Source organism: Rhinoderma darwinii, chromosome 11 (assembly GCF_050947455.1).
Source record: "Rhinoderma darwinii isolate aRhiDar2 chromosome 11, aRhiDar2.hap1, whole genome shotgun sequence".
Taxonomy (NCBI): domain Eukaryota; kingdom Metazoa; phylum Chordata; class Amphibia; order Anura; family Rhinodermatidae; genus Rhinoderma; species Rhinoderma darwinii.
Window position 1 is genome coordinate 98296068 of NC_134697.1, and position 70080 is coordinate 98366147.

The 70080-nt window shown below is 49.8% G+C and overlaps 7 protein-coding genes across 8 annotated transcripts; 4 read left to right on the forward strand and 3 right to left on the reverse strand.

The window, feature by feature from the left end:
• Nucleotides 1-23908: 23908 nt before the first annotated feature.
• On the forward strand, nt 23909-24616 carry LOC142663532 (histone H1.11R-like). Of its 2 annotated transcripts, XM_075842257.1 has the most exons (2): nt 23909-24452; nt 24501-24616. In XM_075842257.1, the coding sequence occupies exons 1-2, from the start codon at nt 23909-23911 to the stop codon at nt 24614-24616; spliced, it is 660 nt and encodes a 219-aa protein (XP_075698372.1). The 2 variants fall into 2 exon arrangements, with proteins under 2 accessions (XP_075698372.1, XP_075698371.1); XM_075842256.1 differs by having other exon boundaries at nt 23909-24616.
• Nucleotides 24617-25517: 901 nt separating this feature from the next.
• On the forward strand, nt 25518-25935 carry LOC142663540 (histone H3). Its single transcript, XM_075842272.1, has one exon. It carries the CDS (start codon nt 25525-25527, stop codon nt 25933-25935), a length of 411 nt encoding a protein of 136 aa, XP_075698387.1. The 5' UTR covers nt 25518-25524.
• A 2874-nt stretch (nt 25936-28809) lies between these two features.
• Nucleotides 28810-29202, reverse strand: LOC142663095 (histone H2A type 1-like). Its single transcript, XM_075841398.1, has one exon. The coding sequence runs from the start codon at nt 29200-29202 to the stop codon at nt 28810-28812; it is 393 nt and encodes a 130-aa protein (XP_075697513.1).
• A 319-nt stretch (nt 29203-29521) lies between these two features.
• Nucleotides 29522-29902, forward strand: LOC142663096 (histone H2B 1.1). Its single transcript, XM_075841399.1, has one exon. The coding sequence runs from the start codon at nt 29522-29524 to the stop codon at nt 29900-29902; it is 381 nt and encodes a 126-aa protein (XP_075697514.1).
• A 1964-nt stretch (nt 29903-31866) lies between these two features.
• LOC142663097 (histone H2A type 1-like) lies at nt 31867-32259 on the forward strand. The gene has a single exon (XM_075841400.1). It carries the CDS (start codon nt 31867-31869, stop codon nt 32257-32259), a length of 393 nt encoding a protein of 130 aa, XP_075697515.1.
• A 14988-nt stretch (nt 32260-47247) lies between these two features.
• LOC142663541 (histone H3) lies at nt 47248-47665 on the reverse strand. Its single transcript, XM_075842274.1, has one exon. It carries the CDS (start codon nt 47656-47658, stop codon nt 47248-47250), a length of 411 nt encoding a protein of 136 aa, XP_075698389.1. The 5' UTR covers nt 47659-47665.
• A 904-nt stretch (nt 47666-48569) lies between these two features.
• Nucleotides 48570-49199, reverse strand: LOC142663537 (histone H1A-like). The gene has a single exon (XM_075842267.1). The coding sequence runs from the start codon at nt 49197-49199 to the stop codon at nt 48570-48572; it is 630 nt and encodes a 209-aa protein (XP_075698382.1).
• Nucleotides 49200-70080: the final 20881 nt, after the last annotated feature.

Here is a 70080-nt window from a genome sequence, read left to right on the forward strand (position 1 = left end):
ATGACGGTAATAAGAAGGAAAAGGGACATAATGACGGTAATAAGAAGGAAAAGGGACATAATGCCGGTAATATGAAGGAACAGGGGGAAAAAAAGCCGGTAATATGAAGGAACAGGGACATAATGCCGGTAATAGGAAGGAACAGGGACATAATGCTGGTAAGATGAGTGAACAGGGACATAATGCCTGTAATATGAAGGAACAGGGACACAATGCCGGTAATATGAAGGAACAGGGGGAAAAAAAGATGGTAATATGAAGGAACAGGCACATAATGCTGGTAAGATGAGGGAACAGGGACATAATGCCGGTGATATGAAGGAACAGGGACATAATGCCGGTAATAAGAAGGAACAGGCACATAATGCCTGTAATATGCAGGAACAGGGACATAATGCCGGTAATATGAAGGAACAGGGACATAATGCCAGTAATATGAAGAAACAGGGACATAATGCCGGTAATATGAAGGAACAGGCACATAATGCTGGTAAGATGAGGGAACAGGGACATAATGCCGGTAGTATGAAGGAACAGGGACATAATGCCGGTAATATGAAGAAATAAGGACATAATGCCGGTAATATGAAGGAACAGGGAAATAATGCCTGTAATATGAAGGAATAGGGACATAATGCCGGTAACATGAAGGAACAGGGACATAATGGCGGTAATATGAAGGAACAGGGATATAATGCCGGTAATATGAAGGAACAGGGAAATAATGCCCGTAATATGAAGGAATAGGGACATAATGCCTGTAATATGAAGGAACAGGGACATAATGCCGGTAATATGAGGGAACAGGGACATAATGCCGGTAATATGAAGGAACAGGGACATAATGCCGGTAATATGAAGGAATAAGGACATAATGCCGGTAATATGAAGGAACAGGGACATAATGCCTGTAATATGAAGGAACAGGGACATAATGCCGGTAATATGAAGGAACAGGGACATAATGCCGGAAATATGAAGGAACAGGGAAATAATGCCAGTAATATGAAGGAACAGGAAAATAATGCATGTAATATGAAGGAACAGGGATATAATGCCGGTAATATGAAGGAACAGGGACATAAAGCCGGTAATATAAAGGAAAAGGGACATACTGCCGGTAATATGAAGGAACAGGGACATAATGCCGGAAATATGAAGGAACAGGGACATAATGCCAGTAATATGAAGGAACAGGAAAATATTGCATTTAATATGAAGGAACAGGGACATAATACCGGTAATATGAAGGAACAGGGACATAATGTCGGTAATATGAAGGAACAGGGATATAAAGCCGGTAATATGAAGGAAGAGGCACATAATGCTGGTAAGATGAGGGAACAGGGACATAATGCCGGTAATATGAAGGAACAGGGACATAATGCCGGTAATATGAAGGAACAGGGAAATAATGCCTGTAATATGAAGGAACAGGGACATAATGCATGTAATATGAAGGAACAAGGACATAAAGCCGGTAATATGAAGGAACAGGGACATAATGGCAGTAATATGAAGGAACAGGAAAATAATGCCGGTAATATGAAGGAACAGGGACATAATGCCGGTAAGATGAGTGAACAGGGACAAAATGTCGGTAAGATGAGGGAACAGGGACATAATGCCGGTAATATGAAGGAACAGGGACATAATGTCGGTAATATGAAGGAACAGGGACATAATGCCGGTAATATGAAGGAACAGGGACATAAAGCCGGTAATATGAAGGAACAGGGACATAATGCGGTAATATGAAGGAACAGGGACATAATGCCCGTAAGATGAGGGAACAGGGACATAATGCCTGTAATATGAAGGAACAGCGACATAATACATGTAATATGAAGGAACAGGGATATAATGCCGGTAATATGAAGGAACAGGGACATAATGCCCGTAAGATGAGGGAACAGGTACATAATGCAGGTAATATGAAGGAACAGGGACATAATGTCGGTACTTTGAAGGAACAAGGACAAAATGCCGGTAATATGAAGGAACAGGGACATAATGCCAGTAGGATGAGGGAACAGGGACATAATGCAGGTAATATGAAGGAACAGGGACATAATGCCGGTAATATGAAGGAACAGGGAAATAATGCCTGTAATATGAAGGAACAGGGACATAATGCCGGTAATATGAAGGAACAGGGACATAATGCAGGTAAGAGGAGGGAACAGGGACATAATGCCGGAAATATGAAGGAACAGGGACATAATGCCAGTAATATGAAGGAACATGGACATAATGCCGGTAATATGAAGGAACAGGGACATAATGCCGGTAATATGAAGGAACAGGGACATAATGCCGGTAATATGAAGGAACAGGGAAATAATGCCGGTAATATGAAGGAACAGGGACGTAATGCCGATAATAAGAAGGAACAAGGACATAGTACCGGTAATATGAAGGAACAGGGACATAATGGCTGCAATATGAGGGAAAAGGGACATAATGCTGGTAAGATGAGGGAACAGGGACATAATGCCGGTAATATGAAGGAAGAGGGACATAATGCCTGGTAGATGAGGGAGCAGGGACATAAATCCTGTAATATGAAGGAACAGGGACATAAAGCCTGTAATATGAAGGAACAGGGACATAATGCCTGTAATATGAGGGAACAAGGACTTAAAGCCGGTAATATGAAGGAACAGGGACATAATGCCTCGAAGATGAGGGAACAGGGACATAATGCCTGTAATATGAAGGAACAGGGACATGAAGCCTGTAATATGAAGGATCAGGGACATAATGCCTGTAATATCAGGGAACAGGGACGTAATGCCTGTAATATGAAGGAACAGGGACATAATGCCGGTAATATGAAGGAACAGGGACATAATGGCGGTAATATGAAGGAACAGGGAAATAATGCCTGTAATATGTAGGAACAGGGACATAATGCCGGTAATATGAAGGAATAGGGACATAACGCCGGTAATATGAAGGAACAGGGACATAATGCCAGTAATATGAGGGAACAGGGACATACTGTCTGTAGTATGAGGGAGCAGGGACATAAAGCCCGTAATATGAAGAAATAGGGACATTATGCCGGTACTATGAGTGAACAGGGATATAATGGCGGTAAGATGAGGGAACAGGGGCATAAAGCCTGTAATATGAAGGAACAGGGACAAAATGCCTGTAATATGAAGGATCAGGGACATAATGCCTGTAATATGAGGGAAAAGGGACATAAAGCCTGTATTATGAAGGAGCAGGGACATAATGCCTCGAAGATGAGGGAACAGGGACATAATGGCAGTAATATGAGGGGACAGGGACAATACTAGGGTGTCTTGTCTTTTGCCGGCTTAATGTAGTACAAGAGGAACAAACAGTGTCTGTTCCCTCCTCTGCGCCAGGTTATAGTTATACAGGTGGAGTAGTCTCTAGTGTCCTGTCTGTGTCCGGGTAATGTACTGCTGGAGGAGCAGGTTCTGGGGTCTGGCCTGTGTCAGGTTAAAGTTATACAGGTGGAGAAGCCTCTAGTGTCCTGTCTGTGTCCGGGTAATGTACTGCTGGAGGAGCAGGTTCTGGGGTCTGGCCTGTGTCAGGTTATAGTTATACAGGTGGAGAAGCCTCTAGTGTCCTGTCTGTGTCCGGGTAATGTACTGCTGGAGGAGCAGGTTCTGGGGTCTGGCCTGTGTCAGGTTATAGTTATACAGGTGGAGAAGTCTCTAGTGTCCTGTCTGTGTCCGGGTAATGTACTGCTGGAGGAGCAGGTTCTGGCCTGTGCCAGGTTATAGTTATACAGGTGGAGTAGTCTCTAGTGTCCTGTCTGTGTCTGGGTAATGTACTGCTGGAAGAGCAGGTTCTGGGGTCTGGCCTGTGTCAGGTTATAGTTATACAGGTGGAGTAGTCTCTAGTGTCCTGTCTGTGTCCGGGTAATGTACTGCTGGAGGAGCAGGTTTTGGGGTCTGGCCTGTGTCAGGCTATAGTTATACAGGTGGAGAAGTCTCTAGTGTCCTGTCTGTGTCCGGGTAATGTACTGCTGGAGGAGCAGGTTCTGGGGTCTGGCCTGTGTCAGGTTATAGTTATACAGGTGGAGTAGTCTCTAGTGTCCTGTCTGTGTCCGGGTAATGTACTGCTGGAAGAGCAGGTTCTGGGGTCTGGCCTGTGTCAGGTTATAGTTATACAGGTGGAGTAGTCTCTAGTGTCCTGTCTGTGTCCGGGTAATGTACTGCTGGAGGAGCAGGTTCTGGGGTCTGGCCCTTGTCCGGTTATAGTTATACAGGTGGAGTAGTCTCTAGTGTCCTGTCTGTGTCCGGGTAATGTACTGCTGGAGGAGCAGGTTCTGGGGTCTGGCCTGTGTCAGGTTATAGTTATACAGGTGGAGAAGTCTCTAGTGTCCTGTCTGTGTCCGGGTAATGTACTGCTGGAGGAGCAGGTTCTGGGGTCTGGCCTGTGTCAGGTTATAGTTATACAGGTGGAGTAGTCTCTAGTGTCCTGTCTGTGTCCGAGTAATGTACTGCTGGAGGAGCAGGTTCTGGGGTCTGGCCTGTGTCAGGTTATAGTTATACAGGTGGAGTAGTCTCTAGTGTCCTGTCTGTGTCCGGGTAATGTACTGCTGGAGGAGCAGGTTCTGGGGTCTGGCCTGTGTCAGGTTATAGTTATACAGGTGGAGTAGTCTCTAGTGTCCTGTCTGTGTCCGGGTAATGTACTGCTGGAGGAGCAGGTTCTGGGGTCTGGCCTGTGTCAGGTTATAGTTATACAGGTGGAGAAGTCTCTAGTGTCCTGTCTGTGTCCGGGTAATGTACTGCTGGAGGAGCAGGTTCTGGGGTCTGGCCTGTGTCAGGTTATAGTTATACAGGTGGAGTAGTCTCTAGTGTCCTGTCTGTGTCCGGGTAATGTACTGCTGGAGGAGCAGGTTCTGGGGTCTGGCCTGTGTCAGGTTATAGTTATACAGGTGGAGAAGCCTCTAGTGTCCTGTCTGTGTCCGGGTAATGTACTGCTGGAGGAGCAGGTTCTGGGGTCTGGCCTGTGTCAGGTTATAGTTATACAGGTGGAGTAGTCTCTAGTGTCCTGTCTGTGTCCGGGTAATGTACTGCTGGAGGAGCAGGTTCTGGGGTCTGGCCTGTGTCAGGTTATAGTTATACAGGTGGAGAAGTCTCTAGTGTCCTGTCTGTGTCCGGGTAATGTACTGCTGGAGGAGCAGGTTCTGGGGTCTGGCCTGTGTCAGGTTATAGTTATACAGGTGGAGTAGTCTCTAGTGTCCGGTCTGTGTCCGGGTAATGTACTGCTGGAGGAGCAGGTTCTGGGGTCTGGCCTGTGTCAGGTTATAGTTATACAGGTGGAGAAGTCTCTAGTGTCCTGTCTGTGTCCGGGTAATGTACTGCTGGAGGAGCAGGTTCTGGGGTCTGGCCTGTGTCAGGTTATAGTTATACAGGTGGAGAAGTCTCTAGTGTCCTGTCTGTGTCCGGGTAATGTACTGCTGGAGGAGCAGGTTCTGGGGTCTGGCCTGTGTCAGGTTATAGTTATACAGGTGGAGAAGCCTCTAGTGTCCTGTCTGTGTCCGGGTAATGTACTGCTGGAGGAGCAGGTTCTGGGGTCTGGCCTGTGTCAGGTTATAGTTATACAGGTGGAGTAGTCTCTAGTGTCCTGTCTGTGTCCGGGTAATGTACTGCTGGAGGAGCAGGTTCTGGGGTCTGGCCTGTGTCAGGTTATAGTTATACAGGTGGAGTAGTCTCTAGTGTCCTGTCTGTGTCCGGGTAATGTACTGCTGGAGGAGCAGGTTCTGGGGTCTGTCCTGTGTCAGGTTATAGTTATACAGGTGGAGTAGTCTCTAGTGTCCTGTCTGTGTCCGGGTAATGTACTGCTGGAGGAGCAGGTTCTGGGGTCTGGCCTGTGTCAGGTTATAGTTATACAGGTGGAGAAGCCTCTAGTGTCCTGTCTGTGTCCGGGTAATGTACTGCTGGAGGAGCAGGTTCTGGGGTCTGGCCTGTGCCAAGTTATAGTTATACAGGTGGAGAAGTCTCTAGTGTCCTGTCTGTGTCCGGGTAATGTACTGCTGGAGGAGCAGGTTCTGGGGTCTGGCCTGTGTCAGGTTATAGTTATACAGATGGAGTAGTCTCTAGTGTCCTGTCTGTGTCCGGGTAATGTACTGCTGGAGGAGCAGGTTCTGGGGTCTGGCCTGTGTCAGGTTATAGTTATACAGGTGTAGTAGTCTCTAGTGTCCTGTCTGTGTCCGGGTAATGTACTGCTGGAGGAGCAGGTTCTGGGGTCTGGCCTGTGCCAGGTTATAGTTATACAGGTGGAGTAGTCTCTAGTGTCCTGTCTGTGTCCGGGTAATGTACTGCTGGAGGAGCAGGTTCTGGGGTCTGGCCTGTGTCAGGTTATAGTTATACAGGTGGAGAAGCCTCTAGTGTCCTGTCTGTGTCCGGGTAATGTACTGCTGGAGGAGCAGGTTCTGGGGTCTGGCCTGTGTCAGGTTATAGTTATACAGGTGGAGTAGTCTCTAGTGTCCTGTCTGTGTCCGAGTAATGTACTGCTGGAGGAGCAGGTTCTGGGGTCTGGCCTGTGTCAGGTTATAGTTATACAGGTGGAGTAGTCTCTAGTGTCCTGTCTGTGTCCGGGTAATGTACTGCTGGAGGAGCAGGTTCTGAGGTCTGGCCTGTGTCAGGTTATAGTTATACAGGTGGAGTAGTCTCTAGTGTCCTGTCTGTGTCCGGGTAATGTACTGCTGGAGGAGCAGGTTCTGGGGTCTGGCCTGTGTCAGGTTATAGTTATACAGGTGGAGTAGTCTCTAGTGTCCTGTCTGTGTCCGGGTAATGTACTGCTGGAGGAGCAGGTTCTGGGGTCTGGCCTGTGTCAGGTTATAGTTATACAGGTGGAGAAGTCTCTAGTGTCCTGTCTGTGTCCGGGTAATGTACTGCTGGAGGAGCAGGTTCTGGGGTCTGGCCTGTGTCAGGTTATAGTTATACAGGTGGAGAAGTCTCTAGTGTCCTGTCTGTGTCCGGGTAATGTACTGCTGGAGGAGCAGGTTCTGGGGTCTGGCCTGTGTCAGGTTATAGTTACACAGGTGGAGTAGTCTCTAGTGTCCTGTCTGTGTCCGGGTAATGTACTGCTGGAGGAGCAGGTTCTGGGGTCTGGCCTGTGTCAGGTTATAGTTATACAGGTGGAGTAGTCTCTAGTGTCCTGTCTGTGTCCGGGTAATGTACTGCTGGAGGAGCAGGTTCTGGGGTCTGGCCTGTGTCAGGTTATAGTTATACAGGTGGAGTAGTCTCTAGTGTCCTGTCTGTGTCCGGGTAATGTACTGCTGGAGGAGCAGGTTCTGGGGTCTGGCCTGTGTCAGGTTATAGTTATACAGGTGGAGTAGTCTCTAGTGTCCTGTCTGTGTCCCGGTAATGTACTGCTGGAGGAGCAGGTTCTGGGGTCTGGCCTGTGTCAGGTTATAGTTATACAGGTGGAGAAGTCTCTAGTGTCCTGTCTGTGTCCGGGTAATGTACTGCTGGAGGAGCAGGTTCTGGGGTCTGGCCTGTGCTAGGTTATAGTTATACAGGTGTAGTAGTCTCTAGTGTCCTGTCTGTGTCCGGGTAATGTACTGCTGGAGGAGCAGGTTCTGGGGTCTGGCCTGTGCCAGGTTATAGTTATACAGGTGGAGTAGTCTCTAGTGTCCTGTCTGTGTCCGGGTAATGTACTGCTGGAGGAGCAGGTTCTGGGGTCTGGCCTGTGTCAGGTTATAGTTATACAGGTGGAGAAGCCTCTAGTGTCTTGTCTGTGTCCGGGTAATGTACTGCTGGAGGAGCAGGTTCTGGGGTCTGGCCTGTGTCAGGTTATAGTTATACAGGTGGAGTAGTCTCTAGTGTCCTGTCTGTGTCCGAGTAATGTACTGCTGGAGGAGCAGGTTCTGGGGTCTGGCCTGTGTCAGGTTATAGTTATACAGGTGGAGTAGTCTCTAGTGTCCTGTCTGTGTCCGGGTAATGTACTGCTGGAGGAGCAGGTTCTGAGGTCTGGCCTGTGTCAGGTTATAGTTATACAGGTGGAGTAGTCTCTAGTGTCCTGTCTGTGTCCGGGTAATGTACTGCTGGAGGAGCAGGTTCTGGGGTCTGGCCTGTGTCAGGTTATAGTTATACAGGTGGAGTAGTCTCTAGTGTCCTGTCTGTGTCCGGGTAATGTACTGCTGGAGGAGCAGGTTCTGGGGTCTGGCCTGTGTCAGGTTATAGTTATACAGGTGGAGAAGTCTCTAGTGTCCTGTCTGTGTCCGGGTAATGTACTGCTGGAGGAGCAGGTTCTGGGGTCTGGCCTGTGTCAGGTTATAGTTATACAGGTGGAGAAGTCTCTAGTGTCCTGTCTGTGTCCGGGTAATGTACTGCTGGAGGAGCAGGTTCTGGGGTCTGGCCTGTGTCAGGTTATAGTTATACAGGTGGAGTAGTCTCTAGTGTCCTGTCTGTGTCCGGGTAATGTACTGCTGGAGGAGCAGGTTCTGGGGTCTGGCATGTGCCAGGTTATAGTTATACAGGTGGAGTAGTCTCTAGTGTCCTGTCTGTGTGCGGGTAATGTACTGCTGGAGGAGCAGGTTCTGGGGTCTGGCCTGTGTCAGGTTATAGTTATACAGGTGGAGAAGTCTCTAGTGTCCTGTCTGTGTCCGGGTAATGTACTGCTGGAGGAGCAGGTTCTGGGGTCTGGCCTGTGTCAGGTTATAGTTATACAGGTGGAGTAGTCTCTAGTGTCCTGTCTGTGTCCGGGTAATGTACTGCTGGAGGAGCAGGTTCTGGGGTCTGGCCTGTGTCAGGTTATAGTTATACAGGTGGAGTAGTCTCTAGTGTCCTGTCTGTGTCCGGGTAATGTACTGCTGGAGGAGCAGGTTCTGGGGTCTGGCCTGTGTCAGGTTATAGTTATACAGGTGGAGTAGCCTCTAGTGTCCTGTCTGTGTCCGGGTAATGTACTGCTGGAGGAGCAGGTTCTGGGGTCTGGCCTGTGTCAGGTTATAGTTATACAGGTGGAGTAGTCTCTAGTGTCCTGTCTGTGTCCGGGTAATGTACTGCTGGAGGAGCAGGTTCTGGGGTCTGGCCTGTGTCAGGTTATAGTTATACAGGTGGAGTAGTCTCTAGTGTCCTGTCTGTGTCCCGGTAATGTACTGCTGGAGGAGCAGGTTCTGGGGTCTGGCCTGTGTCAGGTTATAGTTATACAGGTGGAGAAGTCTCTAGTGTCCTGTCTGTGTCCGGGTAATGTACTGCTGGAGGAGCAGGTTCTGGGGTCTGGCCTGTGCTAGGTTATAGTTATACAGGTGGAGAAGCCTCTAGTGTCCTGTCTGTGTCCGGGTAATGTACTGCTGGAGGAGCAGGTTCTGGGGTCTGGCCTGTGTCAGGTTATAGTTATACATGTGGAGTAGTCTCTAGTGTCCTGTCTGTGTCCGGGTAATGTACTGCTGGAGGAGCAGGTTCTAGGGTCTGGCCTGTGTCAGGTTATAGTTATACAGGTGGAGAAGCCTCTAGTGTCCTGTCTGTGTCCGGGTAATGTACTGCTGGAGGAGCAGGTTCTGGGGTCTGGCCTGTGTCAGGTTATAGTTATACAGGTGGAGAAGTCTCTAGTGTCCTGTCTGTGTCCGGGTAATGTACTGCTGGAGGAGCAGGTTCTGGGGTCTGGCCTGTGTCAGGTTATAGTTATACAGGTGGAGTAGTCTCTAGTGTCCTGTCTGTGTCCGGGTAATGTACTGCTGGAGGAGCAGGTTCTGGGGTCTGGCCTGTGCCAGGTTATAGTTATACAGGTGGAGTAGTCTCTAGTGTCCTGTCTGTGTCCGGGTAATGTACTGCTGGAGGAGCAGGTTCTGGGGTCTGGCCTGTGTCAGGTTATAGTTATACAGGTGGAGAAGCCTCTAGTGTCCTGTCTGTGTCCGGGTAATGTACTGCTGGAGGAGCAGGTTCTGGGGTCTGGCCTGTGTCAGGTTATAGTTATACAGGTGGAGAAGCCTCTAGTGTCCTGTCTGTGTCCGGGTAATGTACTGCTGGAGGAGCAGGTTCTGGGGTCTGGCCTGTGTCAGGTTATAGTTATACAGGTGGAGAAGTCTCTAGTGTCCTGTCTGTGTCCGGGTAATGTACTGCTGGAGGAGCAGGTTCTGGGGTCTGGCCTGTGTCAGGTTATAGTTATACAGGTGGAGTAGTCTCTAGTGTCCTGTCTGTGTGCGGGTAATGTACTGCTGGAGGAGCAGGTTCTGGAGTCTGGCCTGTGTCAGGTTATAGTTATACAGGTGGAGTAGTCTCTAGTGTCCTGTCTGTGTCTGGGTAATGTACTGCTGGAGGAGCAGGTTCTGGGGTCTGGCCTGTGTCAGGTTATAGTTATACAGGTGGAGAAGTCTCTAGTGTCCTGTCTGTGTCCGGGTAATGTACTGCTGGAGGAGCAGGTTCTGGGGTCTGGCCTGTGCCAGGTTATAGTTATACAGGTGGAGAAGTCTCTAGTGTCCTGTCTGTGTCCGGGTAATGTACTGCTGGAGGAGCAGGTTCTGGGGTCTGGCCTGTGTCAGGTTATAGTTATACAGGTGGAGTAGTCTCTAGTGTCCTGTCTGTGTCCGGGTAATGTACTGCTGGAGGAGCAGGTTCTGGGGTCTGGCCTGTGTCAGGTTATAGTTATACAGGTGGAGAAGTCTCTAGTGTCCTGTCTGTGTCCGGGTAATGTACTGCTGGAGGAGCAGGTTCTGGGGTCTGGCCTGTGTCAGGTTATAGTTATACAGGTGGAGTAGTCTCTAGTGTCCTGTCTGTGTCCGGGTAATGTACTGCTGGAGGAGCAGGTTCTGGGGTCTGGCCTGTGTCAGGTTATAGTTATACAGGTGGAGAAGTCTCTAGTGTCCTGTCTGTGTCCGGGTAATGTACTGCTGGAGGAGCAGGTTCTGGGGTCTGGCCTGTGTCAGGTTATAGTTATACAGGTGGAGAAGTCTCTAGTGTCCTGTCTGTGTCCGGGTAATGTACTGCTGGAGGAGCAGGTTCTGGGGTCTGGCCTGTGTCAGGTTATAGTTATACAGGTGGAGAAGTCTCTAGTGTCCTGTCTGTGTCCGGGTAATGTACTGCTGGAGGAGCAGGTTCTGGGGTCTGGCCTGTGTCAGGTTATAGTTATACAGGTGGAGTAGTCTCTAGTGTCCTGTCTGTGTCCGGGTAATGTACTGCTGGAGGAGCAGGTTCTGGGGTCTGGCCTGTGTCAGGTTATAGTTATACAGGTGGAGTAGTCTCTAGTGTCCTGTCTGTGTCCGGGTAATGTACTGCTGGAGGAGCAGGTTCTGGGGTCTGGCCTGTGTCAGGTTATAGTTATACAGGTGGAGAAGTCTCTAGTGTCCTGTCTGTGTCCGGGTAATGTACTGCTGGAGGAGCAGGTTCTGGGGTCTGGCCTGTGTCAGGTTATAGTTATACTGGTGGAGAAGTCTCTAGTGTCCTGTCTGTGTCCGGGTAATGTACTGCTGGAGGAGCAGGTTCTGGGGTCTGGCCTGTGTCAGGTTATAGTTATACAGGTGGAGAAGTCTCTAGTGTCCTGTCTGTGTCCGGGTAATGTACTGCTGGAGGAGCAGGTTCTGGGGTCTGGCCTGTGTCAGGTTATAGTTATACAGGTGGAGTAGTCTCTAGTGTCCTGTCTGTGTCCGGGTAATGTACTGCTGGAGGAGCAGGTTCTGGGGTCTGGCCTGTGTCAGGTTATAGTTATACAGGTGGAGAAGTCTCTAGTGTCCTGTCTGTGTCCGGGTAATGTACTGCTGGAGGAGCAGGTTCTGGGGTCTGGCCTGTGTCAGGTTATAGTTATACAGGTGGAGAAGTCTCTAGTGTCCTGTCTGTGTCCGGGTAATGTACTGCTGGAGGAGCAGGTTCTGGGGTCTGGCCTGTGCCAGGTTATAGTTATACAGGTGGAGTAGTCTCTAGTGTCCTGTCTGTGTCCGGGTAATGTACTGCTGGAGGAGCAGGTTCTGGGGTCTGGCCTGTGCCAGGTTATAGTTATACAGGTGGAGTAGTCTCTAGTGTCCTGTCTGTGTCCGGGTAATGTACTGCTGGAGGAGCAGGTTCTGGGGTCTGGCCTGTGTCAGGTTATAGTTATACAGGTGGAGTAGTCTCTAGTGTCCTGTCTGTGTCCGGGTAATGTACTGCTGGAGGAGCAGGTTCTGGGGTCTGGCCTGTGTCAGGTTATAGTTATACAGGTGGAGTAGTCTCTAGTGTCCTGTCTGTGTCCGGGTAATGTACTGCTGGAGGAGCAGGTTCTGGGGTCTGGCCTGTGTCAGGTTATAGTTATACAGGTGGAGTAGTCTCTAGTGTCCTGTCTGTGTCCGGGTAATGTACTGCTGGAGGAGCAGGTTCTGGGGTCTGGCCTGTGCCAGGTTATAGTTATACAGGTGGAGTAGTCTCTAGTGTCCTGTCTGTGTCCGGGTAATGTACTGCTGGAGGAGCAGGTTCTGGGGTCTGGCCTGTGTCAGGTTATAGTTATACAGGTGGAGAAGTCTCTAGTGTCCTGTCTGTGTCCGGGTAATGTACTGCTGGAGGAGCAGGTTCTGGGGTCTGGCCTGTGCCAGGTTATAGTTATACAGGTGGAGAAGCCTCTAGTGTCCTGTCTGTGTCCGAGTAATGTACTGCTGGGGGAGCAGATTCTGGGGTCTGGCCTGTGTCAGGGTATAGTTATACAGGTGGAGTAGTCTCTAGTGTCCTGTCTGTGTCCGGGTAATGTACTGCTGGAGGAGCAGGTTCTGGGGTCTGGCCTGTGTCAGGTTATAGTTATACAGGTGGAGTAGTCTCTAGTGTCCTGTCTGTGTCCGGGTAATGTACTGCTGGAGGAGCAGGTTCTGGGGTCTGGCCTGTGTCAGGTTATAGTTATACAGGTGGAGAAGTCTCTAGTGTCCTGTCTGTGTCCGGGTAATGTACTGCTGGAGGAGCAGGTTCTGGGGTCTGGCCTGTGTCAGGTTATAGTTATACAGGTGGAGTAGTCTCTAGTGTCCTGTCTGTGTCCGGGTAATGTACTGCTGGAGGAGCAGGTTCTGGGGTCTGGCCTGTGTCAGGTTCTAGTTATACAGGTGGAGAAGTCTCTAGTGTCCTGTCTGTGTCCGGGTAATGTACTGCTGGAGGAGCAGGTTCTGGGGTCTGGCCTGTGTCAGGTTATAGTTATACAGGTGGAGAAGCCTCTAGTGTCCTGTCTGTGTCCGGGTAATGTACTGCTGGAGGAGCAGGTTCTGGGGTCTGGCCTGTGTCAGGTTATAGTTATACAGGTGGAGTAGTCTCTAGTGTCCTGTCTGTGTCCGGGTAATGTACTGCTGGAGGAGCAGGTTCTGGGGTCTGGCCTGTGTCAGGTTCTAGTTATACAGGTGGAGTAGTCTCTAGTATCCTGTCTGTGTCCGGGTAATGTACTGCTGGAGGAGCAGGTTCTGGGGTCTGGCCTGTGTCAGGTTATAGTTATACAGGTGGAGAAGCCTCTAGTGTCCTGTCTGTGTCCGGGTAATGTACTGCTGGAGGAGCAGGTTCTGGGGTCTGGCCTGTGCCAGGTTATAGTTATACAGGTGGAGAAGTCTCTAGTGTCCTGTCTGTGTCCGGGTAATGTACTGCTGGAGGAGCAGGTTCTGGGGTCTGGCCTGTGTCAGGTTATAGTTATACAGGTGGAGAAGTCTCTAGTGTCCTGTCTGTGTCCGGGTAATGTACTGCTGGAGGAGCAGGTTCTGGGGTCTGGCCTGTGTCAGGTTATAGTTATACAGGTGGAGAAGTCTCTAGTGTCCTGTCTGTGTCCGGGTAATGTACTGCTGGAGGAGCAGGTTCTGGGGTCTGGCCTGTGTCAGGGTATAGTTATACAGGTGGAGTAGTCTCTAGTGTCCTGTCTGTGTCCGGGTAATGTACTCCTGGAGGAGCAGGTTCTGGGGTCTGGCCTGTGCCAGGTTATAGTTATACAGGTGGAGAAGCCTCTAGTGTCCTGTCTGTGTCCGAGTAATGTACTGCTGGAGGAGCAGGTTCTGGGGTCTGGCCTGTGTCAGGGTATAGTTATACAGGTGGAGTAGTCTCTAGTGTCCTGTCTGTGTCCGGGTAATGTACTGCTGGAGGAGCAGGTTCTGGGGTCTGGCCTGTGTCAGGTTATAGTTATACAGGTGGAGAAGTCTCTAGTGTCCTGTCTGTGTCCGGGTAATGTACTGCTGGAGGAGCAGGTTCTGGGGTCTGGCCTGTGTCAGGTTATAGTTATACAGGTGGAGAAGTCTCTAGTGTCCTGTCTGTGTCCGGGTAATGTACTGCTGGAGGAGCAGGTTCTGGGGTCTGGCCTGTGTCAGGTTATAGTTATACAGGTGGAGTAGTCTCTAGTGTCCTGTCTGTGTCCGGGTAATGTACTGCTGGAGGAGCAGGTTCTGGGGTCTGGCCTGTGTCAGGTTATAGTTATACAGGTGGAGTAGTCTCTAGTGTCCTGTCTGTGTCCGGGTAATGTACTGCTGGAGGAGCAGGTTCTGGGGTCTGGCCTGTGTCAGGTTATAGTTATACAGGTGGAGAAGTCTCTAGTGTCCTGTCTGTGTCCGGGTAATGTACTGCTGGAGGAGCAGGTTCTGGGGTCTGGCCTGCGCCAGGTTATAGTTATACAGGTGGAGAAGTCTCTAGTGTCCTGTCTGTGTCCGGGTAATGTACTGCTGGAGGAGCAGGTTCTGGGGTCTGGCCTGTGTCAGGTTATTGTTATACAGGTGGAGTAGTCTCTAGTGTCCTGTCTGTGTCCGGGTAATGTACTGCTGGAGGAGCAGGTTCTGGGGTCTGGCCTGTGTCAGGTTATAGTTATACAGATGGAGTAGTCTCTAGTGTCCTGTCTGTGTCCGGGTAATGTACTGCTGGAGGAGCAGGTTCTGGGGTCTGGCCTGTGTCAGGTTATAGTTATACAGGTGGAGTAGTCTCTAGTGTCCTGTCTGTGTCCGGGTAATGTACTGCTGGAGGAGCAGGTTCTGGGGTCTGGCCTGTGTCAGGTTATAGTTATACAGGTGGAGTAGTCTCTAGTGTCCTGTCTGTGTCCGGGTAATGTACTGCTGGAGGAGCAGGTTCTGGGGTCTGGCCTGTGTCAGGTTATAGTTATACAGGTGGAGTAGTCTCTAGTGTCCTGTCTGTGTCCGGGTAATGTACTGCTGGAGGAGCAGGTTCTGGGGTCTGGCCTGTGTCAGGTTATAGTTATACAGGTGGAGTAGTCTCTAGTGTCCTGTCTGTGTCCGGGTAATGTACTGCTGGAGGAGCAGGTTCTGGGGTCTGGCCTGTGTCAGGTTATAGTTATACAGGTGGAGTAGTCTCTAGTGTCCTGTCTGTGTCCGGGTAATGTACTGCTGGAGGAGCAGGTTCTGGGGTCTGGCCTGTGTCAGGTTATAGTTATACAGGTGGAGAAGTCTCTAGTGTCCTGTCTGTGTCCGGGTAATGTACTGCTGGAGGAGCAGGTTCTGAGGTCTGGCCTGTGTCAGGTTATAGTTATACAGGTGGAGTAGTCTCTAGTGTCCTGTCTGTGTCCGGGTAATGTACTGCTGGAGGAGCAGGTTCTGGGGTCTGGCCTGTGTCAGGTTATAGTTATACAGGTGGAGTAGTCTCTAGTGTCCTGTCTGTGTCCGGGTAATGTACTGCTGGAGGAGCAGGTTCTGGGGTCTGGCCTGTGCCAGGTTATAGTTATACAGGTGGAGAAGCCTCTAGTGTCCTGTCTGTGTCCGGGTAATGTACTGCTGGAGGAGCAGGTTCTGGGGTCTGGCCTGTGTCAGGTTATAGTTATACAGGTGGAGTAGTCTCTAGTGTCCTGTCTGTGTCCGGGTAATGTACTGCTGGAGGAGCAGGTTCTGGGGTCTGGCCTGTGTCAGGTTATTGTTATACAGGTGGAGTAGTCTCTAGTGTCCTGTCTGTGTCCGGGTAATGTACTGCTGGAGGAGCAGGTTCTGGGGTCTGGCCTGTGTCAGGTTATTGTTATACAGGTGGAGTAGTCTCTAGTGTCCTGTCTGTGTCCGGGTAATGTACTGCTGGAGGAGCAGGTTCTGGGGTCTGGCCTGTGTCAGGTTATTGTTATACAGGTGGAGTAGTCTCTAGTGTCCTGTCTGTGTCCGGGTAATGTACTGCTGGAGGAGCAGGTTCTGGGGTCTGGCCTGTGCCAGGTTATAGTTATACAGGTGGAGAAGTCTCTAGTGTCCTGTCTGTGTCCGGGTAATGTACTGCTGGAGGAGCAGGTTCTGGGGTCTGGCCTGTGTCAGGTTATAGTTATACAGGTGGAGTAGTCTCTAGTGTCCTGTCTGTGTCCGGGTAATGTACTGCTGGAGGAGCAGGTTCTGGGGTCTGGCCTGTGTCAGGTTATAGTTATACAGGTGGAGAAGTCTCTAGTGTCCTGTCTGTGTCCGGGTAATGTACTGCTGGAAGAGCAGGTTCTGGGGTCTGGCCTGTGTCAGGTTATAGTTATACAGGTGGAGTAGTCTCTAGTGTCCTGTCTGTGTCCGGGTAATGTACTGCTGGAGGAGCAGGTTCTGGGGTCTGGCCTGTGTCAGGTTATAGTTATACAGGTGGAGTAGTCTCTAGTGTCCTGTCTGTGTCCGGGTAATGTACTGCTGGAGGAGCAGGTTCTGGGGTCTGGCCTGTGTCAGGTTATAGTTATACAGGTGGAGTAGTCTCTAGTGTCCTGTCTGTGTCCGGGTAATGTACTGCTGGAGGAGCAGGTTCTGGGGTCTGGCCTGTGTCAGGTTATAGTTATACAGGTGGAGTAGTCTCTAGTGTCCTGTCTGTTTCCGGGTAATGTACTGCTGGAGGAGCAGGTTCTGGGGTCTGGCCTGTGTCAGGTTATAGTTATACAGGTGGAGAAGTCTCTAGTGTCCTGTCTGTGTCCGGGTAATGTACTGCTGGAGGAGCAGGTTCTGGGGTCTGGCCTGTGTCAGGTTATAGTTATACAGATGGAGAAGTCTCTAGTGTCCTGTCTGTGTCCGGGTAATGTACTGCTGGAGGAGCAGGTTCTGGGGTCTGGCCTGTGCCAGGTTATAGTTATACAGGTGGAGTAGTCTCTAGTGTCCTGTCTGTGTCCGGGTAATGTACTGCTGGAGGAGCAGGTTCTGGGGTCTGGCCTGTGTCAGGTTATAGTTATACAGGTGGAGAAGTCTCTAGTGTCCTGTCTGTGTCCGGGTAATGTACTGCTGGAGGAGCAGGTTCTGGGGTCTGGCATGTGCCAGGTTATAGTTATACAGGTGGAGTAGTCTCTAGTGTCCTGTCTGTGTCCGGGTAATGTACTGCTGGAGGAGCAGGTTCTGGGGTCTGGCCTGTGCCAGGTTATAGTTATACAGGTGGAGTAGTCTCTAGTGTCCTGTCTGTGTCCGGGTAATGTACTGCTGGAGGAGCAGGTTCTGGGGTCTGGCCTGTGTCAGGTTATAGTTATACAGGTGGAGAAGTCTCTAGTGTCCTGTCTGTGTCCGGGTAATGTACTGCTGGAGGAGCAGGTTCTGGGGTCTGGCCTGTGCCAGGTTATAGTTATACAGGTGGAGAAGTCTCTAGTGTCCTGTCTGTGTCCGGGTAATGTACTGCTGGAGGAGCAGGTTCTGGGGTCTGGCCTGTGTCAGGTTATAGTTATACAGGTGGAGAAGTCTCTAGTGTCCTGTCTGTGTCCGGGTAATGTACTGCTGGAGGAGCAGGTTCTGGGGTCTGGCCTGTGTCAGGTTATAGTTATACAGGTGGAGTAGTCTCTAGTGTCCTGTCTGTGTCCGGGTAATGTACTGCTGGAGGAGCAGGTTCTGGGGTCTGGCCTGTGTCAGGTTATAGTTATACAGGTGGAGTAGTCTCTAGTGTCCTGTCTGTGTCCGGGTAATGTACTGCTGGAGGAGCAGGTTCTGGGGTCTGGCCTGTGTCAGGTTATAGTTATACAGGTGGAGAAGTCTCTAGTGTCCTGTCTGTGTCCGGGTAATGTACTGCTGGAGGAGCAGGTTCTGGGGTCTGGCCTGTGTCAGGGTATAGTTATACAGGTGGAGTAGTCTCTAGTGTCCTGTCTGTGTCCGGGTAATTTACTCCTGGAGGACCAGGTTCTTGGGTCTGGCCTGTGCCAGGTTATAGTTATACAGGTGGAGAAGCCTCTAGTGTCCTGTCTGTGTCCGAGTAATGTACTGCTGGAGGAGCAGGTTCTGGGGTCTGGCCTGTGTCAGGGTATAGTTATACAGGTGGAGTAGTCTCTAGTGTCCTGTCTGTGTCCGGGTAATGTACTGCTGGAGGAGCAGGTTCTGGGGTCTGGCCTGTGTCAGGTTATAGTTATACAGGTGGAGTAGTCTCTAGTGTCCTGTCTGTGTCCGGGTAATGTACTGCTGGAGGAGCAGGTTCTGGGGTCTGGCCTGTGTCAGGTTATAGTTATACAGGTGGAGAAGTCTCTAGTGTCCTGTCTGTGTCCGGGTAATGTACTGCTGGAGGAGCAGGTTCTGGGGTCTGGCCTGTGTCAGGTTATAGTTATACAGGTGGAGTAGTCTCTAGTGTCCTGTCTGTGTCCGGGTAATGTACTGCTGGAGGAGCAGGTTCTGGGGTCTGGCCTGTGTCAGGTTATAGTTATACAGGTGGAGTAGTCTCTAGTGTCCTGTCTGTGTCCGGGTAATGTACTGCTGGAGGAGCAGGTTCTGGGGTCTGGCCTGTGTCAGGTTATAGTTATACAGGTGGAGAAGTCTCTAGTGTCCTGTCTGTGTCCGGGTAATGTACTGCTGGAGGAGCAGGTTCTGGGGTCTGGCCTGTGTCAGGGTATAGTTATACAGGTGGAGTAGTCTCTAGTGTCCTGTCTGTGTCCGGGTAATTTACTCCTGGAGGACCAGGTTCTTGGGTCTGGCCTGTGCCAGGTTATAGTTATACAGGTGGAGAAGCCTCTAGTGTCCTGTCTGTGTCCGAGTAATGTACTGCTGGAGGAGCAGGTTCTGGGGTCTGGCCTGTGTCAGGGTATAGTTATACAGGTGGAGTAGTCTCTAGTGTCCTGTCTGTGTCCGGGTAATGTACTGCTGGAGGAGCAGGTTCTGGGGTCTGGCCTGTGTCAGGTTATAGTTATACAGGTGGAGAAGTCTCTAGTGTCCTGTCTGTGTCCGGGTAATGTACTGCTGGAGGAGCAGGTTCAGGGGTCTGGCCTGTGTCAGGTTATAGTTATACAGGTGGAGTAGTCTCTAGTGTCCTGTCTGTGTCCGGGTAATGTACTGCTGGAGGAGCAGGTTCTGGGGTCTGGCCTGTGTCAGGTTATAGTTATACAGGTGGAGTAGTCTCTAGTGTCCTGTCTGTGTCTGGGTAATGTACTGCTGGAGGAGCAGGTTCTGGGGTCTGGCCTGTGCTAGGTTATAGTTATACAGGTGGAGAAGTCTCTAGTGTCCTGTCTGTGTCCGGGTAATGTACTGCTGGAGGAGCAGGTTCTGGGGTCTGGCCTGTGTCAGGTTATAGTTATACAGGTGGAGAAGCCTCTAGTGTCCTGTCTGTGTCCGGGTAATGTACTGCTGGAGGAGCAGGTTCTGGGGTCTGGCCTGTGTCAGGTTATAGTTATACAGGTGGAGAAGTCTCTAGTGTCCTGTCTGTGTCCGGGTAATGTACTGCTGGAGGAGCAGGTTCTGGGGTCTGGCCTGTGTCAGGTTATAGTTATACAGGTGGAGTAGTCTCTAGTGTCCTGTCTGTGTCCGGGTAATGTACTGCTGGAGGAGCAGGTTCTGGGGTCTGGCCTGTGTCAGGTTATAGTTATACAGGTGGAGTAGTCTCTAGTGTCCTGTCTGTGTCCGGGTAATGTACTGCTGGAGGAGCAGGTTCTGGGGTCTGGCCTGTGTCAGGTTATAGTTATACAGGTGGAGAAGTCTCTAGTGTCCTGTCTGTGTCCGGGTAATGTACTGCTGGAGGAGCAGGTTCTGGGGTCTGGCCTGTGTCAGGTTATAGTTATACAGGTGGAGAAGTCTCTAGTGTCCTGTCTGTGTCCGGGTAATGTACTGCTGGAGGAGCAGGTTCTGGGGTCTGGCCTGTGTCAGGTTATAGTTATACAGGTGGAGAAGTCTCTAGTGTCCTGTCTGTGTCCGGGTAATGTACTGCTGGAGGAGCAGGTTCTGGGGTCTGGCCTGTGTCAGGTTATAGTTATACAGGTGGAGAAGTCTCTAGTGTCCTGTCTGTGTCCGGGTAATGTACTGCTGGAGGAGCAGGTTCTAGGGTCTGGCCTGTGTCAGGTTATAGTTATACAGGTGGAGTAGTCTCTAGTGTCCTGTCTGTGTCCGGGTAATGTACTGCTGGAGGAGCAGGTTCTGGCCTGTGTCAGGTTATAGTTATACAGGTGGAGTAGTCTCTAGTGTCCTGTCTGTGTCCGGGTAATGTACTGCTGGAGGAGCAGGTTCTGGGGTCTGTCCTGTGTCAGGTTATAGTTATACAGGTGGAGTAGTCTCTAGTGTCCTGTCTGTGTCCGGGTAATGTACTGCTGGAGGAGCAGGTTCTGGGGTCTGGCCTGTGTCAGGTTATAGTTATACAGGTGGAGTAGTCTCTAGTGTCCTGTCTGTGTCCGGGTAATGTACTGCTGGAGGAGCAGGTTCTGGGGTCTGGCCTGTGTCAGGTTATAGTTATACAGGTGGAGTAGTCTCTAGTGTCCTGTCTGTGTCCGGGTAATGTACTGCTGGAGGAGCAGGTTCTGTGGTCTGGCCTGTGCCAGGTTATAGTTATACAGGTGGAGTACTCTCTAGTGTCCTGTCTGTGTCCGGGTAATGTACTGCTGGAGGAGCAGGTTCTGAGGTCTGGCCTGTGTCAGGTTATAGTTATACAGGTGGAGTAGTCTCTAGTGTCCTGTCTGTGTCCGGGTAATGTACTGCTGGAGGAGCAGGTTCTGGGGTCTGGCCTGTGTCAGGTTATAGTTATACAGGTGGAGTAGTCTCTAGTGTCCTGTCTGTGTCCGGGTAATGTACTGCTGGAGGAGCAGGTTCTGGGGTCTGGCCTGTGTCAGGTTATAGTTATACAGGTGGAGTAGTCTCTAGTGTCCTGTCTGTGTCCGGGTAATGTACTGCTGGAGGAGCAGGTTCTGGGGTCTGGCCTGTGTCAGGTTATAGTTATACAGGTGGAGTAGTCTCTAGTGTCCTGTCTGTGTCTGGGTAATGTACTGCTGGAGGAGCAGGTTCTGGGGTCTGGCCTGTGTCAGGTTATAGTTATACAGGTGGAGAAGTCTCTAGTGTCCTGTCTGTGTCCGGGTAATGTACTGCTGGAGGAGCAGGTTCTGGGGTCTGGCCTGTGTCAGGTTATAGTTATACAGGTGGAGAAGTCTCTAGTGTCCTGTCTGTGTCCGGGTAATGTACTGCTGGAGGAGCAGGTTCTGGGGTCTGGCCTGTGTCAGGTTATAGTTATACAGGTGGAGTAGTCTCTAGTGTCCTGTCTGTGTCCGGGTAATGTACTGCTGGAGGAGCAGGTTCTGGGGTCTGGCCTGTGTCAGGTTATAGTTATACAGGTGGAGTAGTCTCTAGTGTCCTGTCTGTGTCCGGGTAATGTACTGCTGGAGGAGCAGGTTCTGGGGTCTGGCCTGTGTCAGGTTATAGTTATACAGGTGGAGAAGTCTCTAGTGTCCTGTCTGTGTCCGGGTAATGTACTGCTGGAGGAGCAGGTTCTGGGGTCTGGCCTGTGTCAGGTTATAGTTATACAGGTGGAGAAGTCTCTAGTGTCCTGTCTGTGTCCGGGTAATGTACTGCTGGAGGAGCAGGTTCTGGGGTCTGGCCTGTGTCAGGTTATAGTTATACAGGTGGAGAAGTCTCTAGTGTCCTGTCTGTGTCCGGGTAATGTACTGCTGGAGGAGCAGGTTCTAGGGTCTGGCCTGTGTCAGGTTATAGTTATACAGGTGGAGTAGTCTCTAGTGTCCTGTCTGTGTCCGGGTAATGTACTGCTGGAGGAGCAGGTTCTGGCCTGTGTCAGGTTATAGTTATACAGGTGGAGTAGTCTCTAGTGTCCTGTCTGTGGCCGGGTAATGTACTGCTGGAGGAGCAGGTTCTGGGGTCTGGCCTGTGTCAGGTTATAGTTATACAGGTGGAGTAGTCTCTAGTGTCCTGTCTGTGTCCGAGTAATGTACTGCTGGAGGAGCAGGTTCTGGGGTCTGGCCTGTGTCAGGTTATAGTTATACAGGTGGAGTAGTCTCTAGTGTCCTGTCTGTGCCCGGGTAATGTACTGCTGGAGGAGCAGGTTCTGGGGTCTGGCCTGTGTCAGGTTATAGTTATACAGGTGGAGTAGTCTCTAGTGTCCTGTCTGTGTCCGGGTAATGTACTGCTGGAGGAGCAGGTTCTGGGGTCTGGCCTGTGTCAGGTTATAGTTATACAGGTGGAGAAGTCTCTAGTGTCCTGTCTGTGTCCGGGTAATGTACTGCTGGAGGAGCAGGTTCTGGGGTCTGGCCTGTGTCAGGTTATAGTTATACAGGTGGAGTAGTCTCTAGTGTTCTGTCTGTGTCCGGGTAATGTACTGCTGGAGGAGCAGGTTCTGGGGTCTGGCCTGTGTCAGGTTATAGTTATACAGGTGGAGTAGTCTCTAGTGTCCTGTCTGTGTCCGGGTAATGTACTGCTGGAGGAGCAGGTTCTGGGGTCTGTCCTGTGTCAGGTTATAGTTATACAGGTGGAGTAGTCTCTAGTGTCCTGTCTGTGTCCGGGTAATGTACTGCTGGAGGAGCAGGTTCTGGGGTCTGGCCTGTGTCAGGTTATAGTTATACAGGTGGAGTAGTCTCTAGTGTCCTGTCTGTGTCCGGGTAATGTACTGCTGGAGGAGCAGGTTCTGGGGTCTGGCCTGTGTCAGGTTATAGTTATACAGGTGGAGTAGTCTCTAGTGTCCTGTCTGTGTCCGGGTAATGTACTGCTGGAGGAGCAGGTTCTGTGGTCTGGCCTGTGCCAGGTTATAGTTATACAGGTGGAGTACTCTCTAGTGTCCTGTCTGTGTCCGGGTAATGTACTGCTGGAGGAGCAGGTTCTGGGGTCTGGCCTGTGTCAGGTTATAGTTATACAGGTGGAGAAGTCTCTAGTGTCCTGTCTGTGTCCGGGTAATGTACTGCTGGAGGAGCAGGTTCTGGGGTCTGGCCTGTGTCAGGTTATAGTTATACAGGTGGAGTAGTCTCTAGTGTCCTGTCTGTGTCCGAGTAATGTACTGCTGGAGGAGCAGGTTCTGGGGTCTGGCCTGTGTCAGGTTATAGTTATACAGGTGGAGTAGTCTCTAGTGTCCTGTCTGTGTCCGGGTAATGTACTGCTGGAGGAGCAGGTTCTGGGGTCTGGCCTGTGTCAGGTTAGTTTAGTAAAGGAGGAGCAGACTTGTGTCTTTTCTGTGCTGGGAAGTTGTAATACAGGTGGAGCAGACCCCGGTGTCTTGCCTGTGCCGAGTTATTGTAACATAAGTAGAGCAGACTCTGGTGTTTCCTCTGTGCTGGGTTATTGTAACACAGGTGGAGCAGTTTCTGGTGTCTCCTCTGGGCCAACTTACAGTAAGACCAGGCGGAAGACACTCCGACATCTTGTCTGTGCTGGGTTACCCTTCTGGGCTCTCTGCGGCTCCAGGTCGCCCCCGCATCGGACAATCAGCTTCCCGCACGTTAGACATTGTGGTAAAGAACCCTGTGATAGTGACAAGTGCCGGGAATAGAGGGCACGAGCTCCCGCAAACACATTTATCTTGTCCGATCACAGCGATGTGCAGATCGGCAGAACTATGGCAGAGATCCCGGGGCCTCCTCCCGGCTCCTTCCCAGCATCTCTGCCAGTGAAGGCTAGAAATGAGTAGGGGGAATGTCAGGGAGGGGGAAGTCACGTAGAGTGCCCGCTCGCCCGGCCGCTTCTAGTCGGTAAAGGGCTCTTATGCCGGGCAGGGAAGCACAAGGGGAGAGCGGAGCTTCACTCCTGTCAGATGAGGAAAGGGAGGACATGTGATCAGTGTCAGCCAATAGACGCTCAGGACAATCGCAGCCAATCACCGAGCAGCCGCTGTACATATAAGAGGCCCCAGCTCAGTCCTCAGTGTTCCCCTCGCAGGATATTTGTAGTATTGTATTCCCGTGTTATACGATGGCAGAGACCGCACCAGCCGCCGCTGTCCCTCCCGCCGAGCCGGCCGCCAAATCCAAGAAGCAGCCGAAAAAACCTGCAGCAGGGGGCGCCAAGAAAACCAAAAAACCCTCCGGTCCCAGCGTGTCCGAGCTCCTCGTGAAAGCCGTGTCTGCCTCCAAAGAGCGCAGTGGGGTGTCTCTGGCCGCCCTGAAGAAGGCTCTGGCTGCTGGAGGATACGATGTAGACAAGAACAACAGCCGCCTGAAGATGGCGCTCAAGACTCTGGTGACCAAGGAAACCCTGCTCCAGGTGAAAGGCAGCGGCGCCTCCGGCTCCTTCAAGCTGAACAAGAAGCAGCAGGAGACTAAGGACAAGGCGGCCAAGAAGAAGCCGGCGGCTGCTGCCAAATCCCCGAAGAAGACTCCGGCCAAGAGCCTGACAAAGGCCAAGAGGCCTGCCGCTGCCAAGAAGGTGGCGAAGAGCCCCAAGAAGCCAAAACCTGCCCCCAAGAAAATAACAAAGAGCCCAGCAAAGAAGGCGGCCAAGCCCAAAGCTGCCAAGAGTCCGGCTAAGAAAACGCCCAAAGCTGCCAAGAGTCCGGCTAAGAAAGCTGCCAAGAGTCCGGCTAAGAAAGCTGCCAAGAGTCCGGCTAAGAAAGCGCCCAAAGCTGCCAAGAGTCCGGCTAAGAAAGCGTCTAAATCCAGGAAGACCGTGGCGAAGAAATAACCGAGAGCCGCCCGTTTCTAGTCCCACAAAGGCTCTTTTCAGAGCCACCACCTTCTCCCCGGCAGAGCTGTATGATCACTGGCCGCTGTTTCCTCCGGTACAGACAGCAGCGCGATCCTGAGATAAAGGAGGCGCCATCATCGCGTGTGCACGGAGGAGCTTCATGTCCCTGTTACTCTATGACAAGTGTCATTTCTGGTCATCTGCGCTGGACGCCATAGCTGCTGTATCCGGACCTCCACAGTGTCCGTCCCGTCACTATGGTGTAACATCCAGGCAGAGTTTATCAGGTCACAGTCCACCAGGTGTAATGTGTGAATAAGGACCGGGGCAGCAATAGACTTGTAGATTACAGCACAGGATCCACGTGAAGGAGGCCGATGGTTTACACTCTCTCCGGTGTAAATAGAGCACAATGTCCCCTCCTCCTCCTCATTACACGTGGTGGATGGTGACCCTTATATGCTGCCTCTGGATGTGGGGCACAGTGTCCTGTGTAAGGATGGGGTGGGGGATTGTCCCTTTGTGTGATCTATAAAACCACTGCAGCGGCGGATGATGGGGAAGTAGTCTCTTATATAACGCTGTGTACGTGATCTGCGGACATGGAAATACAGTGAGCTGTTACTGATGACAACTATTTCGCAGAGCTGGAGAAATGATCTCATTAACGCCCCCTGCTGTACAAGCTGCGTGTGAACGTCATGTAAATCGGTGTCCGCCTCTTCGGAACGGTGATTGGTCGCGAATATCACATTTGCTTTGTCGGGCGCATATTTTTATGAAGAAGCCAATAGAATGTAGGGGTGTGCCTTTCATGGACCAATGAGGACACGCTCAAGTGTATAAATACTCTGCTCTTTCCTCTCCTCGTATCAATCTACAAGTGTGCACGTTGTTATAGAGCTATGGCCAGAACAAAGCAGACTGCGCGTAAATCCACCGGCGGGAAAGCGCCCCGCAAGCAGCTGGCTACTAAAGCTGCACGGAAGAGCGCTCCCGCTACCGGCGGAGTGAAGAAGCCTCATCGTTACCGCCCGGGCACAGTCGCTCTCCGTGAAATCCGCCGCTACCAGAAGTCCACGGAGCTTCTTATCCGTAAGCTGCCCTTCCAGCGCCTGGTGCGAGAGATCGCTCAGGACTTCAAGACCGATCTGCGCTTCCAGAGCTCAGCAGTCATGGCTCTGCAGGAGGCCAGCGAGGCTTATCTGGTCGGACTGTTTGAGGATACCAACCTGTGCGCCATCCACGCCAAGAGGGTCACCATCATGCCCAAAGACATTCAACTGGCCCGCAGGATCCGTGGGGAGAGGGCTTAGGTCTGAACCGGTCACCGACTACAACACAAAGGCTCTTTTCAGAGCCACCAAATCCTCCCTCAAACGAGCTGAATCCTTTTCCTCCGTTATTCTACCGCGACTCTCCCGCTGGCTTCTCCGTGCTCTGCTATTAATATGTGGAGGTGCCATGTTAACCCTTTCAGTGCTTAGAGCCATTTACACTATAACCAGTCCCCGTCTCTAGCGCTCACGTTATCCGGCCGTTTCATCAGTCCTGTCATGTGTTATGCCGGATGTCTGCGCTGTATTCATCACCTCCCTCTCCGGCTGTATCGTAGCGATAACCCGCCCCACTCCTCACTGATGACCGCACATCGCTCTTCCTATAATAACCTCCGCTGCTACTGCGAGGAATGACGCCGTTATGTGCAGCTAATGATCCACCGCTGACCAGTGTGTGCGGAGTCCTTGTTCCCTACTCCTTGTAAAGGCAAACCAGGCGCAGCGTGTAGGGTGGGGAGCAGGTATCCTCCGCCCGGTGTGAACACAAGCGCAGTGGAATTATACTCTTATTCTGTGAGGTCATGATCATCGGGTGTAGTCCTGGTCACCGTTGTAAATCAGAGATCTAAACCCATTAACACTGCCCGAGTCCTCTCCTCCCTATTTATTCTATAAAACCATTGTGGTGCTGGTGGCCTGAGGGGTGATCTGCGGGCACACAAATCCTGAACCAGACGGCAGATGAAGAGCGGCCGCCATACTAATCCAAGACGTCACGCTTGTACCTTGTTTAGATTTGGGGCAGATAGAGATTACACAGCAGTCGCGCTAGAAGCGGGAAAAGAGCGGCCGGTATTGTAAAATGAGCGTGAAATTCAAAATCTCAGTTAAGCCAATCAGCGGGAGGGGGAGGGATTGGTAATGTGAATTTGCTGAGAGAAACGCCCCGGAAGTGACATGTATTACAGTTCTGTCTCTGCTCCACCCAAGGTCTATATAAAGACGCGCCCCGCGGTTCTCGGTACAATAGTTCTCTTCAGCTCCAGCTTACAGGATGTCTGGTCGTGGTAAAGGAGGAAAAGGACTCGGAAAGGGCGGTGCCAAGCGGCACAGGAAGGTGCTCCGTGATAACATCCAGGGCATCACCAAGCCTGCAATCCGCCGTCTAGCTCGCAGGGGAGGCGTCAAACGCATCTCCGGTCTCATCTATGAAGAGACTCGCGGCGTCCTGAAGGTTTTCCTGGAGAACGTCATCCGTGACGCCGTCACCTACACCGAGCACGCCAAGAGGAAGACCGTCACCGCTATGGACGTGGTGTACGCGCTCAAACGCCAGGGCCGCACTCTCTACGGCTTCGGAGGTTAATTCCGCTCCTGCTCAGCTCCATCTTACACAACACAAAGGCTCTTCTCAGAGCCGCCACATCCTCTATAGATCAGCTATGATGTCTGCTGGTGACCGCTCGTGTATCATCTGAGCAGTGACCTTCTACTTCTATATACACGGCGGTAGGGGCTTCAGTATCACGTCAGCCTTCCAGTGAGGAGCCGGATATAGGACCGCAGTGTGTCCCCTAATAGCGTCCTAGAAGCAGCTGACTGAATTGGGTCTTAGACCAGGGAATGTTAATGTGAAGGGAAAGAGTGCCTTAGTGCTATACTTGCTGCCGAGTGATCCTCCGGCAGGAATACACCTCCTCGTAGCGGCGCTGCCGGGCGCCGTTTGTGCCGATGCCTGCACGTACAGGAGTGGCAGAAACTCACCGCTGAATATCCGCTCAGTTGCTCATAGCGCTGTATAAGCGCACGAGCAGTGGATCAGACAGCGGACTTGCGGTGTTGCTTCTTCGGCGTCCAGCTTGCTGCTGGGCAACGTGCTTTCCGCAATCCTTGGAGAGAGGGCCAGTGTTTTCTTAGCTGCTGTCACTGCTACTAATGTTACGAGATTCTCACAACAAACAATAAATCTGTTACTGGGACCAACTTTGACACAAGTATCGGCTCGTATTGCTTCGTATCTCATTCTGCCGGACGGCTGGGATTAATAAGGCTGCTGGCAATAAATCTAGTAACCTCTAGTACTAATAATGAATCTGTCTGCTGTCCCTATATAGGACTCACTTTATTACAGTAACGCGTGCAGTTTCTTGCAGAGCAACATTTAGTGAGACGCATTCAATGAATGAAAAAGGAGAAACTGATGCAGCTGATACAGCATTTTACAAGAGCAAAACCCAATGTTGGAGGGCCGTGTTTTCCAAGCTGCTCTCATTGCTACAAATGTTACCAGATTTTCAAAACAAACTAGCAATTTGTAGCACCAAGTTCCACATAAGTATGGACTTGCATTGTCTTGTATGTCACTTTGCCAGACTGCTGGTATAATCGCGCTGCTGGCAATACAATGACAGGAAACAGAATGCACCTATTTCTACTTCGTACTAACACTGAGCGTTGTCTATACTTAGGACTCCCCTCATCCCACTAACGCATGAAGTTGCTGCAGAGTAACATTTACTGAGACGCATTCGAAGAATCCAGTGAGACTGGAAGATATAATTAAAGACACTATGTAGTCGGGGGCGAGTTGTAGATCGTGAACATGAATCACTGGAGTAGTTGTACTATTAATGTGTCCTGTACAGTATAGTTAGTGCACCAATGAGAACTGCGCCATCATCTGCACGAGGCAGTAGTGAATGTGTAGGTCATAAATAACGCAAAGTTCTACACCCACCCACCGTACAGCTTCCTCTTCAATGTGAAACCCCGCGGTATATGAATACATATGGCTAGATCTCTGTACAAGCAGAGCCACTTATCTGGCACAGAACGTTTACATATCGGAGATCAGCGGTGAGAGCTCTGTTCTAAAAGAGCCTTTGTGGTTAAATGTGGGATAAGCGGCGCTCACTTGCTCTTGGCGCTTTTGCTGCTCTCGGTCTTCTTGGGCAGCAGAACGGCCTGGATGTTGGGCAGGACGCCTGCCTGTGCGATGGTCACACCACCCAGCAGTTTGTTGAGCTCCTCGTCATTGCGCACGGCCAGCTGCAGGTGACGGGGGATGATTCGGGTCTTCTTGTTGTCCCGGGCGGCATTTCCGGCCAGCTCCAGGATCTCAGCGGTCAGATATTCCAGCACAGCGGCCATGTAAACCGGAGCGCCGGCGCCGACCCTCTGAGCGTAGTTGCCCTTGCGGAGAAGTCTGTGCACACGGCCGACAGGGAACTGTAGTCCTGCCCGGGATGAGCGGGTCTTGGCTTTAGCCCGCACTTTGCCTCCCTGTTTACCGCGTCCAGACATCGCTAAAGCAGAGAAATCTCCAGTCCGTATCGTAACAATCACACCCTTTCTGCTGCCGTTTATAAGCTACTGCACCGCTCACCAGCTCCTGTGATTGGATAGATTTAAAGCCACCAACAGAGAACAGACTTGTGGGAACCACCAATTAGCTGCACTGGGAGTGGCTTATGACGATTCCATAGGTCACATGACTTGCTCTTCCAGTAGAACAGCGGTCAGACAGCGTTGCTCATTTGCATAGCCCGTGTATAAATACAGCAGCGGTGGGAGGGTAAATCATTCCATTATCTCAGTTGTGAGCAGATCGCAGTGTGTTATCATGCCTGAGCCCGCCAAGTCTGCCCCGGCGCCCAAGAAGGGCTCCAAGAAAGCCGTGACCAAGACACAGAAGAAGGACGGCAAGAAGCGGAGAAAGAGCAGGAAGGAAAGCTACGCCATTTACGTGTACAAGGTGCTCAAGCAGGTCCACCCTGACACCGGCATCTCGTCCAAGGCCATGGGCATCATGAACTCCTTCGTCAATGACATCTTCGAGCGCATCGCAGGGGAAGCCTCCCGCCTGGCTCACTACAACAAGCGCTCCACCATCACCTCCCGGGAGATCCAGACTGCCGTGCGCCTGCTGCTGCCTGGAGAGCTGGCCAAGCACGCCGTGTCCGAGGGCACCAAGGCCGTCACCAAGTACACCAGCGCCAAGTAATGTGCCCCGTCCCTGCAGTAAGAACACAAAGGCTCTTCTAAGAGCCGCCCACCTTGTCTACAACAGAGCTGTGCCTGCTATTGTCTGGCCTCCCGCTAGTCCCCCTGTTCTATGTGCGGCCGCTCTCGTGTCGGTGCAGATGCTGCTTCATACATTATGTGGCTGCCGGACAGGGAGGGACATTGCCGCGTGTGATGAAGCCGGAACACGGATCCTGCGGGCAGATGACCCGTCATAATATCACACTGTCCAGAAGAAACGGAACATTGTACATTAGGAAGCATGGGACATCTGTAAATAACAATGATGAGGGTAGTAGTCAGATTTATAACAGATGCCGGGGAAACTGCTTGACGCCGATAGAGAACAAGCAATCCCACTGGCGAGGACTGGATAAAGGGTGGTTATTGTAATACAGGCGGAGCAGACTCTGGTGTCTCCTCTGTGCCGGGTATTGCAATACAAGTGGAGCAGACTCTGGTGTCTCCTCTGTGCCGGGTATTGTAATACAAGTGCAGCAGACTCTGGTGTCTCCTCTGTGCCGGGTATTGCAATACAGACTTTGCTGTTACAATAATCTTGCACAAAAAAACAAAACAAAGTTTGCTCCACCCGTATTACTATAACAAGTCAACCAGAGTTTGAGGCTACAAACGAGGACATAATGGCGGTAAGATGAGGGAACAGGGACATAATGCCGGTAATATGAAGGAACAGGGACATAATGGCGGTAATATGAAGGTGCAAGGACAAAATGGCAGTAAGATGAGGGAACAGGGACATAATGCCGGTAATATGAAGGAACAGGGACATAATGCCTGTAATATGAAGGAATAGGGACGTAATGCCGGTAATATGAAGGAACAGGGACATAATGCCTGCAATATGAAGGAACAGGGACATAATGCCGGTAATATGAAGGAACAGGGACATAATGCCTGGAAGATGAGGGAACAGGGACATAATGCCGGTAATATGAAGAAATAGGGACATAATGCCTGGAAGATGAGGGAACAGGGACATATTACCGGCATTGTGTCCCTGTAACCTCCTACATAGGACATAATGCCTGTAATATGAAGGAACAGGGACGTAATGCCTGTAATATGAAGGAACAGGGACATAATGCCGGTAATATGAAGGAACTGACATAATGCTTGTAATATGAAGGAACAGGGACATAATGCCTGTAATATGAAGCAACAGGGACATAATGCCGGTAAGATGAGGGAACAGGGACATAATGCCGGTAATATTAGGGAACAGGGACAATATGCCGGTCACATGAGAGGACAGGGACATAATGCCGTTAATTAGGGAACGATACGGATGTAATAAAGACGTGTTACAGGTTTGTTCGTCACCACCTTTATACTGGAGATTGGCAGCGGACGTTGGAATTGTGCGTTTCACGGTATCGTTGGATAGAGAAGAATCAGCCCGTGCAGCCCGCAGATAACAAGATCCTAATGCAGCAGCAGCTCTGCGCTATCACACCCGGGAATGTCCCCCCATATCCTGCAGCATGAAGGAGCGGCTGCACGGACTGAACGACTCTTCCAGACATGGGAGACCAGCGGGAATAAAGACATGCGCACGAATAAGCACAAGATGGAGGCGGCAGCTCTGTTGTAGACTTGGTGGGGGCTCTTAGAAGAGCCTTTGGGTTCTTACTGCAGGGACGGGGCACATTACTTGGCGCCTAATGAGAAGAATCCGCCGCTGCTGCTTTATTCCTGCTCCATTCGAGTTCAGGCGGGAGATGTTCCTATTGGTAGAGACGGAGGAGGGGGCGTGGTGTTATCTGCGAGTCTATAGAAATATTCTACATTCTCATTGGCTACAGTGTCTGGCGTTGAATACAAGTTTTAGATGCGGCCAGTCAGAGAAGAAGCCCTCTGCTCCATCTGCGTATAAGAAGTGACGGTCGGAGCGCAGCCGTTAGATCTGATCAGCTAATAGACATGTCTGGAAGAGGAAAGCAAGGAGGCAAAGTGCGGGCTAAAGCCAAGACCCGCTCATCCCGGGCAGGACTTCAGTTCCCTGTCGGTCGTGTGCACAGACTTCTCCGCGAGGGCAACTACGCTGAGAGGGTCGGCGCCGGCGCTCCGGTCTACATGGCCGCTGTGCTGGAATATCTGACCGCTGAGATCCTGGAGCTGGCCGGAAATGCTGCCCGGGACAACAAGAAGACCCGAATCATCCCCCGTCACCTGCAGCTGGCCGTGCGCAATGACGAGGAGCTCAACAAGCTGCTGGGTGGTGTGACCATCGCTCAGGGAGGCGTCCTGCCCAACATCCAGGCCGTTCTGCTGCCCAAGAAGACCGAGAGCAGCAAAAGCGCCAAGAGCAAGTGAGCGCCGCTTATCCCACATTAACCACAAAGGCTCTTTTAAGAGCCCCCCCACATGATCCTTAGAACAGAGCTCTCACCGCTGATCTCCGATATGTAAACGTTCTGCGCCAGATAAGTGGCTCTGCTTGTACAGAGATCTAGCCATCAGGAGGGGGCGACAATCTCCACTATTAATTCATATACCGCGGGGATAAACATTGAAGAGGAAGCCGTAGGGAGGTTGGGGGGTGCAGAACTGCTGCGTTACTCATGACCTACACATTCACTACTGCCTCGTGTAGATGATGGCGCTGTCCTCATTGGTCCAGGTGAAGAAGACTCTGGTGTCTTGAGTGTATGCCGTGTAATTGTGATACAGGTGAAGCAGACTGAACTGTGTTCTCTGTCAAGTTATTGTAATACAGGTGGAGCAGACTATAGTTGCTCGTCTGTTCTGGGTTATTGCAATACAGGTGGAGCAGACTATAGTTGCTAGTCTGTGCCGGGTTATTGCAATACAGGTGGAGCATACTATAGTTTCTTGTCTGTGCCGAGTTATTGTATTACAGGTGAAGTAGACTATAGTTGCTAGTCTGTTCCGGGTTATTGTAATACAGGTGGAGCAGACTATAGCTTCTTGTCTGTGCCGGGTTAGTGTAATACAGGTGGAGCAAACTATAGATTCTTGTCTGTTCCGGGTTATTGTAATACAGGTGGAGCAGACTATAGTTGCTTGTCTGTGCCGGGTTATTGTATTACAGGTGAAGTAGACTATAGCTTCTTGTCTGTTCCGGGTTAGTGTAATACAGGTGGAGCAAACTATAGATTCTTGTCTGTTCCGGGTTATTGTAATACAGGTGGAGCAGACTATAGTTGCTTGTCTGTGCCGGGTTATTGTATTACAGGTGAAGTAGACTATAGCTTCTTGTCTGTTCCGGGTTAGTGTAATACAGGTGGAGCAAACTATAGATTCTTGTCTGTTCCGGGTTATTGTAATACAGGTGGAGCAGACTATAGTTGCTAGTCTGTTCCGGGTTATTGTAATACAGGTGGGGCAAACGTTGTTTCTTTTTTTTGGTGCAAGGTTATTGTAGCAGCAAACTCTAGTGTGTTTAGTCGTTATTGTAATTGCCTGGTTATTGGAGGAGCAGTCTCTGGTTTCTTCTACACACTGTAATAGAATAGGGACATAATGCGGTAATAGGAGGGAACAGGGACATAATGCCGGTAATAAGCAGGAACAGGGACATAATGCCGGTAATATGAAGGAACAGGGACATAATGCCGGTAATATGAAGGAACAGGGACATAATGCCGGTAAGATGAGGGAACAGGGACATAATGCCTGTAATATGAGGGAACAGGGAAATAATGCCGGTAATATGAAGGAATAGGGACATAATACTGGTATTATGAAGGTACAGGGACATAATGCATGTAATATGAAGGAACAGGGACATAATGCATGTAATATGAGGGAACAGGGACATAATGCGGTAATAGGAAGGAACAGGGACATAATGGCAGTAATAGGAAGGAATAGGGAAATAATGCCTGTAATATGAAGGTACAAGGACATAATGCGGTAATAGGAAGGAACAGGGACATAATGGCAGTAATAGGAAGGAATAGGGAAATAATGCCTGTAATATGAAGGAACAAGGACATAATGCCAGGAAGATGAGTGAATAGGGACAAAATGCCGGTAATATGAAGGAACAGGGACATAATGCCGGTAATATGAAGGAACAAGGACATAATGCCGGTAATATGAAGGAACAGGGACATAATGCCAGGAAGATGAGTGAATAGGGACAAAATGCCGGTAAAATGAAGGAACAGGGACATAATGCCTGTAATATGAAGGAACAAGGACATAATGCCGGTAATATGAAAGAACAGGGACAAAATGCCTGTAATATGAATGGACTGGGACATAATGTTGGTAATATGAAGGAACAGGGAAAAAATAACGGTAATACGAAGGAACAGGGACATAAAGCCAGTAAGATGAGGGAACAGGGACATATTGCCTGTAAGATGTGGGAACAGGGACATAATGCCGGTAAGATGAAGGGACAGGCACATAATGCCGGTAATATGAAAGAACAAGGACATCATGTCGGTAAGATGAAGGAACAGGTACATAATGCCGGTAAGATGAGTTTACTGGGACATAATGCCGGTAAGATGAGGGAACAGGGACGTAATGCCGATAATATGAAGGTGCCGAGACGTAATGCCGGTAATATGAAGGAACAGGGACGTAATGCCGGTAATATGAAGGAACAAGGACATAATACCGGTAATATGAAAGAACAAGGACATAATGTCGTTAATATGAAGGATCAGGGACATAATGCCTCGAAGATGAGGGAACAGGGACATATTACCGGAATTATGTCCCTGTGGCCTCCTACACGGGACATAATGCCAGTAATATGAAGGAACAGGGACATAGTGCCAGTAATATGAAGGAACAGGGACGTAATGCCTGTTATATGAAGGAACAGGGAAGTAATGCCGATAATATGAAGGAACAGGGACATAATGCCGGTAAGTTGAGGGAACAGGGACATAATGCCGGTAATATGAAAGTACAAGGAGATAATGTCGGTAAGATGAAGGAACAGGGACATGAAGCCTGTAATATGAAGGATCAGGGACATAATGCCAGTGATATGAAGGAACAGGGACATAATGCCTGTAATAGGAAGGAACAGGGACATAATGCCGGTAATATGAGGGAACAGGGACATAAAGCCGGTAATATGAAGGAACAGTGACGTAATGCCGGTAAGATAAGGGAACAGGGACATAATGCCGTTGATATGAAGGAACAGGGACGTAATGCCGGTAATATGAAGGAACAGGGATGTAATGCCGGTAAGATGAAGGAACAGGGATGTAATGCCGGTAAGATGAAGGAACAGGCACATAATGCCGGTTCAAATGAGGGAACAGGGACATAATGGCGGTAAGATGAGGGAACAGGGACATAATGGCGGTAAGATGAGGGAACAGGGACATCATGCCGGTAAGATGAGGGAACAGGGACTTAATGCCGGTTATATGAAGGAACAGGGACATAATGCCGATAATATTAAGAAACAGGGACCTAATGCCGTTAATATGAAGGAATAGAAACGTAATTCCTGTAATATGGAGGAACAGGGACGTAATGCCGGTAAGATGAAGGAACAGGGACACAATGCCGTTAATATGAAGGAACAGGGACGTAATGCCGGTAATATGAAGGAACAGGGAAATAATGCCGGTAAGATGACGGAACAGGCACATAATGCCGGTTCAGATGAGGGAACAGGGACATAATGTCGGTAAGATGAGGGAACAGGGGCATAATGCCGGTAAGATGAGCGAACAGGGACTTAATGCCGGTTATATGAAGGAATAGGGACGCAATTTCGGTAATATGAAGAAACAGGGACGTAATGCCGATAAAATGAAGGAGCAGGGACGTAATGTCTGTAATATGAAGGAACAGGAACATAATGTCTGTAATATGAGGGAACAGGGACATAATGCCAGTAATATGAGGGTACAGGGACATTATGCCGTGTCCCTGTCTCCTGACCGTCTGTCTGCACTTGGCTGTCCCTGTTTTCTGACCATCTCTCTGCACTCGGATGTCCCTGGCTCCTGAACGTCTCTCTGCACTCGGCTGTCCCTGGCTCCTGACCGTCTCTCTGCACTCGGCTGTCCCTTGCTCCTGACCGTCTCTGTCTCCTGACCGTCTCTCTGCACTCGGCTGTCCCTGGCTCCTGACCGTCTCTCTATACTCGGCTGTCCCTTACTCCTGACAGTCTCTCTATACTTGGCTGTCCCTGACTCCTGACCATCTCTCTGCACTCGGATGTACAGGGACATTATGTCCCTGTTCCCTCATCTTATAGGCATTATGTCCCCTTTCCTTCATATTACCGGCATTATGTCCCTGTTCCTTCATATTACCGGCATTATGTCACTGTTCCTTCATATTACAGGCATTATGTCACTGTTCCTTCATATTACCGGCATTATGTCCCTGTTCCCTCATATTACCGGCATTATGTCCCTGTTCCTTCATATTACCGGCATTATGTCCCTGTTCCCTCATCTTACAGGTATTATGTCCCTTTTCCTTCATATTACCGGCATTATGTCCCTGTTCCTTCTTATTACCGGCATTATGTCCTTGTACCTTCATATTACCGCCATTATGTCCTTGCTTCTTCATATAACCGGGATTTTGTCCCTATTCACTCATCTTACCGGCATTATGTCCCTGTTCCCTCATCTCACCGGCATTATGTCCTTGTACCTTCATATTACCGGCATTATGTCCTTGTTTCTTCATATTACCGGCATTATGTCCCTGTTTCTTCATATTACCGGCATTATGTCCGTGTTCCCTCCTTTTACCGCATTATGTCCCTATTTTATTACAGTGTGTAGAAGAAACCAGAGACTGCTCCTCCAATAACCAGGCAATTACAATAACGACTAAACACACTAGAGTTTGCGGCTACAATAACGTTGCACCAAAAAAAAAAAAGAAACAACAAAGTTTGCTCCACCTGTAATACAATAACCCGGAACAGACTAGCAACTATAGTCTGCTCCACCTGTAATACAATAACCCCGCACAGAATAGACACCAGAGTCCACTTCACCTGTATAAATAAATCCCAGCACATACGTATTGATGTAATACAGATGGAACAGATTCTAGTGTACTGTAACAGACAAGACATTAGAGTACGCTCCACCTGTATTACAGGAACCCAAGTCCCAGCACATACAGTACGCTAGAATCTGCTCCACCTGTATTACAAGAACCCAAGTCCCAGCACATACAGTACGCTAGAATCGGCTCCACCTGTATTACAAGAACCCAAGTCCCAGCACATACAGTACGCTAGAATCGGCTCCACCTGTATTACAAGAACCCAAGTCCCAGCACACACAGTACGCTAGAATCTGCTCCACCTGTATTACAAGAACCCAAGTCCCAGCACATATAGTACGCTAGAATCGGCTCCACCTGTATTACAATAACCCAGCACAGCAAATACACCAGAGACTGCTCCTTCAGTAATAGAATGACCAGGCACAGACAAGACACTATAGTCTGCTCCACCTGTATTCAAATTACCCAGCTCTGACAAGACACCAGAATGCTCCTCTTTTCCTACAATGAGCCGGAATAGACTAGAACTGGAGCAGGGGTCTCAAGCACTCGGCCCGCGGGACACAGACCCGCTAATACAGGCTCTGCTACGGGACTCGGTGGAATTCCCTGACATAGCTGTCCATATATGGACAGTGTTGTCACGGTCTTCCGCAGAGCGGAGTCCCGGGCAGAGCGCTCTTATCGGCTCTGCTCTGGGACTCTGTGGAATACCGTGACAATGTTGTCAGGGTCTTCCCCAGAGCAGAGTCCCGGGTAGAGCGCTAGTATAGGCTCTGCGCCAGGACTCTGTGGAAATCCCTATTATCGCTGTCCCGGAGCAGAGCCGATACTAGCGCTCTGCTCGGTACTCCGCTCTGGGGAAGACAGTGACAGCACTGTCCATATATGGACAGCGATGTCATGGATTCCACAGTGTTGTCAGGGTCTTCCCCAGAGTGGAGTCCCGGTAGAGCGCTAGTATAGGCTCTGCGCCAGGACTCTGTGGAAATCCCTGACATCGCTGTCTATATATAGACACGCAATGTCTGGGCTTCTCTAGAGCCGGAGTCCCAGGCAGAGCGCTAGTATAGGCTCTGCTCCGGGATTCTGTGACATCACTGTCCATATATAGCACTGTTGCAGCATCTACAGAGGGCGCTGTGGCAGCATCTTCAGAGGGCACTGTGGCAGCATCTACAGAGGGCACTGTGCCAGCATCTAAAGTGGGCACTGTGGCAGCATTTACAGAGGGCACTGTGGCAGCATCTAGTTTGAGACCCCTGAACTGGGGGCTGTTCCACTTGTATTACAATTACTAGACGAGACACTGGAGTCTGCAGATGTTCCCTCATCTTACCGGCAAAATGTCCCTGTTCCTTCATATTATCGGCATTACGTCCCTGTTCCTTCATATTGGAAACAGGGACGTATTGCGGGGTGCGTCTTTATATAGACTTTGTGTGAAATAGAGAGAGAACTGTAATACATGTCACATCCAGGGCGTTTCTCTCAGCTAATTCACATTACCATTCCCTCCCCCTCCCGTTGATTGGCTTAACTCAGATTTTGAAGCCGTAGGGTGGGTGTAGAACTGCGTTACTCATGACCTATACATTCACTACTGCCTCGTGTAGATGGTGGCGCTGTCCTCATTGGTGCACTAACTATACTGTACAGGACACATTAATAGTACAACTACTCCAGTGATTCATGTTCATGATCTACAACCCGTCCCCGACTACATAGTGTCTTTAATTATATCTTCCAGTCTCACTGGATTCTTCGAATGCGTCTCAGTAAATGTTACTCTGCAGCAACTTCATGCGTTAGTGGGATGAGGGGAGTCCTAAGTATAGACAACGCACAGTGTTAGTACGAAGTAGAAATAGGTGCATTCTGTTTCCTGTCATTGTATTGCCAGCAGCGCGATTATACCAGCAGTCTGGCAAAGTGACATACAAGACAATGCAAGTCCATACTTATGTGGAACTTGGTGCTACAAATTGCTAGTTTGTTTTGAAAATCTCGTAACATTTGTAGCAATGAGAGCAGCTTGGAAAACACGGCCCTCCAACATTGGGTTTTGCTCTTGTAAAATGCCGTATCAGCTGCATCAGTTTCTCCTTTTTCATTCATTGAATGCGTCTCACTAAATGCTGCTCTGCAAGAAACTGCACGCGTTACTGTAATAAAGTGAGTCCTATATAGGGACAGCAGACAGAGTCATTATTAGTACTAGAGGTTAACAGATTTATTGCCAGCAGCCTTATTAATCCCAGCCGTCCGGCAGAATGAGATACGGGCCGAGCCGATACTTGTGTCAAAGTTGGTCCCAGTAACAGACTTATTGTTTGTTGGAAGAATCTGGTAACATTAGTAGCAGTGACAGCAGCTAAGAAAACACTGGCCCTCTCTCCAAGGATTGCGGAAAGCACGTTGCCCAGCAGCAAGCTGGACGCCGAAGAAGCAACACCGCAAGTCCGCTGTGTGATCCACTGCTCGTGCGCTTATACAGCGCTATGAGCAACTGAGCGGATATTCAGCGGGGAGTTTCTGCCACTCCTGTACATGCAGGCATCGGCACAAACGGCGCCCGGCAGCGCCGCTACGAGGAGGTGTATTCCTGCCGGAGGATCACTCGGCAGCAAGTATAGCACTAAGGCACTCTTTCCCTTCAGATTAACATTCCCTGGTCTAAGACCGGTTTGTCAGCTGCTTCTAGGACGTTATTAGGGGACACACTGCAGTCCTATATCCGGCTCCTCACTGGAAGACCGACGTGATACTGAAGCCCCTACCCCCGTGTATATAGAAGTAGAAGGTCACTGCTCAGATACACGAGCGGTCACCAGCAGACATCATAGCTGATCTATAGAGGATGTGGCCGCTATTTTCCCGCTTATAGCGCGACTGCTGTGTAATCTCTATCTGCCCCAAATCTAAAGAGTAAAGAAGAGGCTGGACGCAGCTGCAGGCTTAAGGGAAGCCGACATGACCGTCCTGGTAGGGAAAGGGTTAATGTTACGAGGTCAGGGAAAGTTGAAGGAGCTGAAGGAGGGACGGGGAGGAGTTAAGGGGGGCGGGGGGCCGTTACTGCGCTTCCCGCTGTTTCTCGGCATTGAGCCGGAAGCAGCGGGAGGAGTAACACACAGTAAGCAAAGCTCCCCGTTGCCCGGTTTTTTAGCAATGGCAGAGGCCCTGATTTTAGAGCGGCTGCGCGCCGCTGCTGTGCACCACGGTCCCGGATGGCTGGAGGAGACCGTGGCTGCATTAACGCGGATCCCGGACGCCGTTTCGCCACGTCGGGCACGGCGTTCGGGGTCTGTTGTAAGGGACAGGCTCCCCTCCCCCGGCCCCCCTACGAGCATGGCTATGGCGGCGGGGGGGGAGTCGGCAACAACCGCTCCTGCGCTGGGCAGGCAGAGAGCGGTGGCAGGGGTGACGGCGATGCAGGCTGTGTCGACCCGTCCCTCTCGGCGGTCCCGACCTCCAGAGCGCCTTAGTCCGGAGGTAGTCCCGCGGACACGGCGTCGCAGAGGGAGCCCGATCCCGGACGCTGCAGGCCAGGCAGCTGGGAGGACCGCCCCTTCCCAGGCCCTGCGTCCTGGCAGGAATCCCAGGCCGCGACGGGGTCCGGCGGTAAGCAGGGAGTCGCAGGCTGGGCTCCCTGTCACCCCTCCCCCATCAGATGGAAGATGTCGAGAGCAAGGTACGGCCGCCCCGCATGGTGATGTTCCGGCCAGGGGGCAGGCTTCGTCAGGATCGTCTAGACGGACGACTAGATCTGCAGCGACGTCGAGGCAACAGGTCCGGTCGGAAGTCTGGGTCCCGGCGGTCGGGCGGCAGGTTGCCGGCCCATCGGTCAGCGCGTCCTCATCCCCTTTCCGAAGATGTCGTTGGGAGGGACAGTCGTCGGCGAGAGAAGAACTGGAGGAAGGTGAACTGGACGTCTATCGTCGAGGTCAGGATGGTCCGGCTGACGGGAACACAGCGCCTGTGCAGCCCGGTGAGTGTATAACTCCATTATTGTCTTATCCAGCGATTTTTATGTCGGGTGTCGGCGGGGGGGCTGCTAGCATAGCATCGGGGGCCGGTAGTGGCGCGGGCGGACGCGACGGAGCGGGTTTGGCAGATTTAGTGGGTTGCTTACGGGAGCTGGTGGGGCGCCTTGATAGGGCCGCGGCGCCGGTAGTAACGGAAGTGTCCCCTGCGGTAGTTTGGGAAGGCCCCAGGGACGTGGGATCGTTGCAGGCGCGTCCTGTGGTGGCGGTTAGAGAGGCGGTCGCGGTGTCGGTGCAGACTGAGGCACAGAAGGACGGCGATCGAGTGCGCATGGACGATCGTGCTCGGGGGGAGGTGTATGTTTGTTTTGAGGGTCCGTTGGGGGCGCATTTAAAGCAGGAGGTGCGTGATCGGATCTGGAAAGATGAATACGTTGAAATTTTTTCTCTCTTGCCGCTGGCTAAATTCAATTTGGATAAGAGCAAGCGGGATGAGAGTAAAAAGGACGAGGAGGAACGGCGGCGGTATAGGCTTATCCCGCAGACGTTCGTTAATTGGTCGCAGGCGTTCGCCATATTGGCTAGTGTGATAGGGGAAAAGGCGCCGGAAAATTGTTCGGCGTTATTTTGTTATTTTGATGCTATTGGGGAGGCTCATAGGGCGTATGGGGGTCAGGCGTGGCTGCGATATGATGAGCAATTCCGTCAGCGGAAGGCGGTTCGGCCGGCGATTCGGTGGGACCAGAAGGATATTGCTCTCTGGTTGCGGGTTACGGCTCCGGTTAGGCAGCCCTTTCCCGGGAGCGGTGGCCAGGGAGGCCAGTCTAGTCAGAGTGGACCAAGCGGCGGGGGAAAGGCGGGGTTTTGCTGGCAATTCAATGAAGGCCAGTGCAAGTTTGGGGCCACGTGCAAGTTCAAGCACGTGTGCTCCGAGTGTAATGGTGCATCACACGGGGCGGCAAAAATGTCTGCGAAAAAAGAGGTCCGGGAACCAGCACGGGGCTGGTCAAGGGGGTGTCGCCGGTGAGGGTGGAAAGGATGGCCCTTTATCTAAATGAGTATCCGGATAGGGCGGCAGCTAGGTTGCTTTATGAAGGGTTTAGTGTTGGTTTTGTTATTCCTCCGCCTCCTTATGAGGTTCCGGTTACGCGGAGAAATTTAAAATCGGCTTACTTGCATGCGGAAGTCGTGTCGAAAAAGTTGTTAAAAGAAGTTTCGTTGGGGCGCATGTCGGGGCCATTTGTGGAGTCGCCGGTGAAAGATTTAGTTGTGTCCCCTTTGGGTATTGTCCCTAAACGCGAGCCCGGAAAGTTTCGTTTGATTCAACAGTTATCGTATCCCAAAGGTTCGTCGGTAAATGACGGGATTGATCACGAGTTGTGCTCCGTAGTTTATACCTCATTCGATAAGGCGGTGGGGTTAGTGCGGGCTGCGGGTCCTGGGGCGCTGCTAGCAAAAACTGACATCGAGGCGGCGTTCAGGTTGTTGCCGGTCCATACAGAAAGCCAACGGCTGTTGGGTTGTTTTTGGAATGGGGCCTTTTACGTGGATCAGTGCCTTCCGATGGGGTGTTCCCTTTCTTGTGCATACTTCGAGGCGTTTAGTAGCTTCGTGGAGTGGGTAAAGAGGGGAGTATCCGGGGTCGACTCGTTGATCCATTACTTAGATGATTTGTTATGCGTTGGCCCGGGGGGTTCGCCGGTTTGCGGTAATTTGCTTCATGCTCTACAGAAGGTGGCGAGGGATTTTGGGATTCCTTTGGCGCCGGAAAAAACGGAGGGCCCGGTAGCGACGATTTGTTTTTGGGAATCGAAATAGACTCGGTGGCAATGGAGTGTCGTCTCCCGGCGGATAAGTTGGGTGCTTTGAGGCTGGAGGTTCAACGGGCTTGTAGAATGAAGAAAATGACGCTGAGGGAGCTTCAGTCGCTGCTGGGGAAGTTGAATTTCGCCTGCCGGATTATGCCGATGGGGAGGGTGTTTGGTAGGAGGTTGGCGGCGGCAACGGTGGGAGTGCGTGCGCCGCATCATTTTGTGCGGCTCAAGGAGGAGTACCGTGCTGATCTTCAGGTTTGGAATGACTTCTTGGGCCAGTTCAATGGTCGCTCGCTATGGATGGCCCCAGCGCAGGATACGAGTGTTTTGAATATTTTCACGGATGCGGCTGGGGCGGGTGGTTTTGGAGCTTACGGGGGAGGTCCGTGGTGCGCGGGTCAATGGCCGGCTAGCTGGGTGTCCAGTGGACTCACGCGGAATCTGGCCCTGCTCGAGCTGTTTCCCATCGTGGTGGCGGCTACCATTTGGGGGGACTGGCTCAGGGATAAGAAGGTCCGTTTTTTACTGCGACAACATGGGGGTGGTGCTTGCCATTAATAACATCACGGCGTCCTTTCCTCCGGTAGTTCAATTGTTGCGACATTTAGTGTTGGTATGTTTGTCGTTGAACGCGTGGGTGGTGGCGGTGCATGTCCCGGGTGTACGGAATTGTATCGCTGATGCTCTTTCTCGCTCGCAGTGGGACCGGTTTCGGCAATTGGCACCGGGAGCGGAACGTCTCGGTTTGGCTTGTCCGCAGCATCTTTGGGATCTGGTCTCGGTCCCGTAGAACAATTGGTACAAAGGTCTTTGGCGCGCACGACGTGGAGTGCTTATGCTGCTTGTTGGAGGCAGTGGGAGGAGTGGGTAAGAGAGTTGGGTGACGTCAATACGGATAGAGACAGGTTGGTGGCACTTTTGTACTGGTTAGGGGACGCCTGGGAGGCGGGGTTTTCAGTGGCGAAGGTGAACCGGTTCATATCTGCGGTGGCGTTTGGGTTTAAGTTGCGGGGCTTTCAGGATGTATCGAAGGAATTTCTGGTATCGCAGGCTTTGAAGGGGTTGCGCCCCGGGGTCGGTTATGTGCCCAGTAGAGTGCATGCGGGGTTTTACGCCAAACAGGGGGTCTCCAGATTTGCCTTTGTTACGTCATGTGGACGGGTCGTTTTTGTCCAGGTTTCAGTTTGGAGCTGTATTTAAAAAATGTTTGACGGCGGTTGGTGTCGCGGCAGGCTCATATTCATCTCATTCCTTCAGGATTGGCGCAGCAACAGAAGCGGGGCGCTGGGGGTTGGATGATGAGGGGGTGAGGCGTATTGGTCGTTGGGAGTCCAACAGGTTTAAGTCCTATGTCCGCCCCCATATGTTATGAATTTTGCTGTTAACGCTTTACAAATGTTATATGGTGGTGCCTAATTGTTTTTCCGTTTCAGATTCGCCTCCGTGTTTGGTGTGGTTGATGGGTCATTCTTACGTGCACTGGGGGGCTTTGAGGGCGGACGTCCGCCCGAATGGTCGCCAGTTGCGCATTCCGCGACAGGATGCGGTTGTGCATTGGCTGGGTTTTAGAGGTATGTCGTAGAGCAGGGTGTTGGCGGAATTCCAGACATATGCTCGGCTTGATAGGGTTCCGGAGGTCTTAGTGTTGCACGTGGGTGGGAATGACTTAGGAGTCCGCCCCTTTCGTGAGTTGGTGCGGGATATCAAACATGATATGTTGTGTTTGTGGGTATCTTATCCCAAGTTGGTGATAGTGTGGTCGGACATAGTCCCAAGAAAGCATTGGCGGTTAGCTAGATCTGTGGAGAGAGTCAATAAGGCTCGCATTAAAGTTAATCGGGCGGTGTCCCGTTTTGTGGCAAAAAACGGGGGCATTTGCGTGAGGCATAGGGATTTGGAGTCAGGAGTGGGGAATTTCTGGAGGAGTGACGGGGTTCATCTGACCGAGGTTGGCATTGATCTTTGGAGCTTGGCGATAGCAGAAGGAATAGAAAGGGCGGTGGTGGTGTGGAGGAACTCACAGGCTTAAGGTGGTCAAGGCCTGTTTCGCTGTGGCGGGGGGAGTCCTTGAGGCCAGTCAGTACAAAATGGTGGGGGGGTCGCATCGGGGGTATGCGTCCCCCAAAAAAGGTACATGGTTGAAGACTTCATCGGGTGGTATCCCTTTGAAGTGGTCTTCTGGTAGAAGGTATATCACTTGAAGGCTTCATCGGGTGTTATCCCTTTGAAGTGGACTTCTAGTGGTCGGTATATCACTTGAGGGCTTCATCGGGTGTTATCCCCTTGAAGTGGACTTCTAGTGGTCGGTATATCACTTGAGGGCTTCATCGGGTGTTATCCCCTTGAAGTGGACTTCTAGTGGTTGGAGCCATCTGCAGAGGTGAACGGTGCTTCCGAGCTGGTTTACGGCTGGAGGTAATTGGTGGTTTGCAGATGGCTAATTCGGTGTGTTCTTTAAAAAGGACTATCTGAGGGGGCTTCAAGGACTTCCTCTGCTCGGGTTAATGTTATGACCCATGTTGGGTCATGTGAATTATTAGGAGGAATTCTCTGGTGGATTCCTAACTAGTTATCCGAATGTTTCGGATTTAAATTGTTTTTATAAAACTGTGAAATTAATAAACGGCTGCTGTGGCCATTTCACATCCAACCTCGGTGTCATGTGTCGTTACTAAATGGGGATGGGGGATAGTATGGTTTAAGGTTAACACACGACTCTACCTAGGCAGGTCAAGAAGAGGCTGGACGCAGCTGCAGGCTTAAGGGAAGCCGACATGACCGTCCTGGTAGGGAAAGGGTTAATGTTACGAGGTCAGGGAAAGTTGAAGGAGCTGAAGGAGGGACGGGGAGGAGTTAAGGGGGGCGGGGGGCCGTTACTGCGCTTCCCGCTGTTTCTCGGCATTGAGCTGGAAGCAGCGGGAGGAGTAACACACAGTAAGCAAAGCTCCCACCCTCCCACCCTTGTTTTGTTACTCTTTAGGTCTTATGTACGTCTGGATATGAGCGTTGTGTTTTTATTTTGTGTGCTTATTTAACATGTTTTTCTTTTTTCCGGAGTAGGTTCTGTTGTCATGGCAGCTGGCGGGGGGAGTCCTTGAGGCCAGTCAGTACAAAATGGTGGGGGGGTCGCATCGGGGGTATGCGTCCCCCAAAAAAGGTACATGGTTGAAGACTTCATCGGGTGGTATCCCTTTGAAGTGGTCTTCTGGTAGAAGGTATATCACTTGAAGGCTTCATCGGGTGTTATCCCTTTGAAGTGGACTTCTAGTGGTCGGTATATCACTTGAGGGCTTCATCGGGTGTTATCCCCTTGAAGTGGACTTCTAGTGGTCGGTATATCACTTGAGGGCTTCATCGGGTGTTATCCCCTTGAAGTGGACTTCTAGTGGTTGGAGCCATCTGCAGAGGTGAACGGTGCTTCCGAGCTGGTTTACGGCTGGAGGTAATTGGTGGTTTGCAGATGGCTAATTCGGTGTGTTCTTTAAAAAGGACTATCTGAGGGGGCTTCAAGGACTTCCTCTGCTCGGGTTAATGTTATGACCCATGTTGGGTCATGTGAATTATTAGGAGGAATTCTCTGGTGGATTCCTAACTAGTTATCCGAATGTTTCGGATTTAAATTGTTTTTATAAAACTGTGAAATTAATAAACGGCTGCTGTGGCCATTTCACATCCAACCTCGGTGTCATGTGTCGTTACTAAATGGGGATGGGGGATAGTATGGTTTAAGGTTAACACACGACTCTACCTAGGCAGGTCATGTTAAGGGAAACAAGGAACAAGCGTGACGTCTTGGATTAGTATGGCGGCTGCTCGTCATCTGCCGCCAGGTTCAGGATTTGTGTGCCCGCAGATCACCCCTCAGGCCACCAGCACCACAATGGTTTTATAGAATAAATAGGGAGGAGAGGACTCGGGCAGTGTTAATGGGTTTAGATCTCTGATTTACAACGGGGACCGGGACTACACCCGATGATCATGACCTCACAGAATAAGAGTAGAATTCCCCTGCTCTTGAGTTCACACCGGGCGGAGGATACCTGCTCCCCACCCTACACGCTGCGCCTGGTTTGCCTTTACAAGGAGTAGGGAACAAGGACTCCGCACACACTGGTCAGCGGTGGATCATTAGCTGCACATAACGGCGTCATTCCTCGCAGTAGCAGCGGAGGTTATTATAGGAAGAGCGATGTGCGGTCATCAGTGAGGAGTGGGGCGGGTTATCGCTACGATACAGCCGGAGAGGGAGGTGATGAATACAGCGCAGACATCCGGCATAACACATGACAGGACTGCTGAAAGGGCCGGATAACGTGAGCTAGAGACGAGGACTGGTTATAGTGTAAATGGCGCCAAGCACTGAAAGGGTTAACATGGCACCTCCACATATTAATAGCAGAGCACCGAGAAGCCAGCGGGAGAGTCGCGGTAGAATAACGGAGGAAAGGGATCCAGCTCGTTTGAGGGAGGATTTGGTGGCTCTGAAAAGAGCCTTTGTGTTGTAGTCGGTACCGGGTTCAGACCTAAGCCCTCTCCCCCCGGATCCTGCGGGCCAGTTGAATGTCTTTGGGCATGATGGTGACCCTCTTGGCGTGGATGGCGCACAGGTTGGTATCCTCAAACAGTCCGACCAGATAAGCCTCGCTGGCCTCCTGCAGAGCCATGACTGCTGAGCTCTGGAAGCGCAGATCGGTCTTGAAGTCCTGAGCGATCTCTCGCACCAGGCGCTGGAAGGGCAGCTTACGGATAAGAAGCTCGGTGGACTTCTGGTAGCGGCGGATTTCACGGAGAGCGACTGTGCCCGGGCGGTAACGATGAGGCTTCTTCACTCCGCCGGTAGCGGGAGCGCTCTTCCGTGCAGCTTTAGTAGCCAGCTGCTTGCGGGGCGCTTTCCCGCCGGTGGATTTACGCGCAGTCTGCTTTGTTCTGGCCATAGCTCTATAACAACGTGCACACTTGTAGACTGATACGAGGAGAGGAAAGAGCAGAGTATTTATACACTTGAGCGTGTCCTCATTGGTCCATGAAAGGCACACCCCTACATTCTATTGGCTTCTTCATAAATATATGCGCCCGACAAAGCAAATGTGATATTCGCGACCAATCACCGTTTCGAAGAGGCGGACACCGGTTTACATGACGTTCACACGCAGCTTGTACAGCAGGGGGCGTTAATGAGATCATTTCTCCAGCTCTCTACGAAATAGTTATCATCAGTAACAGCTCACTGTATTTCCATGTCCGCAGATCACGTACACAGCGTTATATAAGAGACTACTTCCCCATCATCCGCCGCTGCAGTAGTTTTATAGATCACACAAAGGGACAATCCCCCACCCCATCCTTACACAGGACACTGTGCCCCACATCCAGAGGCAGCATATAAGGGTCACCATCCACCACGTGTAATGAGGAGGAGGAGGAGGGGACATTGTGCTCTATTTACACCGGAGAGAGTGTAAACCATCGGCCTCCTTCACGTGGATCCTGTGCTGTAAGCTACAAGTCTATTGCTGCCCCGGTCCTTATTCACACATTACACCTGGTGGACTGTGACCTGATAAACTCTGCCTGGATGTTACACCATAGTGACGGGACGGACACTGTGGAGGTCCGGATACAGCAGCTATGGCGTCCAGCGCAGATGACCAGAAATGACACTTGTCAGAGTAACAGGGACATGAAGCTCCTCCGTGCACACGCGATGATGGCGCCTCCTTTATCTCAGGATCGCGCTGCTGTCTGTACCGGAGGAAATAGCGACCAGTGATCATACAGCTCTGCCGGGGAGAAGGTGGTGGCTCTGAAAAGAGCCTTTGTGGGACTAGAAACGGGCGGCTCTCGGTTATTTCTTCGCCACGGTCTTCCTGGATTTAGACGCTTTCTTAGCCGGACTCTTGGCAGCTTTCTTAGCCGGACTCTTGGCAGCTTTCTTAGCCGGACTCTTGGCAGCTTTGGGCTTGGCCGCCTTCTTTGCTGGGCTCTTTGTTATTTTCTTGGGGGCAGGTTTTGGCTTCTTGGGGCTCTTCGCCACCTTCTTGGCAGCGGCAGGCCTCTTGGCCTTTGTCAGGCTCTTGGCCGGAGTCTTCTTCGGGGATTTGGCAGCAGCCGCCGGCTTCTTCTTGACCGCTTTGTCCTTAGTCTCCTGCTGCTTCTTGTTCAGCTTGAAGGAGCCGGAGGCGCCGCTGCCTTTCACCTGGAGCAGGGTTTCCTTGGTCACCAGAGTCTTGAGCGCCATCTTCAGGCGGCTGTTGTTCTTGTCTACATCGTATCCTCCAGCAGCCAGAGCCTTCTTCAGGGCGGCCAGAGACACCCCACTGCGCTCTTTGGAGGCGGACACGGCTTTCACGATGAGCTCGGACACGCTGGGACCGGAGGGTTTTTTGGTTTTCTTGGCGCCCCCTGCTGCAGGTTTTTTCGGCTGCTTTTTGGATTTGGCGGGAGGGACAGCGGCGGCTGGTGCGGTCTCTGCCATCGTATAACACGGGAATACACTAAAACAATAATCCTGCGAGGGAAACACTGAGGACGGAGCTGGGGCCTCTTATATGTACAGCGGCTGCTCGGTGATTGGCTGCGATTGTCCTGAGCGTCTATTGGCTGACACTGATCACATGTCCTCCCTTTCCTCATCTGACAGGAGTGAAGCTCCGCTCTCCCCTTGTGCTTCCCTGCCCGGGATAAGAGCCCTTTACCGACTAGAAGCGGCCGGGCGAGCGGGCTCTCTACGTGACTTCCCCCTCCCTGACATTCCCCCTACTCATTTCTAGCCTTCACTGGCAGAGATGCTGGGAAGGAGCCGGGAGGAGGCCCCGGGATCTCTGCCATAGTCCTGCCGATCTGCACATCGCTGTGATCGGACAAGATAAATGTGTTTGCGGGAGCTCGTTCCCTGTATTCCCGGCACTTGTCACTATCACAGGGTTCTTTACCACAATGTCTAACGTGCGGGAAGCTGATTGTCCGATGCGGGGGCGACCTGGAGCCGCAGAGAGCCCAGAAGGGTAACACGGCACAGACAAGATGTCGGAGTGTCTTCCGCCTGTCTTACTGTAACTTGGCACAGAGGAGACACCAGAAACTGCTCCACCTGTGTTACAATAACCTAGCACAGAGGAAACACCAGAGTCTGCTCTACTTATGTTACAATAACTCGGCACAGGCAAGACACCGGGGTCTGCTCCACCTGTATTACAACTTCCCAGCACAGAAAAGACACAAGTCTGCTCCTCCTTTACTAAAATAACCTGACACAGGCCAGACCCCAGAACCTGCTCCTCCAGCAGTACATTACCCGGACACAGACAGGACACTAGAGACTACTCCACCTGTATAACTATAACCTGACACAGGCCAGACCCCAGAACCTGCTCCTCCAGCAGTACATTACTCGGACACAGACAGGACACTAGAGACTACTCCACCTGTATAACTATAACCTGACACAGGCCAGACCCCAGAACCTGCTCCTCCAGCAGTACATTACCCGGACACAGACAGGACACTAGAGGCTTCTCCACCTGTGTAACTATAACCTGACACAGGCCAGACCCCAGAACCTGCTCCTCCAGCAGTACATTACCCGGACACAGACAGGACACTAGAGACTTCTCCACCTGTATAACTATAACCGGACACAGGCCAGACCCCAGAACCTGCTCCTCCAGCAGTACATTACCCGGACACAGACAGGACACTAGAGACTACTCCACCTGTATAACAATAACCTGACACAGGCCAGACCCCAGAACCTGCTCCTCCAGCAGTACATTACCCGGACACAGACAGGACACTAGAGACTACTCCACCTGTATAACTATAACCTGACACAGGCCAGACCCCAGAACCTGCTCCTCCAGCAGTACATTACCCGGACACAGACAGGACACTAGAGACTTCTCCACCTGTATAACTATAACCTGACACAGGCCAGACCCCAGAACCTGCTCCTCCAGCAGTGCATTACCCGGACACAGACAGGACACTAGAGGCTTCTCCACCTGTATAACTATAACCTGACACAGGCCAGACCCCAGAACCTGCTCCTCCAGCAGTACATTACCCGGGCACAGACAGGACACTAGAGACTACTCCACCTGTATAACTATAACCTGACACAGGCCAGACCCCAGAACCTGCTCCTCCAGCAGTACATTACCCGGACACAGACAGGACACTAGAGACTACTCCACCTGTATAACTATAACCTGACACAGGCCAGACCCCAGAACCTGCTCCTCCAGCAGTACATTACCCGGACACAGACAGGACACTAGAGACTACTCCACCTGTATAACTATAACCTGACACAGGCCAGACCCCAGAACCTGCTCCTCCAGCAGTACATTACCCGGACACAGACAGGACACTAGAGACTACTCCACCTGTATAACTATAACCTGACACAGGCCAGACCCCAGAACCTGCTCCTCCAGCAGTACATTACCCGGACACAGACAGGACACTAGAGACTACTCCACCTGTATAACTATAACCTGACACAGGCCAGACCCCAGAACCTGCTCCTCCAGCAGTACATTACCCGGACACAGACAGGACACTAGAGACTACTCCACCTGTATAACTATAACCTGACACAGGCCAGACCCCAGAACCTGCTCCTCCAGCAGTACATTACCCGGACAGTCACAGACAGGACACTAGAGACTACTCCACCTGTATAACTATAACCTGACACAGGCCAGACCCCAGAACCTGCTCCTCCAGCAGTACATTACCCTGACACAGACAGGACACTAGAGACTACTCTACCTGTATAACTATAACCAGACACAGGCCAGACCCCAGAACCTGCTCCTCCAGCAGTACATTACCCGGACACAGACAGGACACTAGAGACTACTCCACCTGTATAACTATAACCTGACACAGGCCAGACCCCAGAACCTGCTCCTCCAGCAGTACATTACCCGGACACAGACAGGACACTAGAGACTACTCCACCTGTATAACTATAACCTGACACAGGCCAGACCCCAGAACCTGCTCTTCCAGCAGTACATTACCCGGACAGTCACAGACAGGACACTAGAGACTACTCCACCTGTATAACTATAACCTGACACAGGCCAGACCCCAGAACCTGCTCCTCCAGCAGTACATTACCCGGACAGACAGGACACTAGAGACTACTCCACCTGTATAACTATAACCTGACACAGGCCAGACCCCAGAACCTGCTCTTCCAGCAGTACATTACCCGGACACAGACAGGACACTAGAGACTTCTCCACCTGTATAACTATAACCTGACACAGGCCAGACCCCAGAACCTGCTCCTCCAGCAGTACATTACCCGGACACAGACAGGACACTAGAGACTACTCCACCTGTATAACTATAACCTGACACAGGCCAGACCCCAGAACCTGCTCCTCCAGCAGTACATTACCCGGACACAGACAGGACACTAGAGACTACTCCACCTGTATAACTATAACCTGACACAGGCCAGACCCCAGAACCTGCTCCTCCAGCAGTACATTACCCGGACACAGACAGGACACTAGAGACTTCTCCACCTGTATAACTATAACCTAGCACAGGCCAGACCCCAGAACCTCCTCCTCCAGCAGTACATTACCCGGACACAGACAGGACACTAGAGACTACTCCACCTGTATAACTATAACCTGGCACAGGCCAGACCCCAGAACCTGCTCCTCCAGCAGTACATTACCCGGACACAGACAGGACACTAGAGACTTCTCCATCTGTATAACTATAACCTGACACAGGCCAGACCCCAGAACCTGCTCCTCCAGCAGTACATTACCCGGACACAGACAGGACACTAGAGACTACTCCACCTGTATAACAATAACCTGACACAGGCCAGACCCCAGAACCTGCTCCTCCAGCAGTACATTACCCGGACACAGACAGGACACTAGAGACTTCTCCACCTGTATAACTATAACCTGACACAGGCCAGACCCCAGAACCTGCTCCTCCAGCAGTACATTACTCGGACACAGACAGGACACTAGAGACTACTCCACCTGTATAACTATAACCTGACACAGGCCAGACCCCAGAACCTGCTCCTCCAGCAGTACATTACCCGGACACAGACAGGACACTAGAGGCTTCTCCACCTGTATAACTAGAACGAGGCGCAGAGGAGGAGACACTGTTTGTTCCTCTTGTACTACAGTAAGCCGGCAAAAGACAAGACACCGTAGTATTGTCCCTGTCTCCTCATATTACTGGCATTAGGTCCCGTGTAGGAGGGCACAGGGACATAATGCCGGTAACATGTTCCTGTTCCCTCATCTTCGAGGCATTATGTCCCTGTTCCTTCATATTACCGACATGATGTCCCTGTTCCTTCATATTACAGGCATTATGTCCCTGTTCCTTCATAATACCGGCATTATGTCCCTGTTCCTTCATAATACCGGCATTATGTCCCTGTTCCCTCATATTACCGGCATTATGTGCCTGTTCCTTCATATTACCGGCATTATGTCCCTGTTCCTTCACATTACAGGCATTATGTGCCTGTTCCTTCATATTACCGGCATTATGTCCCTGTTCCTTCATATTACAGGCATTACGTCCTTGTCTCTTCATATTACAAGCATTATGTCCCTGTTTCTTCATATTACCGGCATTATGTCCCTGTCCCTTCATATTACCGGCATTATGTCCCTGTTTCTTCATATTACAGACATTATGTCCCTGTTCCCTCATCTTACCAGCATTATATCCCTGTTCCCTCATCTTACCAGCATTATGTGCCTGTTCCTTCATATTACAGGCATTATTTCCCTGTTCCTTCATATTACCGGCATTATGTCCCTGTTTCTTCATATTACAGGCATTATTTCCCAGTTCCTTCATATTACAGGCATTATGTCCCTGTTCCCTCATCTTACCAGCATTATGTGCCTGTTCCTTCATATTACCCGCATTACGTCCCTATTCCTTCATATTACCGGCATTATGTCCCTGTTCCTTCATATTACCGGCATTATGTCCCTGTTCCTTCATATTACCGGCATTATGTCCCTGTTCCTTCATATTACAGGCATTATGTCCCTGTTCCCTCATCTTACCAGCATTATGTCCCTGTTCCTTCATATTACCGCCATTATGTCCCTGTTCCCTCATCTTACCGGCACTATGTCCCTGTTTTATCATATTACAGGCTTTATGTCCCTGTTTCCTCATATTACAGGCATTATGCCCTATATATGAGGGAAAAGGGACATAATGCCGGTAATATATCCCTGTTCCCTCATCTTACCGGCATTACGTCCCTGTTCCTTCATATTACAGGCATTGTGTCCTTGTTCCCTCATCTTACCAGCATTTTGTCCCTGTTCCTTCATATTACCGGCATTATGTCCCGGTTCCTTCATATTACCGGCATTATGTCCCTGTTCCCTCATCTTACCGGCACTATGTCCCTGTTTTTTCATATTACAGGCTTTATGTCCCTCTTTCCTCATATTACAGGCATTATGCCCTATATATGAGGGAAAAGGGACATAATGCCGGTAATATATCCCTGTTCCCTCATCTTACCGGCATTACGTCCCTGTTCCTTCATATTACAGGCATTATGTCCCTGTTCCTTCATATTACTGGCATGGTGTCCTTGTTCCCTCATCTTACCAGCATTTTGTCCCTGTTCCTTCATATTACCGGCATTATGTCCCTGTTCCTTAATATTACAGGCATTATGTCCCTGTTCCTTCATATTACCGGCATTATGTTCCTGTTCCTTCATATTACAGGCATTATGTCCCTGTTCCTTCATATTACCGGCATTATGTCCCTGTTCCCTCATCTTACCGGCATTATTTCCCTGTTCCTTCATATTACCCGCATTACGTCCCTATTCCTTCATATTACCGGCATTATGTCCCTGTTCCTTCATATTACCGACATTATGTCCCTGTTCCTTCATATTACCGGCATTATGTCCCTGTTTCTTCATATTACAGACATTATGTCCCTGTTCCTTCATATTACCGGCATTATGTCCCTGTTCCTTCATATTACCGGCATTATGTCCCTGTTCCTTCATATTACCGGCATTATGTCCCTGTTCCTTCATATTACCGGCATTATGTCCCTGTTCCTTCATATTACAGGCATTATGTGCCTGTTCCTTCATATTACAGGCATTATGTCCCTATTCCTGCATATTACAGGCATTATGTCCCTGTTCCCTCATATTACCGGCATTATTTCCCTGTTCCTTCATATTACCGGCATTATGTCTCTCTTCCTTCATATTACAGGCCTTATGTCCCTGTTCCCTCATCTTACCAGCATGATGTCCCTGTTCCTTCATATTACCGGCATTACGTCCCTGTGCCTTCATATTACAGGCATTATGTCCCTGTTCCTTCATATTACAGGCATTATTTCCCTGTTCCTTCATATTACAGGCATTACGTCCCTGTTCCTTCATATTACCGGCATTATGTCCCTGTTCCTTCATATTACAGGCATTATGTCTCTGTTCCTTCATATTACCGGCTTTATGTCCCTGTTCCTTCTTAATACCGGCATTATGTCCCTGTTCCTTCATGTTACCGGTATTATGTCCCTGTTCCCTCATATTACCGGCATTATGTCCCTATTCCTTCATATTACCGGCATTATGTCCGTGTTCCTTCATATTACTGGCATTATGTCCCTATTCCTTCAAATTACCGGCATTATGTCCCTGTTCCTTCATATTACTGGCATTACGTCCTTGTTCCCTCATATTACCGGCATTATGTCCCTGTTCCTTCATATTACCGGCATTATATCCCTGTTCCTTCCTTTTACCGGCATTATGTCCCTGTTCCTTCATATTACAGGCATTATGTCCTTGTTCCTGCTTATTACCGGCATTGTGTCCCTGTTCCCTCCTATTACCGCATTATGTCCCTATTCTATTACAGCGTGTAGAAGAAACCAGAGACGGCTCCTCCAATAACCAGGCAATTACAATAACGACTAAACACACTAGAGTTTGCGGCTACAATAACGTTGCACCAAAAAAAAAGAAACAACAACGTTTGCTCCACCTGTATTACAATAATCCGGAACAGACTAGCAACTATAGTCTGCTCCACCTGTAATACAATAACCCAGAACAGACTAGCAACTATAGTCTGCTCCACCTGTAATACAATAACCCAGAACAGACTAGCAACTATATAGTCTGCTCCACCTGTAATACAATAACCCGGAATAGACTAGCAACTATAGTCTGCTCCACCTGTATTACAATAATCCGGAACAGACTAGAAACTATAGTCTGCTCCACCTGTAATACAATAACCCGGAACAGACTAGCAACTATAGTCTACTTCACCTTTAATATAATAACCCGGCACAGACAACAAACTATAGTCTGCTCCACCTGTATTACAATAATCCGGAACAGACTAGCAACTATAGTCTGCTCCACCTGTAATACAATAACCCAGAACAGACTAGCAACTATAGTCTGCTCCACCTGTAATACAATAACCCAGAACAGACTAGCAACTATAGTCTGCTCCACCTGTAATACAATAACCCGGAATAGACTAGCAACTATAGTCTGCTCCACCTGTATTACAATAATCCGGAACAGACTAGCAACTATAGTCTGCTCCACCTGTAATACAATAACCCGGAACAGACTAGCAACTATAGTCTACTTCACCTTTAATATAATAACCCGGCACAGACAACAAACTATAGTCTGCTCCACCTGTATTACACTAACACGGAACAGACTAGCAACTATAGTCTGCTCCATCTGTATTACACTAACCCAGAACAGACTAGCAACTATAGTCTGCTCCACCTGTATTACAATAACCCGGAACAGACTAGCAACTATAGTCTGCTCCACCTGTATTACAATAATCCGGAACAGACAAGCAACTATAGTCTACTTCACCTGTATTACAATAATCCGGAACAGACAAGCAACTATAGTCTACTTCACCTTTAATATAATAACCCGGCACAGACAACAAACTATAGTCTGCTCCACCTGTATTACACTAACACGGAACAGACTAGCAACTATAGTCTGCTCCATCTGTATTACAATAACCCAGAACAGACTAGCAGACTGTCTGTATGTGAGAAGTGATATGAAGGTGGTGGTGTATGTCTGTATGTGAGAAGCGATATGAAGGCGAGTGTGAAAGAGACAATAGTGGGTGAATACTGTGAGGAGGTTGAAACCTTGTGGGTGGAACTAGAAAGGGAGGTAAACACTGAAAAAATTACTTTTGGTGTAATCTATAGACCCCCAATATAACTGAGGAGATGGAAGTTCAGCTATATAAACAGATGGAGCGGGCTGCACAGGCGGGTACTGTAGTGATAATGGGAGATTTTAATTATATGGGCCAGTTTGTGGAAGACCCGACTAGAGGTGAAGCTCTGTTGGATCTGGTCATTTCTAATAATGCAGATCTTGTTGGGAATGTCAATGTTCGTGAAAACCTCGGTAACAGTGATCATAATATAGTTACATTTTACCTATACTGTAAAAAACAAACGCAGGCCGGGAGGACAAAAACACTTAATATTAAGAAAGCCAATTTCCCCAGGATGAGGGCGGCAATTCAGGATATGGACTGGGAAGAACTAATGTCAAATAATGGGACAAATGATAAATGGGAGATTTTCACATCTACTTTGGGTAATTATAGTGCAAAATGTATTCCTATAGGTAACAAGTATAAACGACTCAAATTAAACCCCACATGGCTTACATCTTCTGTGAAAGGGGCAATACATGACAAAAAAAGGGCATTTAAAAAATACAAATCTGAGGGTACAGCTGTAGCCTTTGTAAAATATAAGGAGCTTAATAAAATCTGTAAAAATGTAATAAAATTAGCAAAAATACAAAATGAAAGGCAGGTGGCCAAGGATAGTAAAACAAATCCTAAAAAATTCTTCAAGTATGTAAATGCTAAAAAGTCAAGGTCTGAACATGTAGGACCCCTAGATAGTGGTAATGAGGAGTTGATCACAGGGGATCAAGAGAAGGCAGAGTTACTAAATGGGTTCTTTAGCTCTGTATATACAACAGAAGAAAGAGCAGCTGATGTAGCCGGTGCCAGTGCTGTTAATATATCAGTTGATATACTGAATTGGATGAATGTAGATATGGTCCAAGCTAAATGAAATAAAATAAATGTACACAAGGCCCCTGGACCAGATGGGTTACACCCTAGAGTTCTTAAGGAGCTTAGTTCAGTTATTTCTGTCCCCCTCTTCATAATATTTAGAGAGTCTCTCATGAGTGGTATAGTGCCAAGGGACTGGCGCAGGGCAAATGTGGTGCCTATTTTCAAAAAGGGCTCTAGGTCTTCCCCGGGTAATTATAGACCAGTAAGCTTAACATCAATTGTGGGGAAAATGTTTGAGGGGCTATTGAGGGACTATATACAGGATTATGTGACAATAAATAGCATTATAAGTGACAGCCAGCATGGTTTTACTAAGGACAGAAGTTGTCAAACTTACCTAATCTGTTTTTATGAAGAGGTGAGCAGAAGCCTAGACAGAGGGGCCGCTGTGGATTTAGTGTTTATATGAGGGGTGAGCCGAAGCCTAGACAGAGGGGCCGCTGTGGATATAGTGATTATATGAGAGGTGCAGGGGCGTAGCTAAAGGCTCATGGGCCCGGGTGCAAGAATTCAGCTTGGGCCCCCCTACCACTCCCCAACACCACCATCATCATTATCATCAGACCCCTGTGCGTGCCTATGCCCAGACGCTTTGCCCAACAGCCCCCATAGTATAATGCCCCCACAGAGTATAATGCTCCCATAGCTGCCCCCACACAGTATAATGCCCCCCCATAACAGCCCCATACGGTATAATGCTCCCCATATCAGCCCCCATACAGTATAATTCCCCCATATCAGCCCCCATTCAGTATAATTCCCCCATATCAGCCCCCATTCAGTATAATGCCCCCATCTTATCAGCCCCCATGCCATATCTGCCCCCATGCAGTATAATGCCCCCCACACAATATCAGCACCCCCCCCCCATACAGTATAATGCCCCCATATGTGCATAATAAAAGAAATAGCATAATTACTTACCTATGCCCGTTCCCACGCCGGGTGCAGGATCCTTCGCCTCCTCCGGTCTGTGCTATGAGTGACTCGGAGCAGACAGGCGCGAAGATGTCGCTACATCCCGCCTGCCTGCGTCGAGCTGCTCAGGGCACAGTGAATGCTGGATCAAGGAGATGTCAGCTCCTTGCTCCAGGATTGAATGGAATCGGGACCTCGGTGAGTGACTCGCGACCCCCCGGAGGTCTTCACACGAATCCCCAGGGGGACGCGACCCACAGTGTAGGGATGTCACGATACCAAAATTTGGACTTTGATACCGATACTTCGTTTACAGTAATAAAAAAAAAAAGTTCTTTCGTTTTCTAATGTGAGGCACGAGGTGTGATGCTGAATTTTGAATGTGCCTCACGTTAATAGTAATTAATCCCGTCATGTTTCTCAGTCATAATGGGTTAATGTGTGAGGTACATGATGGGGTTAATTACTATTAATGTGAGGCACATGGAGGTTAAATTCTTCACACCTTGTGCCTCACAATAAGTGATAGAAAGCAGTTTATTTTATTTTTTTACAGCGCACACATCACAAATAATGCAAAAAAAAATCGTTGTGCAGGTTATTACGGCCGCGCCAATACCCAATATGTGTATATTTTATGTATTGAGAACTATTTTAATGTTTATAGTAAAAAAGGTGAATGTGTGTTTTTTTTATTTAACATTACTTTGTTTTTACTTTATTTTTAAACTTCAATGTATTGGCATATATCAGATATATGTCAGTACATTAACCTGTGGACAGATAGCACACAGGCAGTTGTTAGGACATACCTCAGTATGCCCTAACAGGAAATATGGTAAGACAGCCCTGGGGTCCTTCAATAGACCCCAGGGCTGTCTGCCCATATATGGTATGGCCCTCGATCGCGTCACAGGAATTCCCTGTGACACGATCCAGGGGCATCCCCCCTTCTCACTTTCCCCTGAATGCTGCAGTCGGCTTTGATCGCAGCATTCAGGAGAATAGCGGCGGAGATGAGAGGTTTCTCTGATCTCCGCCGTTATAGAGCGGGGCTGCGACTGTGTAATACAGTCATTGCCCCGCTCCTGACAATAAGTGTGCGCGCGGTCAGCCTGAGGTGATGCGGCCGGCGCTGCACTAATGAGCGGCGGTTCAGGCATTGAGGACAGAACATGGGGGTGTTTTGCAGTGCACCCGCCATGTTCTGTCTTCAGTGCCGCAGATCATTAGTGCAGCGCTGGCCGCATCACATCATGCTGACGGCGCGCACATGTCAGGACTCAGGAGCGGGGCAATGGCTGTATTACACAGCCGCAGCCCCGCTCTCATAGTCATGTGTACTATACTGTATTGTGTTGTATTGTGAAGTTTGCGGTGGAGAGAGGAGGGGGGGCTGTGATTTAACGCCCCCCCCCCTCCTCTCCACCGCAAACAGCACAATACATTACAAGGCATCACAACACATTACATCACAATACATTACAACACAACACAGACTGCAGCTCACCTGGAGTCCTCGGCACCGACTCTTCCACTCCACTGTCCGGAAGACGTGTCACGTGACAACACGGTCACATGGTACACTAAGTGTACCATGTGACCGTAACCAGGAAGTGCCGGCTTTACGGCACAGAAGATTTTTTTTGGAAGCATACAGTATGGCAACGGGGGCCCGTGGGCCCCCCCAGGCTTAGGGGCCCGGTCGCAAGTGCGACCGCTGCGACCCCTATAGCTACGCCACTGGAGAGGTGAGCAGAAGCCTAGACAGAGGGGCCGCTGTGGATTTAGTGTTTTTGGACTTTGCAAAGGCATTTGACACTGTCCCCCATAGACGCCTAATGGGTAAATTAAGGACTATAGGTTTAGAAAGTATAGTTTGTAATTGGATTGAGAATTGGCTCAAGGACCGTATCCAGAGAGTTGTGGTCAATGATTCCTTCTCTGAATGGTCCCCAGTTATAATTGGTGTACCCCAGGGTTCAGTGCTGGGACCACTATTATTCATCTTATTTATTCATGATATAGAGGATGGGATTGATAGCACTATTTCTGTTTTTGCAGATGACACCAAGATATGTAATATAGTTCAGTCTATGGAAGATGTTCATGAATTGCAGGCAGATTTAAACAAACTAAGGCCGGATTTACACGAGCGTGTGCGTTTTGCGCGCGCAAAAAACGCTGCGTTTTGCGCGCGCAAAAGGCATTTGACAGCTCCGTGTGTCATCCGTGTATGATGCGCGGCTGCGTGATTTTCACGCAGCCGCCATCATAGAGATGAGGCTAGTCGACGCCCGTCACTGTCCAAGGTGCTGAAAGAGCTAACTGATCGGCAGTAACTCTTTCAGCACCCTCATCAGTGAATGCCGATCACAATATACACCAACCTGTGAATAAAAAAAGACGTTCAAACTTACCATGAACTGCCTGCTTCCTCCAGTCCGGTCTCCCGGCCGTTGCCTTGGTGACGCGTCCCTCTTTTGTCATCCGGCCCCACCTCCCAGGATGACGCGCCAGGCCATGAGACCACTGCAGCCTGTGATTGGCTGCAGCCTGTGCTTGGCCTGTGATTGGCTGCAGCTGTCACTTGGCCTGAATTGTCATCCCGGGAGGTCGGACTGGAGGAAGGAGCCGGGACTTATCGGTAAGTCCGAACTTCTGTTTTTTTTTACACGTATATGTATATTGTGATCGAAAGTCACTGTCCATGGTGCTGAAACAGTTTAAGTCTTTGAGCACCGTGGGCAGTGACTGTCTCCTGACGTCGCATACCCGAACATTTTTTGCCGGGTTCGGTCAAAACGAGTTCGGCCGAACCCGGTGAAGTTCGGTGCGCTCATCTCTAATTTGACACTCCGTTTGGATGTTTGTAACCAGAAAAGCACGTGGTGCTTTTCTGTTTACATTCATCCTTTTGACAGCTCTTGCGTGATTTTCGCGCATGCAACGCAGTAGCGTCCGTGTGGCATGCGTTGTTTTCACGCACCCATTGAAGTCAATGGGTGCGTGTTGCGTGAAAAACGCAAGAATATAGAACATGTCGTGAGTTTTACGCAACGCACTCACGCAGCGCAAAATTCACGCATCGTCTAAACAGCCCCATAGACTATTATAGGTGCGTACGACACGCGTGAAAAGCACGCGCGTCGCACGCGCGTATAATACGCTCGTGTAAATGAGGCCTAAGTGTTTGGGCGTCCACTTGGCAGATGAAGTTTAATATAGATAAATGTAAAGTTATGCATCTGGGTACCAACAACCTGCATGCATCATATGTCCTAGGGGGAGCTACACTGGGGGAGTCACTTATTGAGAAGGATCTGGGTGTAATAATCTGCAGGCATCATATGTCCTAGGGGGCGCTACACTGGCGGATTCACTTGTTGAGAAGGACCTGGGTGTAACAACCTGCATGCATCATATGTCCTAGGGGGCGCTACACTGGCGGATTCACTTGTTGAGAAGGACCTGGGTGTAATAATCTGCAGCATCATATGTCCTAGGGGGCGCTACACTGGGGGAGTCAATTGTTGAGAAGGATCTGGGTGTTCTTGTAAATCATAAACTCAATAACAGCATGAAGTGTCAATCAGCTGCTTCAAAGGCCAGCAGGATATTGTCGTGTATTATAGAGGCATGGACTCGCGGGACAGGGATGTAATATTACCACTTTACAAAGCATTAGTGAGGCCTCATCTAGAATATGCAGTTCAGTTCTGGGCTCCAGTTCATAGAAAGGATGCCCTGGAGTTGGAAAAAATACAAAGAAGAGCAACGAAGCTAATTAGGGGCATGGAGAATTTAAGTTATGAGGAAAGATTGAAAGAATTAAACCTATTTAGCCTTGAAAAAAGACGACTAAGGGGGGACATGATTAACTTATATAAATATATGAGTGGCACATACAAAAAATATGGTGAAATCCTGTTCCTTGTAAAACCCCCTCAAAAAACAAGGGGGCACTCCCTCCGTCTGGAGAAAAAAAGGTTCAAGCTGCAGAGGCGACAAGTCTTCTTTACTGTGAGAACTGTGAATCTATGGAATAGCCTACCGCAGGAGCCGTCACAGCAGGGACAGGAGACACCGCAGGAGCCGTCACAGCAGGGACAGTAGACACCGCAGGAGCCGTCACAGCAGGGACAGTAGACACCGCAGGAGCCGTCACAGCAGGGACAGGAGACACCGCAGGAGCCGTCACAGCAGGGACAGGAGACACCGCAGGAGCCGTCACAGCAGGGACAGTAGACACCGCAGGAGCCGTCACAGCAGGGACAGTAGACACCGCAGGAGCCGTCACAGCAGGGACAGGAGACACCGCAGGAGCCGTCACAGCAGGGACAGTAGACACCGCAGGAGCCGTCACAGCAGGGACAGTAGACACCGCAGGAGCTGGTCACAGCAGGGACAGTAGACACCGCAGGAGCCGTCACAGCAGGGACAGTAGACACCGCAGGAGCAGTCACAGCAGGGACAGTAGATGGCTTTAAAAAAGGGTTAGATAATTTCCTAGAACAAAAAAATATTAGCTCCTATGTGTAGAAATTTTTCCTTCCCTTTTCCCGTCCCTTGGTTGAACTTGATGGACATGTGTCTTTTTTCAGCCGTACTAACTATGTAACTATGTAACATTTCCATGTGCTGGTCACTAGAGGGAGAAATTCCCAAAATTGCAGCATTGGCATGTGGTAAAGCAACCTCATTGCCTTATGCTGCAAATTTGTAGTAGACACACTCGCTCTAGTGTCCTCACAGAATCCCCCCTCCTTTATCCTGGCTAGTGCCAGGAGAAAGGAGGGGGTTGAATGTTCAAAACTCCTACACTGTGTGCCGCCATTTTCTGAGTGAATGCACAGTGTAGGAGGATTAGATACAGTGCTCAGCAGACAACACTAACATACACACACACACATCACATACACAAACATAACTTACCTGCTCTTGATGCTGCTGCCGCCTCCGCCCTGCCGCTCCTAGTCCTTGCGTCTGTGCTGCCTTCAACATATGCCCGGAAGCCGCGACCGGAAGTCGTCATCTTACTGTCCGGCCGTGGCTTCCGGTCCACATGAAAATGGCTCTGGATGTCGCTCTACCAAAGACCTTCCTTTTGGTCTGTGTGGGAGTGGCGCATGCGCCGTTCCCACACAGACGGCGTATGCTATAGTGAATAGAACGGCTCCCGTTCGCATTCTCTATGGGGATGTATGTGCCGTATTCCATCTCTGTATGTGTCGTTAATGGACAGATACAGAGATGAAAAAAAAAAATGGCAGCCCCCATAGAGAAGTAACAGAAACAAAAAAGTAAAAAGTACAACAAAAAAACACAAATAAATACAATTTATTTTAACCCCTTCCCCCTGCTTGCATTCTCATTTTCCATTGTCACATTCAAAGAGCTGTAACTTTTTTATTTTTGCGTCGGCATAGCTGTATAAGGTCTTGTTTTTTGCGGGACGACTTGCAGTTTTTATTGGTACCATTTGAAAGTAGATGCGATTTTTTGATCACTTTTTATCACATTTTTTTAAAGTCAGGATTAACAGAAAACAGCAATTTTTCCATTGTTTTTTATTTTATTTTTTACGGCGTTCACAGTGCGGGTTAAATAATGTAACAGCTTTATAGTCGGGGTCGTTACGGACGCGGCGATACCAAATATGTGTAACTTTTTTGCTTTATTGTAGTTTTTTTTAATAGTAAAGCATTTTGTAAGGGGAAAAAGTGGGTTTTTCATTTTTTTTGTTTCACTTTTTTTTTTTATTAACTTTATTAAACTTTTTTACTTTTTTACTAGTCCCACTAGGGGACTTCCCTATCCTCCGATCGCTATTATAATACACTGCAATACTTTTGTATTGCAGTGTATTACTGCCTGTCCGTTTAAAACGGACAGGCATCTGCTAGGTCATGCCTGCGGCATGATCTAGCAGGCATTCGCTCCAGGCAGACCTGGGGGTCTTTATTAGACCCCCGGCTGCCATAGAAGATACAGACACTCGGCGATTTTATCGCCGGGTGTCAGTGAGATGAGAGGGAGCTCCCTCCCTCTCTCCAAAACCACTCAGATGCGGTGCTCGCTATTGTGCACCGCATCTGAAGGGTTAAACGGGTGAGATCGATACTCATATCGATCTCACCTGGCAGAGCAGGGACGCTCCCAGCCCTCAGCTGCCTCTGGCAGCTGAGAGCAGGGAGATTTCACGGCTCCCTGCTCTGTTTACTTTATTCTACAGCAGCGACGTAGAATGGCGGTGCTCTAGAATAAAGCCCACTAATGACCGCCGTAAAAAGGCGTATCGGCGGTCATTAAGGGGTTAATGACATACTAAAAGCAATATTATATATAAAAATTTTTTTTACATTACACCTTCCCTTTAAAGGGGTTTTCCACGTTCTGACAACTGATCACCTATCCACTGGATAGGTCATCAGTATATGATTGGTGCGTATCCGACACCCGGACCTCGCACCGATCCGCCACTCCAGCTGCCTCCGGGCACCGGACAACACTGCCGGAAATAGATGGCTCCGGTCAAAGAATAGAGGCCGAGGTGCAGTTCTGCCGAACGGCCGCTATTCAGTGATCGGAGCCATCTGCTTCCGGCAGTGTTGTCCGGAGCCCGGAGGCAGCTGGACTGGCAGATCGGTGCGGGGTCTGGCGTAGTAACGATTGTTTGCCCGCATACATTAACGATGATTGATCCTTGTGACACGCTGTATTGTCGATTGGCGCTGGTTTTCATGGTCAGTACCGGGACGTCTAAAAGGACCTTTATTTCCTCAGTCACCACCATAACTAGGCATTGGAACCAACCCTTCCACCTTAGCGGGTAAAGATTAACCATCTAAAAGGTTCATACATACGCATAAGGGCTAAAGGTGAAAACACAGAGGTGCTCACCATATATCCAGCGTATAACTGTGTCCTCCAAATCTTATGGAGCAGGAGTTGTTCTAGATTCCTCTTTATATCCCAGACACATTCATACCATTTTAGACAATGAATTGACATATCGCAAACTTGTGGCGAAACCAAGCACCGCATGTAAAGAATCTTTAAAAAATCTGCTAGAAGAAGGAATTGCATTAGGAGTATTAGCCAAGAAACAGGCAGAATACTTACTGATAGAATTCCCTATTGTTCCCATATTCCATGGGATGCCAAAAATCCATAACTTTGCATGGTCTTGAAACTTGGGTTATCTGTGACGTAGTTGGCTAGTACCCCTGCAAACAGGCCTGCCATCAGGGTAGTACCGCTGGTACTACTGTCAGGGGCCTGGCCACAAAAGTAAAATAAAGTGGGCAGCCGCCGCTCATCAAGGTTATGATCAGCGGTAATTGGTTTGTAGAAAGGAATGGGACCCATGCAGGGGCCAGAAGCAGCGGCCAGCTCTGCAACTTGGTGAGTGACTGTTTTAAAGCAGTAGATTCAGTTTAATAATTTTTTTTATGTTGCCCCTCTGCTCCCATCTTCCCACCTGTCTCTCTCCCCTTCCCCTCCCCAGACCCCAGTCAAGCGTCATATTCACTCTGGCCCAACTCCCGCCTCGGCCGCTTTCCGTTCTCTTAGCCTGCTCCTCCGCCTACATCCTGGTATAATAGCTAAAGAAAATTACCTTATGAGGTTTATAGTTAGTTAGTTATATGTCAAAATTTTGATCTAAGGTTTGCACACCATGACGGTTGGTAGTCATGTAGACCGGACGCTTCCATGATTTGAATACGCTGTGATGTGTCACATTGGGTCATGGGAACGTGGTGTAAAGGATCTGCCAGACACAGCTTCAGTGTTGACGCCCGTGGTTAATCAGTCTGCACCTACTCTTAGGTGTGATAGAGTGACTCGATCTGCTACCACTCAGGCTGGTAGGCTCAGGAGTGGGAGAACCTATCACAGCCTGGCCAGACGGTTCTAGCTCCCGCCCTCGGTCTATTTATACCTTAATTTCCTGCTTGTCTTTGCCTGTGATTCTTTCCTGTTGCCTGGCTCTGCTGCTCCTGCTATTATTATTGACCTCTGCTTCATTTTGACCCTGGCTTTACTGACTACGCTCCTGCTCTGCGTTTGGTACCTCGTACACTCCTGGTTTGACTCGGCTAGTTCACTATGCCTTTTGCTCACGGTGTTGCCATGGGCAACTGCCCCATTTCCCTTAGCTTCTGTGTACCCATGTCTGTTTGTCTGTCGTGCACATATTGAGCGTAGGGACCGTCGCCCAGTTGTACGCCGTTGCCTAGGACGGGGCGTGCAAGTAGGCAGGGACTGAGTGGCGGGTAGATTAGGGCTCACCTGTCTGTCTCTCTACCCCGTCATTACACGTGGTATCTAGGTTACATCAACACTTTCATGACGTATCTTGTGGTTCGCGCTTGGGCATTGGAGATGAAGAAGACTGGAAGAAGTCATAATGGCGTTCTGGGCCGGATGAAGAAGAAAAGAGAACGTGAACGACTCCAATCTGAGAAGATGTCACCTGTTAGTCACTGAATTTCACTGCACTGTATTCGCTTATATGGTCTGCAGAATGCCTGTGTAGGACTGATATCTGTCACAATATGGTGGGAATATTGGTCTTTGTTCTACTACACATGTTTTTAGTACACAATTAAGATTGTTCACATTATTTCTATATAGTTGAAGGGTAGACCCCCAAGAATTATTTCCTTTGTTGGGTCCAAGGTACCTCAGTCAGACACTGAGTGTACACATCCTTGCATTAAGATAATGCATTACTGTCTGTAGCCTTAGAGGAGAATTTATTAACCTTGCTAAGCGTCTTATCTGGCATAGAAAAGTCCCAAAAGTGCGGGATAGTTTTGGGCAGTTTATGCTGCGCTTGGCACTTTTTGAAAAGTGTGTGGCGCTTTGCGGAAAGGGCCGACAATTTTACTATCATTTATGCCAGTAACGGGCGTAATGTAAAGCAGAAATCAACGCCAGCTCCGAGCTAGTGTACAATTTTACATTGAGTGTGTAACAAGAGGCCTAAGCCAGACCCTGTATCTCCCCCACTAATCAGACTGTCTTGTTCCACAAGACATGTGTTTTGCCCACCCCCCTAAAAAAGAAATAAAAATATATATATATCTGTGCAGCGTATCTATAAGGGTATATTCACACGCTGTGTTTTCAGGCGTATTTCGGGGCGTAAACGCCTTCAAATACGCCTGAAAAATCGGTAGCCCAATGCCTACAAACATCTGCCTATTGTATTTTAAAACGGCACGTAAAAAGAAGGAGCATGTCACTTCTTGAGCCGTTTTTGGAGATGTTTTTCATTGTGTCAATGGAAAAACAGCTCCAAAAACATCTAGAAAAAAACACCTCAAAAAACGTTTCCAGCTTCAAAAACGGCTGTAAATCAAAGGCTGTGTTCTCTGAAAACAGCTCTGTAATCTTCAGCCATTTTTGACTTTGCGTGTGAACCCTAAGACTATGTCACCTGATAGCTCTGCTACTTGATAGGAGACAGCGGCTCAGCAGACAGTATCACATATAATATGCTTAGATACAACGGCTTAGCAGACAGTATCACATATAATATGCTGAGATACAACGGCTTAGCAGACAGTATCACATATAATATGCTTAGATACAACGGCTTAGCAGACAGTACCACACATGCTAGGCCCAATTAAAAGGTTAATTGTGAAAACATTTCTTATGGTGTTTTTCGATAAAGGTCACTTGAACTGGTATCATTTAAATAGTTAACCGGTGAATGGCGCTGTTTATGTGGAATTTACCCTGCGGCCTAATGTACCATATAATGTATTAATTTTTTTTTTTTTAAAAACTACATTTTGTAGGGTGAATTGAAAAAAAACCTGTAATTCCGCCATTTCTGTTTTGATTCTACAATGTTCATCGGGCGGCATGATTTGCATGATAACTTGATTCTGCGGGTCGTTACGATTATGGCGATACCAAATTTATATAGTTTTATTTTTTACAAAATAATTTGTTTTTGTGACGCTGCATTCGAAGATGAACTGCATAGTTTTTCAATGCAACAGCACTTCATAGGGCGGGAAGGGGTTAAAACCCACTCACTGAAGCCCCCCTTCAAGATACATTTCAACTAATCTGGTCCCCATGGCAGAAATCTGTCTTTCCATCTGGCACCTCCAGCAGACTCCTTTCAGTCTAGTTTGATTTATTTTACCTCAGAGTTCCTCTTTTCCCCTTTTTTTAATTTCTTCTTTCCCTCTCCCCTTCTTCTCCTTCTCCCCCCACTTTTTTTGAACTATTTCTAACAGGGGCTGTGCAGGATTAGAAAAATATGGCTGCTTTCTTCCAAAAACAGCACCACACCTATCCACAGGTTGTATCTGGTATTGCAGTTTAGCTCCATTCAAGTGAATGGTAATTTTAGCGTCCATGGCCGTGGGCCGTCGGGTTTACTCACCTCCCGACGCCCGCAGCCAAGGATCTGTGAGCGCTGGTCCCCATCTCCTTCCTAGGAGACGCCAGCGTTCACTTCCACTCCATTCGGCTGTGTCCCGTAGGGTGCGCGCGCACGCTCATGCCCGGCCTTAAAGGGCCAGCGAGCGCAAATAGGAGGAAGTCATCATCATCAACTGCCACGATTTCCTGGTCTATAAGAAGGCCCCTGGCCTTCTAATTCTTGCCTGAGCGTTGTTAGTTTTCCCAGTCTGTCTTGCAAATGGTCCCTTAGTGTTTCCCGTTCCTGTTTCCCGTGCTTTGCCTTAGTATCAAGTCGTGCCACGTCCTGTGTCATCTGCCACGTCCAGAGGAATTTGCCATGTCCTGTGTCATCTGCCACGTCCAGAGGAGTCTGCCACGTCCTGTGTCATCTGCCACGTCCAGAGGAATCTGCCACGTCCTGTGTCATCTGCCACGTCCAGAGGAATCTGCCACGTCCAGAGGAATCTGCCACGTCCTGTGTCATCTTCCACGTCCCCAGGAATCCGCCACATCCTGTGTCATCTGCCACGTCCCCAGGAATCCGCCACGTCTGGCACAACTTGCGGCTCCTGTGTCATCCGCCACGTTTGGCGCTGTCTGCTGCAACCATCTCCATCTGTGCCAGAGCTTTGGTCACCGTCTGAACTATCCAGCTACCCTTTTGCGGGACATTGTATTTCTGGAGTTTCCTGTGGTTTGGCCAGCTGCCTTCCCGCTACTGCGGTACGGCCTAGTGGGTCCACTAACCCGCTCCGTGACAGTAATGAGCTGTAGTACCACACACAACCTATGGACAGGTGTGGTGCTGGTTTTTGGAGAAAGCAGACAAGT

Excerpts from the sequence above, each read along its gene's own strand:
- LOC142663540 (XM_075842272.1), top strand. The coding sequence starts at position 25,525 with ATGGCCAGAACAAAGCAGACTGCGCGTAAATCCACCGGCGGGAAAGCG.
- LOC142663537 (XM_075842267.1), bottom strand. The coding sequence starts at position 49,199 with ATGGCAGAGACCGCACCAGCCGCCGCTGTCCCTCCCGCCAAATCCAAA.
- LOC142663095 (XM_075841398.1), bottom strand. The coding sequence starts at position 29,202 with ATGTCTGGACGCGGTAAACAGGGAGGCAAAGTGCGGGCTAAAGCCAAG.
- LOC142663097 (XM_075841400.1), top strand. The coding sequence starts at position 31,867 with ATGTCTGGAAGAGGAAAGCAAGGAGGCAAAGTGCGGGCTAAAGCCAAG.
- LOC142663541 (XM_075842274.1), bottom strand. The coding sequence starts at position 47,658 with ATGGCCAGAACAAAGCAGACTGCGCGTAAATCCACCGGCGGGAAAGCG.
- LOC142663096 (XM_075841399.1), top strand. The coding sequence starts at position 29,522 with ATGCCTGAGCCCGCCAAGTCTGCCCCGGCGCCCAAGAAGGGCTCCAAG.
- LOC142663532 (XM_075842256.1), top strand. The coding sequence starts at position 23,909 with ATGGCAGAGACCGCACCAGCCGCCGCTGTCCCTCCCGCCGAGCCGGCC.